The sequence below is a fragment of the Fistularia commersonii genome, chromosome 25 (assembly GCF_037954325.1).
Source record: "Fistularia commersonii isolate RoL2024-O1a breed Wild chromosome 25, RoL_Fcom_v1.0, whole genome shotgun sequence".
NCBI classification, from domain to species: domain Eukaryota; kingdom Metazoa; phylum Chordata; class Actinopteri; order Syngnathiformes; family Fistulariidae; genus Fistularia; species Fistularia commersonii.
The window spans coordinates 10,004,746-10,075,258 of NC_141308.1; the positions used below are offsets into that span (position 1 = coordinate 10,004,746).

General features: G+C 40.0%; 5 protein-coding genes across 9 annotated transcripts; 4 read left to right on the forward strand and 1 right to left on the reverse strand.

Moving 5' to 3' along the window:
* Positions 1-15,161: 15,161 nt before the first annotated feature.
* LOC147219219 (uncharacterized) lies at positions 15,162-18,465 on the forward strand. Its single transcript, XM_086172542.1, has 3 exons — positions 15,162-15,489; positions 16,528-16,712; positions 17,511-18,465. Exons 1-3 carry the CDS (start codon positions 15,256-15,258, stop codon positions 17,983-17,985), a joined length of 894 nt encoding a protein of 297 aa, XP_086028668.1. The 5' UTR covers positions 15,162-15,255; the 3' UTR covers positions 17,986-18,465.
* An 872-nt stretch (positions 18,466-19,337) lies between these two features.
* pgap6 (post-glycosylphosphatidylinositol attachment to proteins 6) lies at positions 19,338-30,279 on the forward strand. Of its 2 annotated transcripts, none has more exons than XM_086172665.1 (13): positions 19,338-19,521; positions 19,739-19,922; positions 20,665-20,866; positions 22,239-22,366; positions 22,828-23,093; positions 23,208-23,548; positions 23,639-23,735; positions 24,202-24,316; positions 24,937-25,082; positions 25,683-25,861; positions 25,947-26,093; positions 26,191-26,307; positions 26,764-30,279. In XM_086172665.1, exons 1-13 carry the CDS (start codon positions 19,458-19,460, stop codon positions 27,091-27,093), a joined length of 2,316 nt encoding a protein of 771 aa, XP_086028791.1. In that variant the 5' UTR covers positions 19,338-19,457; the 3' UTR covers positions 27,094-30,279. The 2 variants fall into 2 exon arrangements, with proteins under 2 accessions (XP_086028791.1, XP_086028792.1); XM_086172666.1 differs by having other exon boundaries at positions 24,940-25,082.
* rgs11 (regulator of G protein signaling 11) lies at positions 29,014-39,807 on the reverse strand. The gene is made up of 17 exons (XM_086172667.1): positions 39,651-39,807; positions 39,347-39,443; positions 39,169-39,219; positions 37,791-37,897; positions 37,586-37,637; positions 37,373-37,431; positions 37,132-37,208; positions 36,972-37,053; positions 35,963-36,031; positions 35,478-35,501; positions 35,332-35,393; positions 34,927-35,040; positions 34,681-34,796; positions 34,454-34,541; positions 34,228-34,366; positions 32,633-32,715; positions 29,014-32,539 (listed from the first exon to the last, which is right to left on the reverse strand). The coding sequence occupies exons 1-17, from the start codon at positions 39,711-39,713 to the stop codon at positions 32,410-32,412; spliced, it is 1,413 nt and encodes a 470-aa protein (XP_086028793.1). The 5' UTR covers positions 39,714-39,807; the 3' UTR covers positions 29,014-32,409.
* A 1,142-nt stretch (positions 39,808-40,949) lies between these two features.
* Positions 40,950-46,231, forward strand: ints15 (integrator complex subunit 15). Its single transcript, XM_086172755.1, has 8 exons — positions 40,950-41,062; positions 42,037-42,237; positions 42,331-42,552; positions 43,245-43,410; positions 43,507-43,784; positions 44,934-45,171; positions 45,572-45,611; positions 45,834-46,231. Exons 2-8 carry the CDS (start codon positions 42,043-42,045, stop codon positions 46,066-46,068), a joined length of 1,374 nt encoding a protein of 457 aa, XP_086028881.1. The 5' UTR covers positions 40,950-41,062; positions 42,037-42,042; the 3' UTR covers positions 46,069-46,231.
* A 6,681-nt stretch (positions 46,232-52,912) lies between these two features.
* On the forward strand, positions 52,913-65,814 carry LOC147219223 (transferrin receptor protein 1-like). Of its 4 annotated transcripts, none has more exons than XM_086173025.1 (18): positions 52,913-53,034; positions 57,486-57,523; positions 57,747-57,984; positions 58,366-58,549; positions 58,692-58,917; positions 59,008-59,130; positions 59,261-59,356; positions 59,638-59,777; positions 59,878-60,029; positions 60,105-60,224; positions 61,435-61,520; positions 61,611-61,674; positions 62,046-62,113; positions 62,186-62,253; positions 62,420-62,513; positions 62,641-62,862; positions 62,973-63,131; positions 63,466-65,814. In XM_086173025.1, the coding sequence occupies exons 2-18, from the start codon at positions 57,491-57,493 to the stop codon at positions 63,706-63,708; spliced, it is 2,316 nt and encodes a 771-aa protein (XP_086029151.1). In that variant the 5' UTR covers positions 52,913-53,034; positions 57,486-57,490; the 3' UTR covers positions 63,709-65,814. The 4 variants fall into 4 exon arrangements, with proteins under 4 accessions (XP_086029151.1, XP_086029152.1, XP_086029154.1 ...); XM_086173026.1 differs by having other exon boundaries at positions 52,940-53,034; positions 57,489-57,523; XM_086173028.1 differs by having other exon boundaries at positions 52,974-52,992.
* Positions 65,815-70,513: the final 4,699 nt, after the last annotated feature.

Consider the following 70,513-nt stretch of genomic DNA (forward strand, 5'->3'; position numbering starts at 1 on the left):
TCTTTTCGTGAACTCGACAACACTGTTGCGGTTCCTCTGAAGCGATGCCCTATCCTTTCTTTTTTTTTTCCCCCCGCCCCCCGATCCCGACCCCCTGGGCTCCGACACAAAGTGAGATTGTTGTCTGCCGCGACTGTTACGCATTAAACAACTGCATTCTCTCCACAGCCAAACGCATTAGGCTGTTTGTTCACTTGAAGAGTTGCCTCCTTACAATCCGTGCAGTTTGTTGTTTTGCAATGGCTAATGGGAAAACAGCGGGATTTTATTTTTTTTTTATAGTTTTTTTTTGGAAAAACTCGCTCCGGCTGCAAAACATTTCGCAGGGAAACTCGATTAAAAAGCGTGACCCGTTTCGATCTTCGAGAAAGTTTGAAAGCCGGACCGTCTGCTCCTTCGGTCCGAGCCACGGCTGTCGTGAGCTCCGACGCCACGTGACATTATTAGCAGACGCCGCTGAGGTCATTTTTTTGCTCCCTGACAGATGAATGGTCGCCTCGAGGAAGCGGGGCACACCCACCGAATGCCCTCACTGATAAGTGACCTCATTACGGCCCCGCCGGGCCTGTTTTTCTTATTCATAGAACGCCGCGATGAAGGCTGCCCGGCTCCCCGAGGGACCTGGGCTTTTGAACCGCGCCAAATTCTTGGACTTTCCAAAAGCTTTTCTTGACTTGGCTCGTGGCGGCGCATGACGGCCGCTATCAGACCGAACCGCTTGCAAATGCACGGGAAAAGCGCCGCATCTTTAATCTCTCAACATTAGCCTTATTTTAGAGCATTTAACCCCTTTAACGATTCATTTAAGAGGATTAAAACAAAAGGGAGGTGAAGACGGGAGACCTTCAGCGACTCTTATCTCGCCCTCGCTCTTGCACTCGCAACAATACATGAAAACCGGGGCCCCTCGTGACAATCCCCCCCCCAAAAATAGCCACAAGTGCTGTGTTTGTGCCCAGAAGCCTTCGGTCACGGAGGGCTTTGAGTTGCAACGCTGCAGCTGTAAGTAATTCTCTCCCTCTTTGTCTCCATTTCCCTCCTTCTCCATCCATCCTCCCTTGTGTCAGGGGAATGTAAACATCAAGTAGGAGGCCAAACTTCTGCCATCGTGACCTCCTTTACAGCTGATATGGATTGGGGGCTGCGGTGACTCGCGCTCGGAGGGGTTCCGCCGGAGAGGGAAGGCTGCAGCCTCGTTGTCTGGCAGCCCATATAAACAGGTGCCTCAAGGCAACGCGTTTAAGCGAGGCCGATGCTGGTTTCGTAAAAATCTGTGGAGGAGAAGCAGTAATGAGTAACACCGCCACACTTGGCAAATGTCAGCTTGTCGGTCGACATTAGGTGCTCGCCGAAATTGAGGTCACATGCATTCGCAGTTTTGTAATAATTTTATATGTTGACGATAAAAAAGGGAAAAAGGCCCGAGGCTTACGTTCGGGAAATGAACGTCTCCCCCGAATTTCGAGACACCGTCTATATTTGGCGGCGGTTGAGAGCGTATATCGACGGAGGCGACCGCGACCGAGCCGATCTCGATCAGGCTCGAACGGCCGAGGCGTCTTTTCCATGTCAACTCTCCCACCGGACAACGTTTTACCCTTTTCAAACATCTACTCCACCTCAACCGGCCAAATGTACACAAAGCGTAAAGCGTGATTAGCGTTCGAGCGGTAAAGGCGGAACAATTTGTTGACAATTTGACCTCTTTCTGGAGAATTTCCAACCCTAAAATCAACATCCAAGAGCTAATTCTCTGGAATTTGACATGTTTGGACGTGGAGGTCAGGTTTTTTTTGTACTCAACGATAACCATCCCCTTCTCCCGGACGGACTTTCAATGCTTGTAAAAATCCTAAACAATGAAGACGTCACCCGGTGGCAAATGACCACCTGTGATTTTTCTTTCTGGGCGTCTTATTTGTCTCCTTTGTCCACTGTAGACTTTCCTAAATCTATTACGTAAACTTAAATATGTAAACAATATCAGTCATTTCTGTTGTCCAAGTCCAAGGGTTTTTTGCCTGTTGATCTTTGGTACCATCTCTTCTGTGCGACACACATTGTTTTTTAAGAATCAGAAGGCAAAAGTAATTGGTGAGGTTAAGGAAAACTTTATGTTTTGCCATAAAGTGTGGGATTGATACTCCAGTCCCTGTGAGTCACCTTGTCCGCACCTTCTTGCTACTCAATATAAATTATCTCTCGATTTCATATCGCTTCCTCATGGTTCCCCCTCGAAGGTTAAACCCTTGGACTTTGCTGAGCCTCCATTCAGCTTAACTTTAAACTTGAAAATATTTCATCACATGCATTTAAGCTATGCTATTTGCAGAGCGCAGTCATGTTCTTAGAGGAAAATCCTTCCTAAAATTTGAAAGCTTTCCCTGCTCTCCTGTTTGCGGTGACTTCCTTGCAGCTTCCTTATCCTTACCTAATAAACTCAAAGCTTTTGTCCGGAGAGCATCTCGGGTCAACATTTTTTCCTTTAAGCTCAGGGATTGCTCTTTTGTATTGAAAACCCTATGGCTGAAATCATTGAGAGCGACAGAGACGCTCCCACGTTGTGCTTCCATCCACTTTCAGTGTTTGGAGCCTCCGGGCATTTTGGCATTTCGACTCATTTTCGGTTTGATGCTCCGATCACATGGCAACATCCGTAAAATCCCTAGTTATAGTTCACTTAAAGCTCTTCCAAAGCAAAATCTCACATAACCCCCCCCCCTTATTCTGGTACCCCTAAACATCGACAGCCCCGCCCTATTAAAATGATTTCCAACTCCAAAATCCCAAGGCCATTTTCCTCCTCTTATTTCTTTCTCTGCCGAAGAATTTTGAACAAATTACCTCCATATGTGCCTGAAGGAGCCCCATGGGAAAGGGGCCAAGAGGAATATACCGCTGTCAGAACACAAACATTGACTTCATCAAACATCGCAAGCAGCACGCTCTGATGCTCTCCATATGCTCACCTGGATCGCCGATTCGTCCGCTGACAATAAGGCAACATGTCACCGCCGTTATCATCCAACCCTACATTTTTAACCCCCTATCTTAGACGAGGGGGCGGATGCCGAAGCTATCGTGTCGGCATCTAAATACAGAGTTCGTTTCCTCCCGACCTTGAAATGATAAGATTCGACGCGTGAGTCAAATGTTTGGGAAATCGGGCGATGTGTTGAGTAAAACCATAAAAAGCCCCCTCCGCGGGGGCCTCGCATGTTTTCTGCCAGCGACTGGAGAAACAGCAGAGACGGAAACATGAGACATTTCAGAAAAATGGAGTAAAAGAATGGCGAGGAGGACCGGGTATAACTTCCCCCTTGTGATTTACTTTCAATCTCAGGTGCCGCACTCGGTCAAACCGAGACCTATTTCCTTTGGATCCCGGCCAGATGCTTTTGATTGTTGTTCGCTTTTTCTGTCCGACGTCACTCGACAGGCGTTCGCCCGTGACCTTTCGGGCAGCGACTGCACGTCTCTCCGGGAAGCTCGCTTACACAAAAAAACAAAAAAAAAACACCATCAAAAATCCCGAAGAGAAAAATCACCCAATCAAGCGTAGCTGTATTTCACGTAATCATGAACGTGTCTTGAGCTACGGTGCTCCCTCATCTCTGACCTCTCACATTAGGCATGTGTGATTCATTGGGGCTCGGCTCCCATTTCGTAAGCTCCGAGCTGCACTTTATCAGACCTTTGGGCTAATCCAGAAGAATCTCCCAGTGCCTCCATCCCAAGCTTTTTTTTTTTTTTTAAGGCCACAGCATGCACGGAGAAATTGAGGGGGAGAGAAGCCTGAGGATTTGGCAATAACTGCCTCTCAGAGTTGTGGCGCAGCTATTAAATTGCAGATGGGGAGAAAGGGGGGGGGGGGTTGCTATGAAGCATTCCAACTGGATCCACTAGTTAGCCGGTGGAGAGACCGGTTAATGATAATTATAGAGAAAAATTAGAAATTTAATAACTGCCCGGCACGAGCAAATATGGGTTTGTAAAAAACATGTGTATTATTAAATCAAGAGAATCATTGTAATTAATAAAGCGGTGTTGATAGCTTACATAATTTGGAGGGAGACGTATCCGTTTGAGATGTTGAGGGTTCAAAATGAGCTGCGAAAAACGAATGATGTGCAAGAAAATGTAATTCCAACTGAATGAATAGACACAGTAAACATGGGATTCGTTCCCATTTTATCAGAGAAGTATTGCTATCCTTTAGTGGTTAGTGGGATTTCAAAGGTCAAATGGAAAGCGAGAGAATAATTGGCTTTGAGTTTTATTTGACTTGAATAAATGAATGTATAAATGCCCATTGTCACAGTTTTAACTCTCATTAGTGGTAAGTTGTATGGGTTTTTTGTTTGAAATTGTCTTAATGCTGTAAAGAGTACATGCAGGTGCATAGCCTAGCAGCTAATCAGTGCAAAACAAAACAAAACAAAACAAAACAAAACAAAACAAAACAAAACAAAACAAAACAAAACAAAACAAAACAAAACAAAACAAAAGTCAACAGGTATAGCATGGCTTGTCCCCCCACGCCTTCCAGGAGTCAAAAAACATATTTTTGCCTGAAAATATTTCTGAGAAGAATGTATTTAGAACGATATATTATAATCAGGAGGTGCTTTTATCCAAGCAGGAGTGAAGCGTTCGCAAACCGAATGTGGAGGAGCCGACGCTCCCTGATACGCCTTGAGTATAGCTAGCTAAGCTAACCGGTCTATTTATTCATTATTTAAATGTATTCATTATTTATATGTATTATTTATTGCCAATTCAAACAATGAAATATGAGACAAGTAATTTTTTAAAGGAAAATTGAAAAGTGGTGACAGATGAACTTGTCTACGAATGGTAGCTGATATATTAATAATATATTAACGTAGCTAAAAATATGGAGGCTCAAATTCCCTCCATTCCCTCCTGAATTTTGTGCTTCTCAGTTTTTTTTACATGTTTTTCCAATTTTTTTTTACATTTTTTTCCAAGTTTTTTTTCATTTTTTTACAAGTTTTTTTAACAATTTTTACACGTTTTTTTTTACAATTTTTACAAGTTTTTTTTACAATCGAGGATATCTTCTAGTATATCTGATGTATTTTGAGATAAATAATGCCCTATAAATTGCAAATTTAAAGGGCAAAAAAAATGTATTTACAAAAATAAATTTGTTTGGATAATCTTCTTCTGGTTTAGCTACACTTGCCGGCTATTTAATCTGTTGAGGGTTACTTTGAGGAAGCCCTAAAAATTTAAGCTATTTTTTTAATGGAAGAAAAGCTTTCCAGCAAGTCAGTGCTGTGAAAGGCCCACAAGGACCGACAGGAACACGCCGGCATCGCCAACATTTCACAACACAGTGTAAACATAGTGAAGAAACACATCTGACCTATTTGACATTTACATTTTTTTTTTTTTTTTATACCCAATCTGGCAAAATATGACCTTTGTTATGACTGAGAATTGCAGCTAAGGAAACTGTTGTCAGGTGCTTTCTGGCCATTTCTTCACTGTACTTAACCTGACCCTCTCTCCCCTGCAGACTCTCCTGAGAGTCCACTATTGCAAACACATGTGAGGCAAACACTGTGAATCCCATCATGCAGCTTCGGTTGCGCTATTAAGGAAAGTACCAAAATGACATGCCTATAACTTTTCCAGTAACTTCACAATTTGATGTCATTAATTGCTTAAGAGTTTGTTAATTTATTACCTACTGTTTTTCATATAATTTGGAGCACAAATGTAACGCAGATTGCGGTAAATCCTGATAAGCGGGAACATTTGTGTCATAAATGACTTAAAATCTCATCAGTGGTGGGAAAGAAGTTGAGCTCGCAAATAAGCTGGAAATGGACTACAGGAGGCAGCGTTGCTCATAGGAAATGTAATGTATGACTCTTCTCCTCAGGGGCTGCTGAAATTACTGTGTAATGAAAGTTCTTTATGGCTTCTTTCACCAGGCAGGAGTTATTGCATGTGGGGCTATATTTTCCCTTTTTATTCCAAAGAAGTTATTGATTTCTCTTCAGATATGCGTTTAAATCGGGCTTTCTTTACTGCCAAATCAGGTGTGTTTGAAGACAAGCATCTGAGCAGCATTATACGTGTAAATGCATTGATATGTGTACAAATGATCAAATAAGTATTTGCATCAGCCTTTACTTATGTTTTTATTAATTTTCCACTCTCCATCAATGTCCTATTTCTTTTATTTGCAGATACCACAGTTCCTCTTAACCCTGTGTTATCCATCATGGAGTATAAAGCACATCAAGTATGTATGTATACCTATATATATATATTTATAAAGAGAGATATATAGATATATATATAGAGATGCAGGATATGGAACATAGTACATTTAAGTTCTCTCGCTGTTGCTCCAGGGTTTTCCTGCTCCTCCAAAATGGTGGAAATGCCAAAGTGACGCCTGTCCGCTCGGCACTGGCAGGAAACCCCTGTTAAATGTCTCCGCAATAACATTACCTGGAGTTATTTATTCAGGAATGTTAATGTGCTTAACATCTACCAGCCCCTGCAGCCTCTGGCACCGGCTCCTCCGGGTTTTCCTATCAAGCATTCGATCAAGCATCGCACAAGCTCTTTGGTGCCTCTGTCATCTGTTTTAACAACAAAGATTGATGTGCCAGGAATGTATTGATGACCCCCGGTTGCAGAGTGGACTCATTTCAGGTGACTCTCGGAAAAAGAGCTTGACTTTGAGCGTGCAGAGCTTTCAATCTGAAATTGCAGCGGGCGCTTTAGGAGTCGATCTTTGCTTTTGCAAGCATCTGAGGATGATTCATGAAACATCATTGTATGCTTCTCACAAACACTAAAGAATGTGTTTATTTTTATCCTCTCGGCTCTATGATCTTTTCTTTATATCATGGTTTGAGTAAACACAAAACAATTACGGGGATATAAAATGGGCCGTGCCATACATATGAGATCCATTATTTTTCACTCTCATTTAATCTCTCTGTAGGTTCCTAAACGGAAACAGATCCGCAGAACAGCCTGATCTCTTTAGTAAGTATTCATGTGCAAGTCAAGCTATTAAATAACAGTTTCTCTCCTTGCTCGAACCTTTTACATCATTCTTAAATATGTCAGTTATAGATTTAAAAGTCATCTGGTAGCATGTGTAGTCAGTTCTGCGCTGTGCTTTTGCCAGGGTTCCAAGCTGGTCATGAGATTTGTTGCACTCTGCACATTTGACAGGTGACGATTCGCACACTTGAGAGCTTATTTTCCTTGGGAACTTGCGCAAAACGTTTTTTTGGCCAGATTGCACATTAAAACCAGGGGTCACCGGCCTCCCCGATAGGCTCAGTTTCCACTCAATGCCCCTCCACAGACCATGTGAACCTCCAGGATTTCCTGTTCCAGTGGCCTCATTTACAATGCAGTTTTTCCACCGAAAAGATCAGTGGATGTAAACACTGCAACATGTACTTCTGGCTTATTCACCGGGGAATTGGGCAGCAGCATGTTCAAATACCTCGTTTTCACCGTGCGTTAAAAATGCAAAAAAAAAAAAAAAAATCACTGATATGGTTTAGAGCTTGTTCCTCTTCCCACAAATCAGGTGGAAAATATTCAGAACTGCCCTAATTGCCCACACCTCCCCTTTATGATTCACGGTAAATCACACGTAATTGCACTGACAGATGCAGTAAAATCTTATCTGCTCATAATGACAGCTTTCAATGACAGACACATATGTTACTGTTTCGTTGACTGTTTGTTCAAGTTTATGATTTCCCTAAAAAATGGAAGTCACAGGCCTTGACTTGTAAAAAAAACATAATTCTTTCTGTGTTTAGAAATTTTATGATTACCCTCTACCTCATGTAATGCTGACCTCTGGGTCATCCCCACACACACACACACACACACACACACACACACACACAAACTCCCCACCCACGCCGCCACCACCAGGTTGCAGCAATTTAGAAATTTTTTTATGCGCTCCTCAACCGACTTCCCGATTGCTTTTTCATTCAGGAAATTACAACAACGTTCTGTCAGCCTTGACAAATTTGCTGCCACTATTTTGCCTCTCTCCGATTAAGTCACGAAACCTGTTTGTAGCGGTTGAAGTAAATTTGTCAAAAATACCGAGATTTAATGGTCGAGAGCCCCAAGTTGTCCGCAACATATCGATTCCTGGCTTGGGCGACTGTTGACTTAGGCTCAGTTTGCGCTGGTGTTCGGAGGTTGACATCCCCGGTGGAGAAACTTGAACTCTGCTCGTAGAAAAACAGAACAAACGAATGTAAATCCCAAAGGTAAAAAAAAAGTCAAGCTTGGCGGTTGAACCAAGAAAGCGTCATCTACCGCCTGAGTGACATGCCGCGCCACCTAGCGGTCATTTTTGAAGCACATACATTTATTTTTATTCTGGACAGACGTGCATCTACTCAGATGGGAATCACGTCACAGCTGTAAATTAATTCCAAAAGTCAGAGTTGCAGGCCAAGCAGATGTCCCCTCTCCCACAGAGACACACGAGGTCCTGCAACTGAGACCCGGTCAGATGATGTGATGGGAATATTCATTCCTCAGGTTATTTTACCGGAATGGATGATACATTAAAAATCCTTAGCATCTCAAAGCAAAGTTTCCCCAAAATGATATTCAAGACTGCCCAAAGGATCACAAGCCTGAGTTAAGAGGCTTGATGATATTTTTCCCTCCACAAAAGCTTTTTTTTTTCATCATAAATGACACATAAGATTTCATTGAAGTGGAGGTAAATTCAAGATTACATGTTTTTTCCACAGGCCTGCCCGTTACAATGAAATACAAGAGCATTAAGACACTTATTTTAACCCTTTTTGAGATAAAAATGAATTTTGTGACAATTCTACTTGGTAAGTGTTGTGGTTGTATGTTGATCCACTTATTACATTACATTACATGACATCACATTACACTTGGCAGACGCTTTTATCCAAAGCGACTTACAATAGAGGACATAAGGACTGCAAATAACACTTGCAAATACAAGATGCACAGGAAATATACAGAGCAGTAAGCTTAGTGAGTTTTTTTTGTTGTTTTTTTTGACAAAGACGTACACAAACGCACACACACACACACACACACACTGTACAACCTAACTTGGTGCCTAACCTGATCTGGGGCAGCTCAAGCATCAGCGCAGTAAATAGTCCTGAAAGAGAAAAGTTTTTACCTGTTTCTTGAAGGTTGAGAGAGATGATGCTAGTCTTGTTGCTTCCGGAAGTTTCTTCCACCACTGAGGTAGTAGAACTGAGAGCAGTTTTGCCTGAGATCACTTAGAGCGAGCAAAAGGTACTGCCAGTAGGTTTGTATTAGAGGAACGCAGCTCTCTGCCGGGAACATAAGGTCTTATCACTTATAAATGTTGATTACGTATAAATCATCTCCAAGTTCAGTGGGATTGAAGCCTTTATTTTGAGATTCGGGGCCCACAGGTCTGAAAGATCGAACGACACCTAGCAATGAATTTCCAAACCGCATTCATCCTCATCCGAGACAATTCATTTTTACACGAGGGGATATTATAAGATTGAACGGTGTTGGAGGGTCCCATCACCAAGAACAAAAAAGCAACACGCTTGTATAACGTGAACAGAATAAATGTTATTTTCATTCATATTCTGATTGACCTCATGCCCTCGGGCCGAGAAACGTCCAGGTCTGCCCTGAGAGAAATTAATTACCACCAGACAATACCTGGTTAGATTTGCAAAAAGATTTATTGGAAATTTTGGAAAACCAAAACATTATATAAATGTGACTACATTTCAATCCATTTTTAACAGATTTTTTTTTATTTACATTTTCTCTGTCTATGAATTTAACAATGACATTAATGTGGTTTAACTTAAAAAAAAGGGAAATAATTATCCGGCCTCAAATGATTAAATCCGCATAAAGAAAAACAAAAAAAAGCTGGGAAAGATGTCTCATATGGTGACAGATTTAGCAGAAGGGAGACACAAATGACTCCGTTGTGGTCTGTGTCATGTTAGCCCCACAGCTAACAGTTCAATAACCGGGCTGAAGTCTCATTATTGTCCTTCAACGCGACCGGATCTTCCAAAAGAATCGATTTTCACGCTCATTCATCCCACCTAAATCAATCTGCCCGAGACCCCGGAGTATCTTTCCGTGTCTCGGTGAAACAGATTCCTCACTCGCTGGCCCGTCGTCATGATGTCATTTTGCCCAGATGAACCAAGGGGAGGAAATGCTCTAAATTTCCTCTCCATCAGTGGTTCTCTGTATTTTTGTGCGTCTTAATTTCTGCGGGGAGGTCTGTTGTGGACGGCCGGTCCCTGGTGTGCACAGCGCACGTGTAGCATAATAATACCACAGTGGAAAATCCACACTAGGACACTCTTGGCTGGAAGGTTCAGAGAGGGAACAGCTTAAATGACTTCTGTCTATTTGGATAAGTATAACAAAAGAAAAAAAGTACCGCTTTATTTGTTCAGGCTGCTGCAGATTACTGGGCTGAAGCAGAACCCCCAATTTTACTGTGCGAAAAGGAAAATATTTTTTAAATTTGCGTTCATATGTTACTGGAAAAAATTTATAAAGAAGTAAAGGGGGATTGGAGATGGCTGTGCCATTTGGTATTCATTGAGAGGAGACCGGATAGGGTTAAATTTTTGAAATGCAAATAATGCAATACCTATAGTGAGAGATGTTTTTAATCTTTCCTTTAATGCATGCCCTTTTTTTTAATTTAGAAAAAGCATATAAATGATTCAAAACACACACATACACAACAGCTGTCAAGAAAAAAATGCTTTACTTTTCAACTGTTGACTTCTCGGCATCGTCCAGAATATAATCCCATAAATAGTCCGAGTTGGGAGCTCTCACTGCAAAATTTCATTGTGCCTGCATGATGACAATTAAAAATTCAATGACAATTAAAAATCCAGAAGGCTAGCAATGAAATGCTAACATTAGCCCAATTCCTTGGGCTAATATTCTCTGCTGAGTCAGTCAAAAAGGCTTCACTTCTCCCATGGCTAGCCAAAATTATAAAAATAATAAACAGGATTAATAGCTTACTCCTAAAAAAACAGGTTCATAAAATTAAAAGAAAAATAAGACCAGTCACTTTAAAATTGTAGTGAAGCAATGCAGTCATTTAAACTTTGCCAAGTCATGTCTGTAATTATTTTGAAAGATTGTCTGCATTTTCTCCCCCTCACCATGGGTTTATTAAAAAACAAACATGTCTCTGTGAGTATGTCTCACAACTCTCTTAAATGACCACGTATTTATTAAAATTTTAATAGTTTGGTCTCGTAACATTTCAAAAATTCTTATTCCGAAAAGTGTAAAAAAAGCAACATCACAAGATCGGGGCAATGTTGCGAGCACAATGTTTGAAACATAGCTGGACTCGAGAGATGTGAGGGTTTTTTCTTTCCCCCCCAAAAAAGATTATTTTAGGAACATAATTTGCATCAGCAGAATAACAATAGGATTTCTAATTGATATATGCAAAGAAAAAAAGCAGCCGCGGTTTTGTAATGTAGCCCGAGCCTGCTTTATATGAACATGCTCTTCCCCTGGGAGCCTCATGTTCTGGAGCAGCTTCAACATTTAATGACCCTCTAAACTGGATAAGCCTTGCAGCGGAGGTAAGGCAGTGGGCTCATAAAGGCCTCACGTGTGAAGTCATGAGTCCCACTAAACCCTTTTTTTTTTTTTGGGTCACTTTTATTACAAACAGAAGCCTTGAGCTTTTCAGAAAAGCTATCCTTTCTGAAGCCCCGGGAAAAAAAAAAAATCAAACAGAAATTAAGCAGTGTTCTTTTTTTTAATGGTATTTTGGTAGTCATCCGATCTATATTCAAATGCGGATGTCCTTGTGAAATAGTTGTGACTTTGTGTTGTACTTACTCTAGTTGCTTTTAAAAAATCATGGGGAAAATCCTGTGAGTAAACTTTTAATTACCTGTAAAACAGCCGGAAACTCAACAAAAATGGCTTGAAAATCTGAAATAACAAATCCCCAAATTAGTGAGATATTATTCAAAAATCTTCAAGTTACTAGCAAAGCAACAAAATAATAAAAAAATCAAGATAATGACCCCCTTGAGACATCACCAATAAATTGTCGATATGATATAATAATAGGATATCTAACATGAAAGCATCACTGAAATTATTATGATTATGAACTGGAGTGCTTAAAGTATTTGGGAAAAAAAAGCGATGGAAAGTGGAATTAAGGAATCTGTATCAAAAAAGATACTCTTAAATGTCATTATCAGTATTTCTGTCATGTTGTATGTAGTTGTCTACCTGGATTTCCTGCTTTTTGCTGCACATTTGTGGCATTGCTGCACATGTTATTCTGCTCAAGCTTTGTTGATATATCTGGTACTTACAGTCCCTCTCCCCAATCACATCTTGACTGGGAAACCAGTTACCTCCCTCATCTGTGAGTGTTTGTCTCCCTCAACAGTGACCAGATGGAACTTCCACTCTTTCTTCAAACTGGTGAGGCATTTTTGCAAAACAGCTCTTACAAGGCTGTTGCTTCATGAGTGCGTGCTGTCACACTTCCTTAACAACGCAACACCTGTTGTCACACAGGAAAGTAGGACAGTAATCACATTACATTTGTGTGCCACACAGGAATATAACACATTTCCAAGATAAGATAAGATAAGATAAGATAAGATAAGATAAGATAAGATAAGATAAGATAAGATAAGATAACATAACATAACATAACATAACATAACATAACATAACATAACATAACATAACATAACATAACATAACATAAGCTTTATTGATCCCCATAGGAGGAAATTCCTTTGTCACAGCAGCGTAACAGTTATAATTTTAGAGAAAAAAAAAATGAAATAAATATGAATGTAAATACGAGTATAAATAGAAATAGAAAGGCAGAACACAAGATATAGCAAGACAAAACAAGAAAAATCCCCACGAATAAATAGACAACAGACAATAACGACAAACAACAACAACAACAACAACAGTGATGACAATGGGCAACATCGAGGAACAGTGAGGTTGAAATATACACCACTAGAAATATAGTGACAACTTAATAACAATATAAATAGAATTACAAAAATAAATGTGAGTGATCACGTTGCGGTTCCAAATCAAACTATCATGTCATCACTTGATTGTACAATGTGCCAACCAAAAATCATCAGACCCTGCCTTTTTTATCATGTGTTATATTATTCTACAAATTGATATCTTATTTTTCTGCTATTCCTTTTTACTCAAACAGTGTTAGGAATTGCAAAATGTTTCTTCTGCCAAAGGAATTCCATTATATATCATACATTCGGTTTTTTTTGGAGTAATAAGTCCAACACTCCTTTGCCCTGGTTGTAAAAAAGCATCTATGTAGGGCAAGATGACATACTAACCAAAATAAATGGTCTATTTGCATGTGTCGCAGATGCCGGCTTACTCAGTTTATCGTTTAATCTGACAGAAAGCTGCAAGAGACCTACTTCCCCCCCAATTCTTATTTTCTGCAAAGTTTAAAATCAATACTTTAAACACTGACATGTAGTAATAGTTTACTACACCATGCATGTGGTTGGCATCAGTAGCTACTGTTTATATAAAGAACTTGTGAACTTGTATTTGTAAATATATGTATTACATATTTGTGTTGAGCTGCTTTGACCTCGGCTGTCCTCGTGCGCTCCCGGCTCGTTCCCGAGCTGCAGGAATTCCTTCTCCACCTGTTCAATCTCAACAACGCACCTGTCAGCTCTTATCAATCTCGGACGCCGGAACGGCATGTGAAGCGTCTGATGCGCTCCTGTTTTTTGTTTTTTTTTTCACAGATTTTACAAAAAGTTGATCGGGATGAATATCCACACTTATTTTGGCTCCTATGCTGAGATATTACGGCAGAGAAATCTCTCGAAGACTCCTTTTGTCGCTCTTGAGCTCTTTATTCTGAAATCACCATCAAAGCTGGAATCCACTTAAAGATTCTTTTGTCTAACACCTACATCACAGATTTACCGCCGCCTCTTGTGACAAAGACAAGCCCCCTGATCGGGGCCTGAACGGACTTTGAAGACGTGACCCCTGAACCCCGGAGCGGAGCGAGGCGGCACCAGCGAAAATTAATTCCCCCTGCTTGGTTTTATTCTTTTATTTTAGCCTAATTATTACTTCACTGCACGAGCGTGTGACTCTCTTTGTGCGTTGCTGTGAAGCAGGTTGTGGAACACGAATTTAAACTATGAGGAAAAAGCTGCCTTTTGTGGCCTGGATTTCGCCGAGAGGCACTTTTCGATCACACGGTCCGAGAATAGTGTAGCGAGTCGCGAATGTCGGGGTTTACGTCGATTCCTTGTTTTCCGTGTGATTTTGGGGTTGCTGGGAATTTTCTGGGTTTGGTTCGGGGTGCATTTGTTTTTTTTTTTTAACCTGGAATTGAGCAGGAACAGTAAGTTGTATTGAGTCTTGTGTGGCGTGGCTGAAGCCGACATCAGCTATTGCTTACTAAACGGACGTTTTCGTGCAACCAGGTGTTTTCCCTGACTAAAACGCTACAATACGTGCATGAAACCGGAACATCTGCTCAACCAAAACGGTCCTCAAGCATAAATGCGGCAAATTCCAAAACTGGAAACACAACAACAACAACGACGGCACTCTCGTTGTTTATGATGTATCAACAGGAGATATGATGACATTACTTTTCATGCAATACGTTCATAAAACCGTAACATCTGCTCAACCAAAACGGTCCTCAAGCATAAATGCGGCAAATTCCAAAAATGGAAACTCAACAACAACAACCTCGTTCTTTGTGATGTATCAACAGGAGATATGATACTTTGTATAATGACGTTACTTTTCATTTTTACACTTGTGATGATCAAGATGTGATGGTTGTTGTGGGTGGGGGTGGAGGGGGGTCAAAGGTTACCCATGTGACTTCCCACATTGTTTGACAGCTCATTGAAACGGGACGTTTCCCCCCTTTCCAGCATCACGATCCGGGCTGCGTACCAGCAACGCCTGCGTCTGAATAGAGATCCGCTTGTTTTCCACTTCCAGCGTTTTCACGGCGCGCCACGGCGGCTCACCGTGGACTGTTCGTGAATGTAACCCTCGGGTGGGGCGGGGAGCGGAGGGTGGAGTGGGGGGGGGGGGGGTGCGATGCGCAAGAGGCTGACCTGAAGCTCCGGAGCTCCTCTCCGCTTGAGGATGGCAGAGGAGGTGCTTTTCGATTCGTTCCCAGATCTGAGGGAGCTGGAAAACAAAGTGGGCAGGAAAATTCCGGAGAGCCTCCTGGTGTGGATGAGGGATGATGCTGCGGACAAGCAGGACGGATGGAGCGCGGATGTGGGCGTGAAGCGACGGGGAGATGGAGGAGGAGAACGCAGTTCCGTCTGCGGCGACAGCTTCTCTGAAAAACTGAGCAACTTGAAACAAGAAATGGTAAAACGTCTGTCTTCTCTGCACAGAAGTGCTGCTATATTTGACTGCAAGAGAGAAGGAGTGGGGAGGTTGCAACATGAGTGTCTTTCCAAAACAACCTATGTGATTTTGTCTCCAGAAACTTATGTTTTTATTCAGGTTTTACTTTAATTGTTGACACTTGGAAAGGCGTCAAGACAAGAAATCACCATGTCATCTGTATTCATTCATTAGTCCTCAAATTGTTCACCTGAGCTTCTCATCCACCCCCTACAACTCGATTCTTTTTACCGATTCGAGTTTATATGAGTCACTCAGCAAAGAAAAAAAATGTTTTGGATTCACAAAGTCAGAAGTCTGAATAACGCGGCGACTCTGACCTATGACAGATTTGTTCACTGAGTTACTTAGTGAGTTGTTTGTTTTGTGAGTGGGGAGGGCTACCATGAGTTATGTGGTGATTCGTTCACTGAGTCATCTAGTGAGTCGTTCGTTTTGAGAGTGGTGATGGTGACTTTGGGTTACAAAGTGATTCGTTCATTTTTGGAAGGGCTACTGCAAGCTGTTGCTCTTTCGCAGGGAAAATATGGTGATTAACTCAATACATTAATACCAGCTCAGTCTGAGATGGTTTGCACATGTACAGAGCAGGGATAGTTAATATATTTATATTAGGATGTTGAGGTTGGAAGTGTCGGGCGGGAGGTCTAGAGGAAGATCGAAGAAAAGATTCATGGATGCAGACAACATGAAGTTAGTTGCTGTGACAGAAGAGGATAAAGAGCATATGGTTAGAAGTGAGCAGCCAAAAAAAGGAGAAGATTTATACCAATTCCGTTGGAATAGCAGTTGTCTAACAGCGACATGTTGTCTAGTCTCTTATTTGCAGATAGCTAGCTAGTTAAGACAGACAAGGAATTACGATTCACGAGTCAGTAAAATTATTCTCAAGTTTTGAACGATTTGTTCACAACCGACACATAAGTACTGCATACACACTTGTCGCTTTGTATTCACATACCTCACATGTATATTTGTGTAACCTCTCACCCTCTGCAGAAGTGGCTGCGGTGCGCGGACGTGAGGATCCTCCGTCAGCTTGTAACCGTGCACGAGGGCATCGAGGCCATGCGCTGGCTGCTTGCGGAGAGGAGCGCTTTGACCAGCAGAGGCAGCAGCCTGACCGGAAGCGTGAGCAGCCTGGTGACCGCGGAGGAGGCCGGGCCCTCGGTGTCCCCCTGCAGGTACGGGCCGCGGATTTGTGGCGTTTCCATGACGGAAATATAATGTCCATGGGCACATCCCATAATAAACACAGAGATCCACAAAAAGAGCTAAGAGTGAGCTGACTTTGCACAATGCAACTAAGGTGTTTTTCTTTGTTCGATTGGCCTCATTTGATTTATATGTGATTTAAATGTTTCCCGTGTTTTGTTCTCAGGCCAAGCTTTCAAAACCTGACCGAAAATATATCATCGATTTGATTTTTAAAACATAGAAAATACAGGCTTTGTGAGTCATTTTTTGACCTTGTGTTTTCTTAATCCGGATCTGACTACCAGTCAGCCAGTCAGGCTGCGTCCCACAGTCAGATGTATTTTCCAGATCATTTAAAGGGCCAGTCTTTGTTTTATTTACTTGGCGTCGCTCATTGAACACTGCCACTTGGCACTCACCTGAAGCTATATCTGAATAATCCGGCCCACCCGGTCGGGCTTCATTTTCCTCTCCCACAAACACAGTGAACGATTGCCGTCTTGGCAACTGAAGACAGAAAGCTATTTTCGATTATCCATCTTCTCTTCCAAAAGAAAGCGGGGGATGCTGAGGTGGTTTTGAGCCCGAAATCACAAATGTCACCCAAGCAAGAAAATTCGTATGTCGCATCGGGCAGCAGCTTTGGTAAACAAGACGAGGAATATGTCATGTGTGGGTTTAGTCAACTGCCCGAACTGGCTCTTACCGAACTTGCGCTGTCTGTTTTGCCGTTTGGTCTTTATGCTCCCACATGGCACTGAATCTTCTTGCTGTTGCTCTTGTAGGAAAAGTCCAACGTTCTCTCCGGATGTGACTGACGAAGACTCGGCAGATCACACGCCGCACACTGACGCCGGTCACTCAGTCAACAGAAGCTGCTCAAACACGCTGAGCCCCGAGTCATCCGGCTCCAAATCTGGAGTCAGTTGTTCCGTGCAGGCCTGGTCTGGTTCTGCCAACGGTTTGTTTAGTGCCAACTTTCCCAAGTCACAGCCACCAGATGCGCTTTCATCGGGCGACTTCAAAGCTTCTGACCCCATCAGAAAGGCTCTGCTCAGATCCTGCAAGGCTGCAAGGGGAGATGTCATGGAGGGCGCCGAAAGCGTCGACTTTGCGGTGCAGTCGGCGGAGCCAAAGCAGCAAACTCAGAAAACTATGACGGAGCAAAATGACAGCTCGTGCAACACGGAGAATGTTTTGCTGGGCTATGATGCCCAGTGGTGCTGGGTAGAGTCGCAGGACGACGTAACATTCTTATGATCCGCATCAACCGCAAGTCATCTACGAATAACGCAGCACGTTTTGACATCAACTTTGGCACTAGCTGATTTTGAGACACGACTCTTAAAGCCTGATATGTTTCTGTGTGACTTCTTGGTAAGTTTCAAGATGTACAGTTGGATATGTTCTTTAATTTGGCGCCCATTTCCAAAGACTTAGCAAAAAAGAAGCAACAGCCCCATCTAAATATTGAAACAATCACAGATGTGCAATATCGGTACATGAGGATTTTAACCATCTAATCTTTCCTTTTCTCATTTTATTGAATGAAGAATTTTTAAGGGTTCTTAATTATTGTGCATTCTGCTTGAAAGCATTGCAATCTATAGCTTATATAGATAAAACAACACTAGACCTGTGAGAATTTACAAGATGACGTAGAGCATTTACCTAAAATGTAAACTTTAACATATAGCCGAGTATATTTTTTTGTGAATAAACAAGATAGAAAAACTGAAAGCTTGTTTTATTCCTCTCCGAAGTGTCAAAATAATACAAGATGGATGAGTCATAGGGCAATTCATTTCTTTTATTACTTGCAAAATGTTTATTTATCTGGTTCTTGGTCTCCATTTAGCTCAATTACCACAAATAACATTTCTGTAAAAGTACATATAATTAGGAATCTATATTTTGAAGGGTATTCCACGTGCAATCATCTTAACATCTGAAGAACTGATGAATTCACAACTATTCATAAATTGGTAACCAATGACCTTCAAAATATCAGCTAAAACAAAACATATCTGGGACTAAGTTACATCAAAAAAAATCTGAAAATGTTGTTAAAACATGTTTCAAATCTAGCTGAAAATTAACAAGAAAGCAGTACAGAAGAATTATGAAACTCTGCCGGGAAATTCCGTGAAATATAGCAGGAAATTACTTTAAAAAAATCAAACACACAAAAAAAAAAAAAAAAAAAAAAAAATCGAAAAAAAAAAGAAAAAAAAAAAAAGTGAAAAGCCCTTGAAAAACAGTGGGGTATTTTATAATGTAGTTTCATGGAAATGAGAACACCGTGAATGTCAAAGTTCACTTATTGAGTGAACCAGTCCTGCTATGTTTACTGTTTGTAGTGAATGCCATTTCGCCATTTAAATGAAACTGTAAATAACACACCTGTAGGTAGGAACTTCGATTCTCATTTCTCCAACCTCAGACACTTGCTAAACGACCTTACAATACTCTGACCTCCAACTGATTTGTTACCGGATTAGATAAGTAAAGGCGACACACAATCGCAAAAAGAGACCGCAAGCTAAAGAAAGTAATATTTATATTTCCCACAGCCACAAAGGCATCACCGCCCGCTGTTTGTGACGTCACGTATTTACATGGCAATCAGGAAGCGTTGGGCAGAAAAAATGATTTCCCGTCGGTGATAATTTGTGTGACATTGAAGGCGGATAAAAAAACGATGTAATGATTCAGACCTTCTTAAAAGAAAAATGGAAATACATGTCGTATGTGGTCTCCTTTTCGTCGCCCTGACAACGGCAGCTAGCGGAGACGGTAAGTGTTTCTGGCTAAATGAACGAAGCTGAAAGTGGCGTTAGCCTGTTTGCTAACTAGTATCGCTGGATGTTATAGAACAGCTGAACAGTCTTCCGAGCCTGTTCTTTTTCTATTTACAAGTCGTAATCACGAGGAATTGAATTGCAGTTTTAATTGCCGACGGTTGCACACGTATATACGTACATTTTTACATTCATAAACGTTTGTTTTATAGATGGTAAGCTGACGTTTTTGTCGGAGCTGTCGTCCAAACCAGCTCAGAGGCTGTCAAAGTACAGTTGGTACGGAAATGTGAGGTTACAGAGGTTTCACATACCCGAGGAGACAGCTATAGCCCGCTGGCTGTTTACTGCAACCAGGAGCAACAGTCTCCAGTGTGGACAACACAATGTTACCATGTAAGATGTTTTATTACTCGTTCATCAGGACGGCTTCAAGAGCTGTGAAACACACACAATCCCAATGCTGTCCAGGAAACCACGGTTAAATTTGCATCATTAGGAACATCAAATTATTATTATTTTTTTAAGGGTAATTCTCTGAAAATATTCACATGGTTTGTTTTTTTTGAATCAATTCATTTAATCTTTGCTTGTAATCATTTTATTATTGTTTTCCAATTTATAGGCATGGTTTTAGGAAATAGGAAGATACCTTTATAAGAGAAATAGAAATACTCTAAGATACCCAATGTTGCCCAGAACTTTAAAAAAAAAAGATTAGAAATATAGAGAAGTTTCCTCAAAAATGGCAATTAAAATGTCCAAATAAATTGCAGAAAATTGCTCTAAAAATCTAAAACAAGTTTTAAAAATTAATATTTTGCATTTAAAGCATAATTTTGTGTATACAAGAGAAATTAAACTATTTTTGAACCACTATTTTTTTCTGGGAACCCATTTAAACGTGTGTATGCTGTGTATCACATATCACAGGATTTTTAATTAGTTTGAATCATATTGGTAGTTTAAATTGGGAGTTGATTTCCATATCTCCCGCTGTATTCGCCGATCTATAGAATTCTTAGTAAACAAAGGAAATCGTTTAGTTATTTATGGTTTAATTTACAAGTCTCCCCGCTGACTCTTTTCTTTAACACATCTCTTTCTCTCCATCTGCCCTCCCCCACCTTCATTGTAGTCATATTCGACAGGGTGCCCCTCCAGTGATAAACCCAATAGGCTCAGCATTTCCAAACGAAACACTATGGACCCCCTCTCTGTCTCTGACCCTTCCGGTGACCTCACACAGCACTACCACGTTCAACCTCTCTGACCCTAAACCTGGTGATTGGTTTGTTGCTGCCCACTTGCCTGAAGACGATGGGCGCATACAGCAGAAGGTGTGACACATTCATGTACCATTTTCTTTTTTCTGTTGTAATTGAACTAAATCTGACTCTCCAGAAAATGTTTGGATGTAACGCATATGCATTCTCATGCACGGGCTTCTGGTAGCTACTTTGCTGTTATGTTTACAAGCCTCTTTAAAAGGGAAAAAAGAACTTGTGACATGCCAAGCCACATTACTCCTATTGTTTATCTCTCGCCTCGACCAGTTCTACCTGAACAGGTGGTAAGGTGACCTTAAATTAATCTGCCAGCATTCTTCTTATCATCGCTTTTGATTATTTTATCATTCCAAAACAAAGTTATTGATTGTTAAGTTATTTGATAAGTAACTTGACAAACAGTCCCTAATGGAAAATGAGTATATTAAATCCAAGTAGTCCACTTGAGTACTATTATAAGGCTTTTGTACTCTAAGTAGGTTAATCACATACTTCATTTCACTTTCAGTAGTTTTTCCAAAGAAATATTGTACTTAATACTTCACTTCACTGTTCAGATAAAAATATAGTTTAGCAGTGTGAGATTTTTGATTTTCTTTTGAAATAATGGTAGTTCTGTGTGAAAGACGCTATATGAAGTATGTCAAAAATGATGCACTTGTATTATCTGATGAATCACTGTAAACAATAATCCACACTTATTATTAAAATTACTCAACGTGAAAATACACTCAGATGCAATTATGGATGATATGCAATGTTAATACTGCACAATGGGTACTTTTTATAATATGATTGCCTTTTGCTGTCATACTTCTCCACTTGAACTTGATATGATCAATTCAGGGTGTTTACTTGTGATTAACTGTTTCAATAAAACAGCATGTCCACAAGATCAGGAATGAATCTATCAGAGGGACGGCACATGTTCGATGTTTTGGAGAGAAGGTCAGAGAAGCCAGACTGAGATGGTTCGGTCATGTACAGAGAAGAGATAGTGAATATATTGGTAGACGGATGCTGGAATTGGAGCTGCCAGGCAAGAGGTCTCGAGGAAGACCAAAGAGAAGATTTATGGACGTAGTGAGAGAGGATATGAAAGTAGCTGGTGTGAGAGAGGAGGATACAGAGAATAGGGTTAGATGGAGAAAGTTGACTCGCTGTGGCGACCCCTAACGGGAAAAGCCGAAAGAAGAAGAAGAAGAAGAAGAAGAAGTCCACATTTACTTAAGTAAAGAATCATGAGTACTGGTTAGAAACAGTAATTTTAAGCAGGCATTGTTTGGGATGTATAAAAAGAGTCAATACAGTTAGCTGAGGAAAACACTTTCGCACCTTAGCTTTTTATGCATTGTGATTAATATCAAGAGATGCAATCATGCTTTAACCTTAGTGTGATTAAGTTTTTTCTTTTCTCTGTTAGGGGTTCCCATCCTGCTCCTACTTCTTCCAGCCTCAGCTGTCAATCAGGCGGGCGGTGGACACGCCTATATTACTGCAGGGCACGCCCCTCCAACAGACCACTGCCCTTGGCAGTCCTGCACGCCTTAAGTAAGCTGTGCATGTGTGGGTATTGTGGGGTCTCACATTCCATTACCAAAAACAATATTTTATTTTGAAAATATTTCTACCCACTATGGAGGGTTATGAAAGGCATTGGTGTACAGCACCCAGAAGAAAAGGATGAATTAAACAAAGGAATTTAGGTATTTCAATATTCATTTTAGGCAATTTATGGCTGATTGAAGTGATTCACTGGTGTGTTTTTAAGATGACTATTTACCAGTTTATTCTTTGAAGTTTCTCTTCAACAGTCAAATTGATCAGCATACTATAGCAGTATACTAATTCATTGATTTTATGAAACATATTTATCAGTGTCTGAAAAATTGGTGGTGTTGAATAATGTATTGCATTTTTCAATACACAAAAGTGCATAATTTTGTTCTGTGAGTCTCTTTTGTCCTTCATGTCAATACTCAACGAATGCCTTTGTGTGTGCGTGTGTTCAGGTTGTACGTTCCAGAGTTTGCCTCATCTTTGTCCATCTCTGTGGCCGATTGTTCTTCAGAGGAGGGCGCAGAAAGTGGGAGCTGTTCGCTTGTCCTCAGCCTGGGCTCCAGCTCTCCACTAGAGGGCCCTGTTACAGTGAACTGCTCAGGGATCAGCTGTTCTGCGGTTCTATTGAATCCCCCCTGGCACACCTGGTTAAGAGTTGTTGTGCAAAGCAGCCAGGTCAACCGAACTGCAACCTTCAGTATCTCCTCAAACTACACAGGTGACCAGAAATTACAGACCATATGGACACATGTGAAAAGGTGAAAACTCGGATGTGATATCTCTGTCCTAATTAAGCTTTCTCTTTCTTTCCAAATTTATGTGTCTGCTTCAGTGGGATGTAAGCCACAAAGCCTGGGCCTTGCAGATGATAATGAAAAGCTCCCCGGCAACAGCAGTCTTAGCAACTCCACCTCTTCAGCCAATAGCTCGGTGGTTTCGGAGGCAGCGGCATTCAGCAACAAATCGACCTCCTTGTTAACACCTTTGCCTGCATCCGCCTGTGTTTGGAGCATCCCCGTGCTCTACGAGGAGGCGGATGTTCTGTCTTTCCGGTTCAACCCGGTCAACGGACCCAATGTCAGCGTTGCCAACACACACCCCACACTGCTCACGTACCCGCTGAATACTCAAGCAACCGGAGGCACGCTCAACTTGCAGCTCACGCTCAACACTGTGAGTGACGTCAAATTTAATGTACAGCTTCGTCCGCCCGGAGCCTTGTAAATAAATACTTGAGCGTATGTATGTGTTTCGTTTATGTAGACTAATATAACGCTGGGGAGCAGTAGCAGGGTGGTGGCCTGTCTCTCTCCTGGGACCCCAGTCTTTGAACTCAACAGCTCTCAGCCGTGCCGCACAGGTAGATTTGGACATATAAAATATGGATACATTTTGCTAAAACCACAGTGGGCATCTGCAAATAAGACCAACAGATGGAGGTTTATTTAATAAAATGTTTCTTCCTTTATACTTATCTAAGTGTGAATGAAAGAATGACTGGTTGTATATCTATAATTGGCTCTGTGGTAATCGGGTTACAATTCTTGTTAATGTCAGCCTCTCGCCTGATGTCAGCTAGAATTGCCCCACCACCATCAACCCCCTTTCGACCAAGTGCACAGGACAAGACGTATAGACTGTGAATGAACGATTATAAGAATGACACAAACAAAAGTCAAGGCTTGCAGATAAGATATAACGTATAGATCCACATGTTAGTATTGTCTTGGTGCTACTGACACCTAGTGGTTAAGTTGGAAATTGTATCTCCTACAGTGGGAAACCACCACAGAAGACTCAGTGTGTGTGTGTGTGTGTGTTTTCAGCTTTGTTTGGCGGGTACAGCATTAATGTGACTGCCAGTGCTCCCAAAGCTGTGCTCAGGCTTCCTTTCCCAGTGTCAACAATGTGGTACCTCAGTCTGCAGCTCACATGCAACAGGTAAAATAGATCTATTCACAAACCTTGTCCCTGTGTGTTTGTGAAATGCACTTGCAGCAAAGATTTACGGTGTATTTTATAATCCACGTTCAGATATTTGGCATTTGCATCACGTGCATAAACAACACATTAGGAATTATTCAGAACTAAATCCACAGTTTCCAACTTGTCTTGGTTTCGACTTTCTTTGGCCCTGCTCTTAAGTTGGAATCTTTGTGTTGATACACCTTCATTTTTTGAATGAATGAAATTTCATTTATTAATTTGATGTGTTTAAAAAAAAAAAAGTCCATGTCATTGGCATATAATTTTCTCCTCTGTATATTTAACTGTTCATGTTGAATTCTTGCCATTTCCGCATCACTTAGCTCAAAACATGTAGAGAGAGATGATGCAACGTGGCATCAGGAGCCATCAGCCATATTTTGTATCATCAAGATGACTGCGTCTGTGGGAAGCGCTGAACTCGTTCAGTGACATTCACAGCAGAAGCAACAGCAGCAGCTCAGTGTGAAATAAACAACACCTTTGACATCTATTCAAGCTTTGCAACCCAGTCTTTGATAATGTCATCTACATTTTGACAAATTTCCAATAAGGTTTTCAACTCGTTCTGTCAGCAGCAGTGACTGTAGGAATTTGTCGGTGGTCTCCGTGATCCCAGAGGTTTTCATCAGTGCCTGTGTGGAGGACTGTGGGACGTACGGCGAATGTAGACTGCTGCGATCCTACGGCTACCTATACGCCGCCTGTGTCTGCAAAGCTGGTATGAAACATCATATCTGTAATGTACTTCTTTGTTGTTGTATGATTTTCACTTCTGCTTACCTCAGCTCTGCACCAAAGAATACAACCCATCTTCAGTTAAGACCGCGGGATGTGGGAAAAATGTGAAGGTGACGGTTTTTCTGAAACGGATTATTTGATATCGATGCATGTCAATGTATTTTTACGTGTCACATCCAAACAGATGTTGCACAAATAAACTTGGTCTGTTTCCAGCGAATTGGGGAGTAATTTCATTCTATCTGCATTTAAAATACCTTGAAAAGGTTTGAAAGAAAGTGTGTGTTTTGTAACAGCCTAATCATTTCTGGCTAATTTCACGATGGTTACTAGCCACTTCTTAGATTTCCTTTTTTCCATGATTTTGAAAAACAGTCAAATTAAATTGGAAAAAATTATCAGCATATCAGCTAACACACAAACACAGGATTTTTGCCACACAACGATCATATGTGGGTCAACTGTCAAATGACTGTTTTACGTATATTGATATATTACTCAGACCTTACCATGATTAAAATATAATCTTTATCCACGTGTGTGTGTGTGTGTGTGTGTGTGTGTGTGTGTCTCTGATTAGGCTGGAGTGGTTGGGGCTGCACCGATGATTCAACTGCTCAGTCATTCCGGCGGCAGCTAACAGCAACCCTGCTGCTTACTCTCAGTAACCTTTTCTTCCTGCCTGCGATTGTTGTGGCCGTCAAACGCCACTACATCACCGAAGCCTCCGTCTACCTCTTCACAATGTTCTTCTCAACGGTAACGCAAATATGAAATACATGCGAAATGCAGGCAATAAAAGTCACTTTTTTTTTTTTTAACTCTTTCGTGCTTGTGTTTGCAGTTCTACCATGCCTGTGACCAACCAGGAACAGCTGTTATGTGCATAATGGACTACGATGCCCTCCAGTTCTGTGACTTCCTGGGCTCGAGCTGCTCCATCTGGGTCACCATCCTGTGCATGGCTCGCCTCGCAGACACGTGGAAATATGTAAGACACTGAGCACCTCCTCTTTCGCTAATGGTTCGCTTGGTATTTTTACGGCAAATGTAAGCTTTGTTTCTCTTTGCTGTGTGTTTGTGTGCAGACTCTGTATATGTTCGGCACTCTGCTCATCGCCATGTCAATGAAACTGGACCGCAAAGGTCTGTGGAACCTGCTGGGCCCCATCCTCTGTGCCATTCTGTTAATGGTTGCTGTGTGGGTAAGAAGTAAAGCCATATGTTTTCTGCATCCCACCTAACACACAGCAAAGGAAACTTACGTTTGAGAATCCGGCTGGATGATATGAATTAAAAAATAATAATTTTATTTAGTTCCTGTCACAAACATTGAACACACGAATGCATACCGGCACTTGATTTAATTGTATTCCCTATTACTGAACATTTATTTAAGGCATGTCTTATTTTATGAAAATCTACAGCTCATTTTCCCATGATTTGCCAGTAATTTTTTTTGTAGGAAGCCTTGCAGATTTTTAAATGTAACTGATTAGCTGACTCATGTTAACCTGACAAACAAACCCAATGAATATGCTTGAAAAACAAAAAGGTAATTTAAGCCAATAAAACAAACAAATATTTAATCAGCAAAGAGAAAAACTAAAATTCTGGATTTTGAGAATTAATTTGTGCTGCTTTTTTTTTTTTTCTTTCAGGTTTACCGGGGGGTGCGGCGGAGACACTGTTACCCACCTTCCTGGAAAAGATGGGTCCTGTTCCTGCTCCCGGGGGCCCTCTGCGCTCTCGTCGGCGTATGTTTGTACATTTTCGCCGAGACGGAGGACAACTACTACTACACGCACTCGCTGTGGCACGTCCTGGTGGCTACCTGCGTGGTGTTCCTCCTCCCGCCCAGAGAGAAGGGCAAGGAGGCCCTGGGCTGGAGCAAAGGCTGGCGGATGGCATGGACGTGGAGCTGGACACCTCGGGTTTGTGGGTACACACTCTGCCAGAGCAGCAGCGATGAGCTCTATACTGTCACATAGTGACGCACAAAATGCTGTAAAAGCGGTAAAGCGGCCAAGCCTCACCACCCGTAGTCAAGCGGAGAGGGACTAGTCGACCGTACCGCGCACGAGGCCTGACGCTCTGAATCAAACCCACCGTTCTAATCACTGAAATTCTGATTAGTACTGAAAAGTAAAAAGGAAAATACAACCTTTTTGTTTTGCACAATATTGTTGATCCATTGCTCCCCGGCAGGTTCTTAAAGGATTAAGATCCCAGACAATTTCTAGTTTTGTAATGTGGAGCTTAAATTCCCCAGGCGAAAGAAATAGTGCCTTGCAATCAGGCCTAAAACATCCCAAATCCTCACGTTTCCAGAAGGGGGGTATAATCTCCAGATGAACAACAATGCGCACAACAAAGGTGCTATTTTGCAGCTGAGAGCCTCGAGGGAGCAATGCCTACATTCCCAATGATAACCTGTTACTTTCAATGCAACACAGTCCAACATTCAAAAGATAAATTGCATCAGGTCTATGTGGGTGTGTGTGTGTGTGTGTGTGTGTGTGTGTGTGTTTGTCGGTGTGTGTCTGTGGTTTTATACATACACTGAAAATTGAGAGAATTGAGAGCTTGTGATTTTTTTGGGTCGTTGGATGTAAAAATTTAAGTATCTATACATTAAGAAACCCTTCTTTATATATATATATACATATATATATATATGTATTGCAGCTGTTCGCTGCAATATATAAATTCAGTCAAACATTGTCAACTAGATACAAAATAAAAATAGATTAAATATATACTGAGGACTAATGTGATCTCATATTTAATCTTCCACATCTCATGTTCATAAATATGAAACTAAGATAAAAAAAATAAGACTAATAATAATCTTAATTTTGGTTTTTATTTCCTGGAACTTTTCTCTGCCATGCTTCCTTATTTATTTATCAAGTTCCTTTGGAATTAAGGTTTCATTTCTTGCTGATTTACTCCTAATTTATTGCAAACTTTCAGATAATTTATTCTTGATTTTTAAAAAGGGGGTTTAATTGCCAGTTCACTCGTGGATTTTTTTCAGTTGTTTTGGTGATGTGGAAAATAAGGAAGGAGAAAAACAAATCACGACTTTCAGAGTAACAAAATAAATCCAATTAAATTTGCAATGAATAACAAGAACAAGTAATATTTGGTACAGTCACACATTGATATTTCTCACCCAGTGTGTCTACAAGAGTTCAACCTTTTCCAGAGGTTTGAATAGAAAATTTGACATAAAATCATGAGATACATCAACTTCTGCTTACTGTTTTTATCCCTATAAGGCTTCGGCCATTAAACTATCTGGATTGAGAAAGAAAAGAAACGTATAAAATCGATAGCTGACACAAAAATGACTAAATAAATAAACATCGCAGTCACAACCTAAGCCTGCTGAAAGCTCCAGGGCTGTCCTCTGCAGCAACGAAAACCTTCAGGTAGCAGACCATCTGATCTTTTGATCTCATGGACTAGTTTGTACATATTGTATATGTACACATTTTACTTGCATATTAAAGGAATGTTCCAAATATTTATAAAGAATAGCACTTTGTGGAAAATCTTTACTCTTTCTATTCAGTCCTATATATAAAAAAAACAACATATTTGGTAGACGTAAGCTGCTGCTCATACTTGTAACCTGCAATGAAAGCATCCAGGAACGAAGAGTCAAAACATCTCATGTAAACACTTCAGAAATCATTTCAGATCATCTTTAAACACAACCTTTTGCTCTTCTTGTACTTTTAGTTTTTCAAAAGAAGTTACTCCATGGTATACTTCCATTTGTACTTGGACAATGAACTAAAAGTGTGCCAAAACAATTATCTAAAAGTGTCCTTTTTTTGGCCATGAATTTTGTACTTATTGATGTACCATTTGCTACACTTTCATTTCCTGACACCTTTTATACCGCATTTAATGCATTTGAGATGCACTTTGATTGTGCTTCAGTTATTATCCTGCCAGTGCTGTGCTTTTTAAAATTGTACTTACTTCTTATTTCAATAGTGTTTTACAGTGGTATAGAAATCTTACCAGTTATAAATATTCATAAAATATAACCAGATAAACCAGACACAAAAGGATTTTTAAAACATTTTATCTTGAGTTTTTTTTTTTTCAAGAGTAGATAAAATTAAAATATGTATTAGGACTTGCAGTAGATTTTTTAATAAGTGCTTTTTTAAAAAGTGCAGCATTTGTTACCGCAAGATGTGCTTAACAGTACTGGATAGCTGGAGTTTGTAATCTAAGTTTGTGTTGAGTAGCACTAATGATATATCAGTAGTATATTAAACTCAAAATTATTCCTGGAAACAAGCATGGAATGTAAGGACACTTTTAGTACTTAAATTTAATGTATATCTAATGGATCAACAGAGCATACTTTCAGTACCTGAATCACGTTCACATGGAAAGTATACTAACCGACTTATAATTAATGCATTTTTGTTTTTTATACCCATGATATTTCTGTATGAAATATTCTCAGCTGCAGGTCAACTGTGATTGAGCAGCTTTTTAAAAAGTCCCACGTGCACGTAAACGGGTCTGTAATTTAAAAAGTCTGCAGACTGGAGGGAAAGGGTGTCTTGTATCAAATGCTGTAAATGAGAGAAAGTTGTTTCCGTGTACAGATTTATACACAGCCGATATATTGAATATGACTCATCCCTGTGTTCCGACTGTAAAACATAACCGGGAACTCTCTAGCACTTTTTCCGGCTCCACTTAGTGAAGTTCATCCAGGATGTGACCCAGCCGGCACTCGATGAATGTACTGTACGTCCCTACCGCTGTCTGGTGCCTCCTCCTTTCTTTACCTCTCAGTGTCTTTTTTTTTTTAATATTGTCTTTTTGCCTTTTTCCTTTTAAATCTTGCTGACTCAGAATGATCCGTCTGTCAGTCGTTTCGATTTCTCTTGCACTTTTTTTATTTTTAAGACTTTGCACTTTTTCCTGCAGCCTTCTGTTTGTTGTCCGTTCCACATGGAAGATCCTCTCGTTATTTTGTCAAAATCTATTGCTATGAAAAAGCATTTTACGATAACAACAATACAACGCATTCACTGTTCAACGAGGAAATATATTGTTTGATTGAAAGATGATTCTACTTCTCTGATAAAAGTCTGTGGAAAAAAAAAATCTATCAATAATAAATTTGCTGTATAAAGTGCTGTGCTTTTTCTTTTTTTAACTGCTCTTCGGACAGTTTTTTGCTGAGACACAGTGGATAAGAGAATGTAGCGGGGCGGATTAACGTAATCCTCAGAAATATAGTAAGTGCTTGTACTGAGTGTTGAAATGTGTGTGTGTGTGTGTGTGTGTGAGAGAGAGAGAGAGCTTACCTCCATTAGGAAATTTGATGGGCTCTCAGGTCTTAGAAAGCTGTGTCAGAGGGCTTGTGTTCTGGTGTGACTAACACGACTGACCCTCCCAACGCTCCCGTGCTTAAGAGAATTTGAGCTACATTTCAGTCCCAAGTCATTGAAATATCAAATCTGTTATCTCTTTTACACGGAGGTCTCATCCATTCCAGCGCCAAGAGGTTTAGCTGCAAGACTATTTTTAATTCATCTGTCAAATCCCTTTTCTATGAAATGGCTTTTCCTTATCGCTTCTCATTTATCAGTTCTTTCGATGCATTTTACCTTTTTCAGATTTTTTTTTCTAAACTTTAAAATAAAGCTGCGAAACAAATCAACTGAGTGAGTTGAAAAGTGATGAGCCAGCAACTTTTTCTTGCAATGACAGGGATGCTACAGAAAGCTGGAAATGAACTAACAGCTACCCTTTTAATATTCCTCAGGCTCAAACAATCCACTTTTCAGATGTAAATTTAGTTAAGATGAATTTTGAGGGTAATTTACTTTGTCAAATATTAAGATTTGGTGTTTAGTGTTTAAATGTAACTGCAGAATCTGAGGCCCATCCTTTGATATTTAAGTGTCTTGGTTTGTATTGCATTTCAGGGCTACAATGGAGGCATCAAGATAATTATAAAGACCTTTTAAGGAACAGCTAAAGTCAATGTTTTAATTTTCCTTCTCTGTTTTATATACTTTCCAACTTACCGTTTTGTTAGTAGTGTATAAAAAGTGGGGAACCATTGATTTACAGAGGCCATGACCACTTGCATCCAGTAGAGGAAGCTGTTTCAGCGAAAAAAAAGTTTGCTGCTCCCACAGGGGAGGCCAGCTAAACTTTCCAATAAATGACGAGGAAAGATTTTAAATTATGAGTTTGTTCAACTGAACTAGACTATTTTCAGTTTTCTGTTCTTGATAACTTTTTCTTGCACTGTCCATTTACCGTGGGACGATCAAAGGAATATTCTATGCTACATGAGGTACATGGAGTATTTCTAATATACCAGTAAGTATATGGAGTAATAGCAGGAAATAAAATGGTTTCTGCTTGTAACTTGATTATTTAAAATGCATTGAACTCAAATTAACTCTTCAATATCTGGATGGAACTAGATGGGTATTTTGATTTCCATCAAGTCAATACCAAAATTCTGTTGAAAAAAGCTGTGCTGTGCTTTTTTTTTTTTTTTTTAAAGGAGCCAAAAGTACAAACAGACTTGAAGCAAATTAACGTGTAAACAAAAGATGTGGGAGAAAGCAAGGAAACTAGATAAATCAGATAAAAAGGGGTGCTGAAAGTTTCAAAGAGACAAGCCCGATGACAGATAGAAACCATCGGCATTCGCGGATCACCACAGCATGCACAGCTCCGAGCACCATACAACACCGAATGCTGAACGTCGATCTTTTATTGGGGATGAAAACATGCTCAAGCAAAACGACCGCAGTCACAGGCTCCGGCGTGGAATGAACAAAACAATCGAGCTGTACAACAATCACACACACACACACACACACATGCTGAGGCAGAGTGGCTGCTGAGTACATTCTGTACATCTTTAATGCTCCGCGTTGTCTTAACCCGGTTAATTGTTAACAAAAGAGAAGGGAAGACTTTGTGTCAGGAGTCACTATCCGGGACAAGATGAGCTAAAAGACACAGGGTGATGAGCGGGAGCTGTTACACTTGTACTACGATCCTTTTTTTCTTCCTGTTTTCATGCGTTGGGAATAAGATGCGGTGCTGCCGAGGTGCACGTGAACACCTGGGAGGAAGCTGCAAGTTTAAGTTCTAGTTATGTAGATAATGAAAGGGAAGGTCTGTTTTTTTTTTCTCCAAACGCTGTTTCTAACTTGGGGTAGAACTTCATGGAGGATCACTATGGTGACCAATGGAGACACAGGTGATTGAGCCTGGTATGTTTTGGCCTGGCATCAGGTATGAGAGCCGGCTGCTGAGTTGGTACCTGCTTGCCCAGACCCCTTGGGACGCCCGTCTTCTTGGGTGGTGGCCTGAGCGGGGGAGGGGCTAGAGTGGCGCTGGCGCCTCATGAAGGGGAACACACTTGGAGGAAATGGAGAAAAGGAAGAAAATATTAGAAGTCGGGATATTAGAGGACGCCGAACAAATTATGTCATTATGAAACCCGGTTTTCACCTTTTCTTGGTCTCCTGGGGGACAACAGCTCTGCTCAGCATATTCTTGTATAAATCGGATTTAAGATATCTTGGGTAGGAGTCCTAGACACACAGGAAACACCATGTAAGGTCTTCTCGAATATGAACGTTCAAAGATAACTTGTTTCGTTCAAAGCCTTTTCATCCTGTCTTCACGTCTAAATGTTTGGATATTTTCATGTCATTGTATCTTTTGGAACATGTTCTAGCCGCTGCCACACTCCTCTTTTGCGTCTTCACCGTAATTCTCGAACACGAAATCCTTTTACATGTTTCCAATATGGCCTATCCCTTCTGTCTCCTTCATGTGGTTACCATATTGGATTATCAAAACCTTGACCATCCATTGTTATGTTTTATGGATTTTCACAGTATCCACAAGGGTGCCTCAAGGTTCAGTGCCCATTCCTATTCTATTCCCAGTACACGCCATCTCTCTCGGAGCAATCATCCGCTCTAGTGGCTTTTCATACCGTTGCTATGCTGACAATAACCTGCTCTTCCCATCATTATAACCAGATTACTTCCATTGCGCTGTGTAGCTGATGTGCTGAGTCCAATGTCAGAAAAGACTATAAAGAAAGCGCGGCATGTTGAATAGGCTCTCGTAATTGTCTAGCAGTAGCCATTTTAACAGATTTTCAGTGGGTTCCCTTGCAGCTTGTGCAAATCTTGCACCAGAATATAGCGCTTTCAGCTCCTGTCGTTTCACTGCCGGCATCGAACTCACAACCCTGAAGCTCTGTCGCAAAAGAGCAATGACAGACGCACCAACAAAACCAGGATCTCTGGTCATTGTCTACAGTCCCATGTCGCTCTCTCTCTCTGCCACCTGGCACTTCCAATCAAGGAGAGTCAACAACAATCTGTAACATGGAGCAATATAAGAGAAGCTATTCTGGGATTCACCCTGTTTGCTTGCTTTGGAGAATAACCTCTTTATTTACTGTTTTAAAAGGTATTGTGTTTGGATATTGTCTATGTGTTCATTTGTAGCAAACACAACCTGTCATCTCAAGCAGGTCTAGATAATATCAACTCAGGACAGGAATCCCCGAGGACATGGATTTTGTAAACGTAACATGGATAAAGTTGCAGTCGTGAACTGAAGGAACCGTAGGAAATATTTACTGGTACTGCACAATAGCGATATGTCTGACAGGGTTTTGTGACATCACTGCTGTTGTGACCAAACATGATGTGTTACTCTGATGTGTTGTTCTTTTGTCTTGCATTCTAGATTGTTTGTTACGTTTGGAGTTCTGGTTGAGGTACAAGAAATCAATTTGTAGGTTAGCTGTTTGGTCTGGCAATAAAAAGTTAACCTAATATGACAGAAATGTCATGTTTCATTCCATGTTCCAATATAAAAGCAATCACTTTACATCTAAATTTCAAAATGTTTGGCCCTTTTTACATTTTGGATGGTTAAATGTGGCGACAGCCAATTAGTGGTTCTGCCTTTTCTGGATGATTTTGTGTTTTTTGACTGCTCATTGATTTCTTCATGGCAGTTCCGGTGATTCTTTCAAAATAAATACAAAAAACGGAAGTAAGGAAATTGACAGCCCAGACCTTCTTCATGAGGAAGTAGATGTGCATCTGCGCATCATCCATGACAAAGCGATGCGGGTGTTTGATCCCTTCCAAAGTTTTATCCATGGTTTTACTGTCGATATTCACCCAGCGTGCAGCTCCAGGGGCCAGGAAGTTTCTGAATCGCACACAGAACAGCGGTGTGACCTGAAAGCAAACTGGAGGGTGTGACTCTTTTTGCCTGAGCGCGTGTGGATGCACTCACTTGTACATTTCCTCTACTTTCTCTATGATTCTTGAACTTTCTCCGTGTCTGATGTCCTCACAGGCCTGCCAGAAACACAAGTTCTCAGCTGGTGAGACACAGGGAAGGGTAAAGCGACAAAAAAACATTTTAATGTACAGATGACTCCACCGCCTAAATCAAATGGCATGTAATATTGTAAGGAATATAAACTGCTGAACATATATATCTAGGTTTTTTTTTCTCACCACTAAACTCTTTCTCGAGGTAGGTCATGAACTCCTGCCTTCCCATGGAGTCGTTCAGAAGCTCCATGAAGCTGAAGCTCCAACGCTCCACTCGCAGACGCGTGGGAGTAGGCACCCTAAACACACAGAGAACACAGATTTAATGAAAGATTCGCATCCAAAATGTCCATCGGCATTTCAAGAATTCCGCTTGTTTTGATTGTCCAGATTTCACTATTAGACTTGTGAAAGGGATCTTTCTCTTACATTTCTGCATTCATCGTCCAGTGGGCGGTGTCATCTGAAATCCAGGGGTTACTGGGGAGACAGCCTTGCATAATGGGATCGTGGTTCTGGTACTGCTCGCTGTATTTCACAAAACTGCCCGTCCACACATAAATCAAGAGGCACACAAACAAGCACAGACCCCCAACACACACACACATGCACACACAGTATTATTGTATTAGCGCTGCAGATCATAAGAGTTAATGGCCACTAATTCCAACTTGCCTCAGGAAGCATCCATTAGAGGCTCTTACAGTGAGGACACTAAGCCTTATGTGTATGTGCTAAAGGAGTAGAGTTCACAAGGCATCCCATCCATTAGACCAAGTGTGTATCTGTACAAGTGTGTCTAAGTAACTGTGTATGTCAAAACGACACACACACCCTTCCAGGCAGATTGATGACTTCACACGATTTCTTCCAAGGGCCCGTCTACAGGTATCAATCTAAGAACCAGAGCACACAGGCAAATTATTGTTATACTTAATGTACATAAAATAAAAGACATATAAATAATATATGATGCTTACCTCTCTTTTGTAGTAGTCACTGTTCTAGTTCTGTTACGGGAAACACAATTGCATTTTGTCAGGTCAAGCGTTAGACACATTATAAATTAATAAAGTGACACAGAGTCCAACTATGACTTTTGAATTTTGTAGATGAGATGCATGCTGGCAATTTAACAATAGGCCGGCCATACATAACATAGCAAATAGTCTATATGAGAAATTTTGTCAGGACTGCAGCTACTTTTGCATCGTCCTTCGACAAATATTTATTGAACAAGAAGCAGGCATCCACTCTGATGATGTCAGGCCCTCAAATTTTGGTCTGCCGATGCCATTTTAATGTAATTGCCTGTAACTTAGCGTAGCTGACTTGGACACTTACTTTGAAACAACCCCAGCAGCAAGAGACAAGGAAAGCAAGAATAAAGAGATGGATAGCAGATGCATTACATTTTTTACAGCGACATATCGACGTAAGAGTACGGAAATGTTAGGTCACTTACCAGTGTAACCCGTAAATTGAAGTTATCGGGTCTTTCTAGACCCATGTCCAACACATTGTGCACTCCAGGCTGAGGGAAATAGCAAACATTGTAAGAGTAATAACTTTGTTTGTCATAGAGTTGTCGTGTTTGTTTGTCTCTCATGAAGAGATGCGTGAGAGCAAGCACTTATCCCTCCTTGAGTTTTCCACTTCAATGGCTCCGACTTTTATTCCCAGGTTTCTCTTTCATTTTGCCCATGCCCTCGTTCCTAATTCATAAGGCCAAGACAAGATGGAGTCCCTCCTCCAAACTCGTGTCCCCGGCTTCACCCTCCCATCTCCCCTGACCTCGTACCTTTCCTTATTCCCTTACTCTGCAATGCCTTCCTCTCTTTCAATCCCTAAATCTAAATTAAACTAAACGAAATTTTGAGTAAATAACAGATGAGATGTTTTGGTTATTTATAAATCCTAGATTCCGATGGATCTTATTTCTCTTTTCTCTTTTTCTGTGTTTTTCCAGTTGTCAGCAGAGGCTTTTACCAGACGGGCTGAATATTTCATGCACTAGGCAGTAGGGACTGTGACGGTACATCTGTGGGACCTCTGACTCTTTTATACACTGTAATACTCTTGGTAGTATAGTACAGTAAAGTAAAGTATAATATGCAACCAAAAACATAGCAGGAAAAAGCATATCATAGTGTTGTATAACATAGCGTAATAAGGCAAGGCAAGGCAAAGTATAGTATAGTATAGTATAGTATAGTATAGTATAGTATGCTACACCATAAGGTATCATTATCTAGCATTGCTAAGCATGGGATTATCTAGCTCAACATACTATAGTTGAGAGTGTAGTATCCAATAAATCGAGGTGGCATGGTTGATAGATTATGTTACAGTATAGCATAGCATTGTGGAGCATTACATAGGATAATGTGGCATTGTTAATGTCCTATCTTTAGTATTGTAAATATATGTATAATTTTATTTTATGGGGTAGGGAGGGCTGAGAGTAGACGTACCGGGGGTCTGTTGATGAGCCAGTAAGCCTGTTCCTGACATTCTAGAACAATGCGGTCGGCCTTCCGCCTCTGTTTGGACGCTCTGAACATAAATTACATTGTGAGTTTGTGTTTCTGCGAACATGTGGGTCAGTGTGACTGCATGTGTAGCTCCATGTACCTGAGCTGCTCTCTGGCTTGCATCACCACAAAGTCCCAGGTGTGGTTGATCCTTTTGTGCAGCAGACTGTAACGTTCCTAGGGGAAAAAAAGGAAAGGAAAGAGGAGGAGAAAAACAAAATAACAAAATATATAAAGGACAAAAAAAGATAATGATTTACAGTACATAAGATGGCCTGCTACATCACAGTAAAACAACAATTTAATTCAAGCAGATAAACATGCGCATAGAATTCCTTTACCTTTTCGTATTCCATCAACTCTCCTTGTTTTCTTATGTTCTTTTTGGCCAAAAAGATTGCTGATAGAATAAAACAGACCAAACACAAACATAGAAATTACACATTGCCAAATAAATCTCTGTCTCACTCTGGGTTGTTTTAGTTGAGCCTTTGTCACAATCTGATGAGAGGACATTCTACTTTACCGGGACATTTGATTTAGGTCATCCTTACCATAGTCCAGCTCCGAAGCGGGCCATCGGGTACTGGTCCAGAAGTAAGGAGTCTGAAAAAAGGGTTTTACTTTGTTTAGACTGAACGGTGAAGCAAGCAATGAGATTTAATGAAAAAAATGTAGGATAAAGACATGGGGAAAGTGATTTTTTTTTTTTTTAAGCTGAGCTTCCATCAGCAGATGTGAGAAGGTCAAGGGTAATACCTGGAAGCGGTACGGCGACTCATCGGGCCGTAGCACGAGGGATCTTGGCTCTTTGAGAGGGTAAACATAGCCGTATCTCACCAACATGCCTCCAAGGTGCAGAGCCTCTGTTACACAAGGCCGAGACAGAAAAGCACGACTGGACTGTCACTGGTGCGTGTGATGAAAAAACTTCTAACAAAATAACAGCCTAAATTTAGACTGGCAATGTGGGACAGTAATGTTGCCATATGCAGTAGAGGTTTACTCAGTGATGGTATCCATCCTTATATCTGTTGATGTGTGGGGAAATAAACACTAACAAATTAAGTTGATGCAGGATATGGATAGTCTTTTCTCTATTTCTTTACTGATGTAGCAATTCATTGTATAAAAATGGGGAAATAATTCCCTTCTAATTGTCATATAATCGGTTATTTATGGTCTTTAACTAATTTATTGTTGATTTTTGACGGTGATTTGCTCCATTAGCATTTTTCTTGTGATTTTCAAAAGTAATCCAAAGATGCAAACTGGATTATAACTAATCAATCTTGCATTGGAATTCTTACATTTGGTGCCAAAATAAATTCTAAAAGTTGCAAGATTTTTTTGTGCATGAAGCACTTTTTTCAAAACCATTTCTTGTCTCTTGGGTTTCTAATCAGTTATAAGCTCTTCCACTTAGCAGATTTGATTTCTAGGGAAGGAAATACTCTATGTTTCTAGCTCATTCTTAGATATTAGATATTAGCTTCTGTACCAGATAAAGGATTTTCTCTATTGTCATTTCATTTATCTAAAATGGTTGTTGATAGATAAATAGATATAGAGGTGAGTGTGTATGAGTGAGTAATTGTGAATGGGTGAATGCAATCTAGGCTAAAGAGCTTTAAAACCACAAGGTGATGAAAGTATATTATAAATGGAGACAATTTACCATTCAGACATCTCTCTCAAATTAAATTATATGAAAATGCAAACTAAATTACAATGATTAATCATAAAGATTGAAAGACTTCCTTTAAAGATGGACATCTATCAAAAGTTTAAAAAAAACCCATGCATTTTAATCAGCTATTTTTACTCCTATCCCTTCCTCATTCTATTCTCAGGACAAAAAAGGAGCCATCTGACAGTTTCTTTCCGGCGTCTAATTTAGCATTAATCTCCTGGGGTCCAAAATTTCCATCCCCAGATCAACCCCAGATCCCCAGGTGGGTTAATCTAACTTGGATCCTCTTGGGCTCACCCCATCCCTGTTTACTGGAAACAGCAAGTCCCACAATACACACACACACGGACGAGTTTGCACCTCCTCAACAACTATAGCCTGGCAACACGCACGCAACCACACACAACAAGCCGGAAAGACAGCGGAGCACATTTGTCTGCTTACCTTCCTCACACATGTTGTATTTCTGGATCAGCCATTCAATGATGTCATGACCTGGGAAGAAAAGGCAGAGAAGAAAACAAAAGTTCCTTCCGCCTGTGTCTGCGAATCAAATAGTATTCTCCAAAATTCCCAGCTGCATTATGCATGACCTCCAGGGCACTCTCTCACATGCACGCACCTGTCATAGCGTGAGGGATGACGGTGATGAGGAGCCTCTGGTTTCTCATCTTCACTCCCATGTCAGGGTCCTGCATGGCCACAATCACTTTCTCCATCTGTCAAACACACACACAAGCGTAGAACCCGAAAGTAGGCAGGCGCAGGACAAACAATCAAGCAAACACAAATGGCATCACATTTTAACAACTTGAATTCATCCCTTAAGTCCAAGCCCCCTCCCAACCTCCAACACTATCCAAGCGGTGTTACAACAGTGCCATCCATCTCAATACATGTAAAAAAGAAAAGGAAATAGTACAAACCTTTCGAAAGCATGCCATTTGTTCTCGGTGCCAGCCTCCTTTTGCCAGCGTGTTGATGGTCATCTTGCAGGGCTGCGTGGGTCAGCTCTGCACAGCTCTGCTCTGCTCAGCTCAGCTCGGCTCGGCTCGGCTCGACGGGACGCCGAACGAAGTGCAAAGACCGAAGGGTGGCGCGTCAGAATGCGCGTCACCCCCCCTCATTCTCTCCATCATTCGCTTCTGTGGCAGCCAGGCGCGTCCCCGTGTAGATCAGCACGGATTAGAGTGCGGCCAAGTCGTGTTGTATTATGTTATGAACACAGCAACAACAACAACAACAACAACAACAACAACAACAACACGCCATGTTGTGTCTTTACATGCACATAATAAAAAGGGAAGACAGCAACAAAGAATTTGCAGGAAATGATTGTGTCAAATGATGTCAAATCAGAAGTTAAAAGTTCAACCAATATACCAATATATATGTAAGTGTGTGTGTGCGCATGTATATATGTGTGTGTGTGTGTGTGTGTGTGTGTGTGTGTGTGTGTGTGTGTGTGTGTGTGTGTGTGAGAGAGAGAGAGAGAGAGAGAGAGAGAGAGAGAGAGAGAGAGAGAGAGAGATAACATCAATATATCTTTCTGGACTTGTTCCTTTCTTCCTGTTCATATACTGATAGACATACACATACATATACACATATACTTATATACACACATACACGTGTGTGTGTGTGTGTGTGTGTGTGTGTGCGTGTGTGTGTGCGTGTATACGTATAGATATATGTATATTCAGTGGAAACGTGTAACTAGAGCACGGTACTGTGCTAAATAATTGGAATAAAGAAATTAAGAATATACCATAATACAACTGCATTGTAGCTATCGAGAACGAAAGCACGAAGCATATGATTAAATACGATAGATATGGCTAAGATATGGAGTAATGATAAAGAGTTGATAATGTTTTTTTAAGTAGTTTTATTCCTCTATATATTTTTTGGAAATTGTATTTGTATAGTTTTATACTATTCTTTTTAAGTTACCCTTAATTTTCTACCGCAAGCTGCGCTAACTGTTCACTGATATTATTGTTAGCCTACCACATTTAGTTCATATCTGAATACCATCGACAATCTTTCATGTCTTTTTTATTTCAACAAGCGAATTCTTTATTTAGGAGACATTGAGGGGTAAAGGTGCATTTTTTTCGATTGGTGAAAACTGACAGTGTCAAAAAAACAAATAAAAATATATATCAATCTTTTATTGTCAGTTCACGTATCAACATTTACACAGCAAACGTCCGATGGACGCGTTAAACTTACGGGCTTCCGTAGTCGAAGGAAGGGAACCCATCGACGTTTTGAGGCCATTCGCTATTCTCATCATCGACTTATTTATTGTACATTTGGTGAGAGTACCTCAGAGGTAGGTAATGAATAAAATGCACGCGTCTTTCAGACATTTATGTAGCAATAATAGAGCCCCAGTGTATTTTTGAGGCGTGAAAAATGACATGGTTAGCATGCGTTGCTAACACTAGCTGTAGCAGGATGGAGGAGACCGACTGGGGAGCCGCTGGCTCGGCTTGCAATGTGTTGCCAAACAGCTGTATACATTTACAGTGCAACAATTTCAATTTTGTTATTCATTATCTAAGTTCATGAATCTCGTATTTGTTTACTAGTGCATACACGGCTATTTATTTTCCCTTGCGTTTGGAGCAGCAGACGCAGATAATATATGTGCAGCGTTTTTAACCCTCGGAGGAATAGGTAGGGTTATTTCAGATTTACCTCAACAGCATGTAAGGCCAAATTTGTGTGAATTATTGGAAAATTTTTTGAAAATAACATATCATATTCTCAAGATGGAGAACATGACGTTTCAAACGCAAATGTAGCAAATGTGGCAATTCTCATTTCCCCTTCTAATGAAGTACAATTAAGTTATATTTAGAACTGAAAGGTAAATCCACCTGTATGTTTAGATATCCCACACTTTCTGTGTAGAATCAATATAGTTACAACATTTGAGGTTTTAAAAGGTCACTCACTCCTTTTCCTCACTAAAATGTAAGAATACATTAAAATGAAACCATTTAACTTCACAAACTGATCTATTGGGTACAGGGTCCATCTTATTTAACCACAGCTAAAATTATCAAACAAATATTTGTCATGTCACAAATAATGCTCATGGCCTTGGGCTTGAAATCAGATGTTTCATAGCCTCAGAAAAACATTTAGAATCTAAGCTGAGATGACAAAGTAAACAATATGCCTAAGATATATGCAAATATTTACATGAAGTGTCAAAATTCAGAATTAGGAACAAGAGAATTATTCCTTTGACAAGAGGAAAACATGAAATTTGTAAATTGTGTGGTGTCTTCCTGGCAGGTAGTGATGGGTGACATTCGCCAATCCTTGCTGCCTCGCGATGTTCTGAGTGCAGCAAAAGAGCTGCTGTATCATCTGGACATCTACATTGGTAACCTGGTACAGTCAGCGAGGCAGCCTCCACAGGTTGACTCTAAAACCCTGGAGCTGGTGGAGGAGTTCATCCTGCATGCGCCGAAAGACAGAAACGCCCCAGCCAGGGTAAGGAATTGCAAAGGCATGCGCAAACCGTGATTATGAAGTTCACATATTCAAACATGGCTACCGCCACTGGACATGTGTTTGTCTTTTCAGAGAATGAGCGCTCTCCAAGAGCTCCAGCTTCTGGAGATCATGTGCAGCTGCTTCCAGGAACAGAGTCGAGACAATGTCCGGCAGCTCATGTTCTCCGCCCTCTTCAGCCTACAGTGCAACCAGGCGGATGAGAGTCGCATGGGACTGCTGGGAAAGCTGGTGTCCATGGCAGTTGCCGTGGGGAGAGTTCCTATCTTGGAATGTGCTGCTACCTGGTTACAGGTGAGATGTTAAACACAGGCACTTACTGAGCAGTTAGTGTATGTCTGAATGTCATTCTATATTATGCTCAATCTGAGGATCTTTAGGCCCTTTGTAGTCATTTGTTTTTGGTGTAAGAGTATGTGTAATACAGCCAGGAACAGGCACAAATGTATTTCAAGTATTGGTAAGAATAATTGCCTCTCGCATGATCAAAGCAATACATGAGAGAATGTAAAAAAAATAACATTGTCACTATAAATAATCAAATAAAAAAATGACAGAAGATGTATTCAATGAACTTTTGACTGAAGTCACATGAAATGCCAAAAAAATAGACATGTTAAAGGAGAACATTTTTTTTTTACATAATTTACATTTTAAAGTTCAGAAAAGTAATGCTGTTACTGATTTATTTCAATGTTTTCTAGATATGAAAAAAATAAGCCTGAAATGAAACTCACTTATCAGTCATATTTGTTGTTTATCTGACATACAATTCTCCGCACCACAGTAAATGTCACAACGTATTTGCATATTAAAAAATGAGCTTCTGAATATTGTGACGTTAGTTTTAACCCCGTTTCTTATTAGTATCCTAAACTTTAAAAATTGACTCAAAATACATGATCTTTATTTTCCAACACTTGAATCAAACACGTTCACCTCTAACTTGTTTTGCATTTTCATGTTTTTCTGTGTGTGTCCAACAGAGAACACATCGTGTTTACTGTGTCCGCCTGGCCCAGGTACTAATAGACGACTACTGCAGTATGTTGCCTGGTTCGGTGTCGACATTGCAGAATATCCACAGCACCAGCCCACGCTTCTGCTGCCAGTTCATCACTGCTGTAACCACCTTGTATGACCTCACCTCAGGTAAGTTTGTGAGATGACAGTAGCTGATGCGCAATGTGAAAACAAGTAAAGGTTTAGCTTCATTTACCTGCTCTTTTGTTATTTTTTTTTGTCTAGAAGAGCTAACTCCTCCTCTAGAGCTTCTTCAAATGATCGCGTCGTGGATCCAGGATGACCCTCGTCTCGTCCTCATAACCTTCCTGAACACGCCCCTCTCTGGTAGCCAGCCACTCAGCTGTCTCGATGTCACACCATTGGGTGGGCTGGTGCGATGGTGTGTCAAAGCGCCGCTGGCATACAGAAAAGACAGGAAGCAGACATCGACGAATGGTGGCACTGAGAGTGAACCGGACGTGGGGCCTCTTTTCTCTGCACTCCATCTTAGTGTTTTACAGGTATGTGTGTGTTTGAAAAATGTGGAAAACCAGTTTTCCTGTCACTGCAAACACGTGGGTATGTGAGAGGAAACAGAATGTCCTGTAAAGTCATAAACTACTCTCCTGAACAGAGATCCCAAAGTTGAGGAATGTAACAGGTTGCCAATTCAGCATCTCATTATGCACAAACATGACTAAATCTATTGTGAAGGTGAAAAATACATATAAATGGCAAGTGAAATGAATTTAGTTCATTGCTTTAATTTTACTCAAATCCTTTGAAAGTATGTGACTAATTTCTTTGCCATCATAAACAAGGAGAGCACTAAATACCAGCTTAAGTTGCCTGAACGTTGGAAAAATTATTTGACTTGATAGCTTAATAACACTTAAATATGGGAAAAAATATGTCTGTAAATAGCACAGTCTGATCTTATTGTGGCAATTTGTCTTGCTTAATTTTTTCAATACATTTAAACGGTTGTCCAAGAGGCTACCTATATTGTACTTGTTTGCCCCATCGGGTATTTAGGCCAAGAGCCATGTGACTCCTGAAGCCTCCCAGGCATCACGGTGAAAGACACTTAACACTCTGAGTCACTTGCGGGAGGATTTGAATGGGAAACCGGGGGTCAGCTGTGTGTGACCGATACACTCCATCACCATGAGTCATTATGTCTCATGTCATATGCTGCTGCAAGGTTATTTCAAAAGTGGCCTCCTCCGCTGCTTGATTGTCTTCCAGTTTCGACAAAGGTGGCCTCTGTTCAGCCGTCTCCTGAAACTTCTTCCCTCCATTGAAGCGTCCATTGTCCTTATAATGTAACAGACTTGTTGAGCTCCCACTGCAGGAGTTGGCTGTCCTGTGTTCGGTCATCCTTTTGTTAAGCTATTGTTTGGTCCCCCTTATGAACTGGTCTATATTGGGCAGCATCATGTTCTGTTCTTTTGGGTTGCTTCAAAATTTAACCTAAAAATTTGCTACGGATCCCTAGAAAATTAGATCGATCAAACTTTCATGGCTTTAAAGAGAGAGAAATATTTTTTTGTCTTTCAGAACAGCTGGGATTTTGCTGTATATGACTTGGACATTGTCTCGTAAAGTAGAGCAAGAACTCTGTATTCAAACCAGCATCCATGGTGTTGTCCATCTTCTGTCTCATTTAGGTCTTCATGCTCCTACCCAACATATTAAATGAGAAAGGCCTTTTTGGCCGACTGGCGTTGCTCCAGTTGGATTCGCTGGCTGCGCTGACTTCTGACCTCTCCCGATTGTTAGACCAGGCCGACAAACACACGCACACGTCATCCGCTGACATACATGTGCTGTCGCAGCTGGCGCTCGACCGGCTTGCTCAGGCATTGCAGGTGGCCATGGCCAACAGAGCCCTGCTCTGCTCAAGAGGTGAGTGTGTGAAGGTGGAGATGAGAAATGAAGGCGGAAGGACTCGAGCCAGGTGTAGAGAGAATTATCAACAGGCTTGAAAACATACACTTCAGCCTGAGCTGAGATCACGATCGAGACGGTTAGATACAGCTAAATTACATTAATAAATGAAGAAATGGTAAATGATGACGATTAGGCGGCAAGTTTCGTTGAAGCCGAGAACTAATTTACTGAAAGTTTGTGATGTTAAATTGCGAGTACAAACAGTTGTCAGTTAGAAACACACTACACTAGATGTGTTGTAGACTGCGAGTTAAAGTTAATTTTGACATGTAGCCTAATAGGCTCTAAGCATCTGTCATTTGTGACATTGTGACTTTGTGTAATTTCCTAACCTGTGATGTTTTTGTTTACCCAGATGACCTCCGAGCCATCTGTTCCCGTCTGCCCCACAACAAGTAAGAAACCGGTGACCGTTGCAGTCGTAATTTAAGAACGTACAAATTACACACCTGTCCCGCTTTTCATTTTGCATCTTAAACATAGTCACAATTTCAATCTAAGTGTAATATAGATCGGGCTTCTCGTTGTATGAGTGCCACTAGAAAATGTCTAACATGTGACTTTTTCCTCCCTTCTTTTCCTTCTCTTTTGTTTGCGTGTGTTTTCCGGTCCTTCAGTTTGCTCCAGCTGGTGTTGTCGGGCCCTGTGATGTACTACAACAATATCCACACTCCGCCCCTCGCGTTCAGCCCACACGCATCTCATTCCTCCATTGCATCGCACCCTGCGCACCCAGCACACACACCCCATGCACCACACACTCCTTTGGCTTCCCATCCCGCCTCTCACCCGCAGTACCCCGCTCAGCCTTTCCTGGCGGGAATCCCATTTCCCTTTCGGCCAAGCCACTAAAAAAAAGGAAAATAGTCCAGATTGTAGGTAAAGTGTGTCATTGAATGCATACGTTCATTTGTGGGAATGTTGTATGATGCTTAATGTATTATAATGTTAATAAGCACATTTGCTTCTGATAATATCTGTGAGGCTAACATGTTTGTTCAATAAATATTTTTTTACTTTAAGCTCAGTGTTGCTCCGAATTCAACCACTGGTGGTCACTGTTGCACCGCTTCCATCATAGAAAAGCAACTCGCTTACTTCCAAGGACAGGAAGGCCTATAAAAGGAAAAGGGTAATATTATATAATTATTAATATTCATGTTTAATTCCTAGATCATGTTCTAATATTACTCAGAAAGTAAAATCCTAATTGGCTCAACTCTTCAATCAATCGCAGCATGAACGTTTGAGTGATAATGAGCTATGTTTAATGTAATCGGAAGAAACATTTGACATTGCCATCTCACACTCACACACACAAACACACACACAGTTCAGTTCAATGATCACTGAGAAGAGAACCAGTAACCCAGCCTCTTGCAAGTTAACAAAAAAAGAGAGTCTTGAGCTGAGGCCCATGCCCTGTTTTCACACAGATAGCATATCAGTCCCCTTCAGATTGGGGAGAAAAAAATTGTAAAAAGTTTTCAAGACTCCACCTTGCTCATCCTAGAGAAAAACTGCCCAACGTTTTTTTTTCACTAATAGAAGAAGCAGTAGATTTTACAGTCACCTCTGTTTCTCCTTCCGTGCATTCTACATTTGTTCTTCAACTTCCTTCTCTATTTTTACAGGGTACATGCCAAAGCTTTACCGTCTTGCTTAAAAAAACAACTTCCTTGAAGCACTTAGATGGATTCCATTGTCTACCGTGGTTTTGTTCAACCTGTCACATTATCTTTCACGGCATCAAGATGACTGTATGTAGTTGTGAAAAATGCTCTCATCTCGCCATCCCTTTCCCCGAACCCTAACCTTGATCACCGTTGAGTCCTAACCCTTTGACTCAAGGGTGGGACAATGATAAGGACATCTTTTCTGCCTAATCGGTGTACTGCTGTTTCGCCAGTTGAATGTGAAAAAGACAGATATAACAGGAGTGAGAGAGGGCGGGAATGAAAGTGTTCATTCTCAAATATTTTTTGTCTGTCGATCATTCTAGTGCATCGGCTTGAATTCAGAAACGATCACGCTCCCAGGTCAGGACATTCTCTGTTAGATGCTCTGACGTTGGAACATCAGATGTTCCTCCTTGGAATGGACTTGGTGAGGACACAAAAATAAAACACTATCCAGTGCAATATGTGAACTTGATTAAACGGAATACAAACATACTGAAGAACAAGACCCGAATCCCATAATTATCCACTGAATGCAAATACAACTCTTCCAAAAAAAAATACAAAAACATGCTGTATTCACTAAAATATCACCTAATGAAGCTCGTGTCGGTATTGTCAACTAACAGTTGGATACTCAAAAGTAATTTTTTTCTTTTCTCCATTATCAACAACCCTCCTGCCAGGTTTTTAAACAAATAACATAGTTCAAGCTGATGTGAAAAATTACACATTTGATGGTCAGAAAAGTGCTGCTGAGTCAATTACTTGGGGAAAAATAGAAGAAGACTGACAACGAAAGTTACTAACAGTGTGGAAAACACCTGGACACCAGAATAACTGCAAAGTATCACCAAAGAATTGGTAAGAGAAAAAAACTGAGCAGAAATCCACAGTCAGCTAAAAAGTAAACCATCTCCTGCAAATTTGAAAGGAAACAAAATAGAACAAAACTTGAGTCTCTCAGATTATTAAATGAAGGGTTTTGAGAATGCAAGTGGAAGGATTTTAATTTTCACTGGAACAGGGGTGCCACACTCGTTTCGATCCAGTGCTGTTTCTTCAGGATTCTATCAATTCGCTTCATGATTCCCAAGGGAATACCAATCCTCGCTAGGCACTTCCTTAAAAGTGATCAGTTTTCACATCCTATGTTTTTAGTGCACCTTTCTTTCACAGGGATTACACCTTTTAAGCAGTTACACGCTTGCTGGAAAATAACTTAGATCGGTCGCTTTAACCACGCCGGGCATAACTGCCTCCGCACAGGCAAAGAAATTGTATTTTTCTTGGTTTTGGCTGTTGCAGATCTTCCTCTGCAGGTGCACAGAGGTCTTTTTCCATGTCTTCAGCTGCAGAATCATGGCGAGGTTGGCAGAATCACAGCCAAATGCTACAGCGGATTGGCTAAACCACATGACTCAACCTTAACTTCCAGTCTCTGTGAATTAAACTATGCACTCATCTGGAGCTTTTATCAGATTAATGTCACGCTGGCGTTTTAAGCCTCCAGTTTCCAGCCCGGTAGTGAAGTGGAGCGAAGAGCCACGTTTATCCAAGGAACACAGTGGTTCCTCTATTTCTACTTCCTCAGTCACATGCAATCATTCATTGACTAAATATCTAATGCTTTAAGAGTTATATAGTCAAAGTTAGTCAATCCACCAGTCTGGCTGAAAGAAAGCGCTCTGGTTTTGGAGATGTTACAAGCTTAAAATGAAAGCACAAACAAGGCGTTCTGAGGAAGTCCACTGCGCAGGCTTGTATTGTCTGGTCCTTCATCCATAAACGGTTATAAATCCAGCTGTGAGAATACCTTTGTTTCAGCTACTCCGAGCAAAGGGATCACCGCCTCTGCATTTACATCCTGCCCAGCTTGATCTCATAATTGTATCTTCAGTTGAAACAAACAGGCTTGAGTGTTAATAATATTTGAAGAAAAGACAAAACCCCTCACATGGGATCTGAATACTTTGTGGGAAAGGGGAGACAATATGTTCTCAGAAAATCCTGGCTTCATATTGAAAAAAAAAAAAGTTCTCTGGGACCACACTGGGTTTCACAGGTACCAAAGCTCATCTTTATCCCATATCATAGGAAAGCAAATACAGTTTTTTTCTTCTTTACATGTGTAATGTAATTTTTAGTAATGTATGATACATACAATGAAAGATGTATTTAACTGATATGGCTACAATTACTTCATCTACTAATGCTACTACAAATTATTTATTTAATCACCTATATCAATGAGTCATGCATTTTCTTAGATGAATACTTTTATTTACAATTTTACACCATAGACTACCAAAGCTGCACTGCATGCTGACCAGTTTGAACCCAGAAAAGTAAATCAAACTGATCTACAAAGCCTGTTTGTTTACAAATGGCAGCCTGTGTGCCGGCTATTTTGTACTTGATTTAATTTTAAATTGCAGTCATATTTAATAAATTCATTTGTAAAGCTTATAATTGTAAAATATGAGAAATATAAAAATCTTCGGCCAAACAGTAATGGGGGGCGGGGGGGGGGGGGGGGGGGGGGTCATCAGGATGTTTCTCAATTATTACAACAAAGTGGTCAGGTCTTGCAAGCAAGTTTGAGCAATGTGTGCGTGTCTCAGCTGTTTCTTTGTAGACTTTAGCCAGTGAAGGCCGGCTGTATTCAATGCATATTTTAAGTGAAGTTTGTTAGGATCGTGGTGCACAGAATGATAGCAGTGGATGACACTGAGGACTTGTTGATGAGCTGTGAGATCTTTATCAATTAACGAATCAACCGCCTGGCGCGAATATTTTGATTCGCACTGCGGGACAAGCTGAAACACTTGACAGTTTGAGAAATCATAAAAGAGAGTTAAATCCCAGTTTACAACCACCACTGAAATGACTCTGCATACTTGGCCTGATGTAGCAAGAAACTGCAACAACGACCTGATGTGAAAAATAGTGCTGAACTTTCAAGAGAGTAAATTAGGATGGCTCCTTAACAACAAGACATTCAGATGAGAGCAGAAATAAATTCCTTATTCAGGAAGAAATAGTACACCTCCTTAACAGCATAATCCTTCCTGTCAGCCTTTGTTATCGGATAAGGTTCCCAGCCTTTTTGGAAACACTTTTCAAAGAAATGCCAAGGAAATTTGAAAATATAATACAACTGGAACGATAGACATTAATATGTTCCCCTGCCAGTTTCGAGTTGCATTTTTTTCCTTCAGTATTATATAGTAATTTAACATTTTATATCACTATACCTCATTCTACGGTTAAGCAGAATTTTTTCAATTTTTAGTGATTCAAAACAAATATTTCAACCACTTTTCAAGTGGTTTCTCCATTTTTTTCACAAAATGAGAGATGAGATGAGATGAGATGAGAACAACTTTATTTATCCCGAAGGAAATTGTTGTGCCAGAGTTTCAAGTAAAAACATAACAGTAATAGATAATAGTAGGAAGGAGGAAGAATAAGAAATACAATGAAATATAAATTGCCTTAACTGTTAACTACAAAGATTTGAACATTCCCTGCGGCTGAGGGAAGAGGAATTAAAAATACTGACAAAAGAAAGGGATTTCTTGTTAGTTAGGTAATGAATTTCTGTTTTTTCATCAGTTAAAAATAAAGGGTTAAATGCTTTACCAGCTGGGCACAGGATTTCCGAAGCATTTTGGTTTTCTTTCATTTTCCATCTTTCAAAAAAACAATAACTTTGCTGGAAGTGGAATATAAAATTTGAACTTGTGTGTCTATCTGTCGGAAGATTTTCAAAAGTGGGACGAAGACCACCCAGTGAATGGTTCCCACACAATAGCTGCGAAAACAACTTGGCTCTGAGCACTAGGATGTTATTATTCAGGATCACCAAAATAGCAATTATAGGGAAACAATCATAGCCTGTTTTTCTCAGGTTATTACCAGTGGATGAAGGGGAACAAACATGATTCTAAATCATGCACAAAAAAAAAAAAACAACAATAACAAAAAAAGACTCCCTTGTTTGCAAAGGTTTACTAATAATTTACCCAAACTGGTGACAGTCTGGCTGCTGCCCACCTGAATGCCCAATCACAGCAGCTACTGATTTATCAACCCTGTCTGCATGGACATAACACTAGGTGACATAATAACCAGATCATCAACATTGCACAAATTTCTTGTGTATTTTTATGATCAGAGGGGAGATAAATTAAATTGTCCCTGGCCTCAAACTAAATACTTTACCAGTGCTGGAGCCACCAGTGGCGGGTATTGATTTTGGGAACATCAAAGTACTTTTTTTGATTTCTTCATTCTTAACCATATTTCAATCATATTTCAAGCACAAAATACGGCTCATACATTAAGTGATAGCAAAGGGAGCAGACTGATGCCAATAGCTAAGATTATAAATACAAATGGTTATCTATTTTCATGTACACATATTTGAGGGGAGCTGTATATATAATCAACTAATTTTGTTAGCTTAATATTATTAAAAAATGTATGAGAAGCCCTGCTATTAATGGTTCTCACTTAACATTAAAAAATAAACAAATAAATATAACCACATCCTCTTAATTAATCAGATATTTAAATATAAACTGAGGCTTTTACACTGAACCTTCAAAAGGAATATCTAATGATTTGTTTTCCACATAATATCAAAGATTTTCAATGTGTAGAGCCTTCTGAATAATTGTATACTTTTATAGTAAGGAGCTTAATTGATACTCAATATGCATCTAATTTATAAATATCAAATCAATGAATCGGATGCATGTGTTAGGAGCAGACATGTGCCCAGACAACTTAACTGGAAAGAATTGGTTCCTTTGACTGAGTCAGCGACCTGATGCCCAAACTAAACAGGTCTGCAGACCCTTTCTTTCCTCTCCTGATGCAGGTGTTTTCACAGCTGCAGCTTAAAAAAACTGCAGTCTGTGGATTCTGTGGTCTGAAAAGTTAACATTCAAAGGCGCCACAGTTATATGTTTGTTCTTATTTCAAGGTGAACAGCTGTTGGGCAGTCACTCAGGAAAGCCTCACTGATTTTAACCATGTACTTCATGGTAAAACATGAAGAAGTTTTAACGCTTTGTCTTCACCCCTAACTGAAGGATGGCTGTAACACAGTTTTAGATATGTATATATTTATGTTACCTACTCAGTTGTTAATGTTTCACTTTATTTTGGTTATCCACATTGCTATAAATATCCCCATCATTTCTCATCTGAAGACTTTATTTTATATATTCTGATGAGCATTTTAAAGTGATAATGAAAAAAAAACAACTTTTAGATTCTACATGCAAACCGTTGGAAGTATTAAACTGAGCACCCCATTGGAATTTCTCACTGACTTTATTTGAAATATGTACTTCTGCTGAGTCAGGTCAGGTAATATTTTTCTTTTCTTCAATTTCTGTATTCTATTCATTTGAATCTGGCAGTTGACCTACCCCTGAAGACAGGAATACAGCACTCAAAATGTTCTTTTATTTTCATATTATTCACGAATATTATCTCAGGATTTTTAAAGAACAAAGGGAAGGAAAGACACAAGGAGATAGTTATGAGAAGCTGCACAAGTTTCATTATTGTGGCACAAATTTTGTTTGGAGCTATTTTTTCCCTCTCCAAAACCACTACAAGTACTTCCAATGTCAAAGTCGCACATGAGTTTATATCTGTGGAGCAACCGCTAAAAAGTCTCGCGATAACAACGTTGACGTTGCGCTCTAGATTAGCAGTAGGGTAAATTTGACCCGATTTTTATTTTAACGGATCGTGTTTCCTTGGTAAACGCTTTACCTGTTATCGGCTGTAAGAGTCTATAATACTAGCTGGGCGGAGGGGGGGAATGAATGAACAAGTCATAAAATGATGGTTCAATAATTAAAAATGTAGTGTAGGAAAAAGCCGGTGAATTCAATCCCGGTATCTCTGCCTGTAAGAACTCGATGAGGACAACTTGCCAAAGAGAGCTACGAGGAGGCGTGGTAGCAAGTGACGTAACAATTACGCTAAATGATAGAGGCTCGTGTGAAGGGCAACTGCTGGCCGAGACCGATAAACCTGGGAGGCTGTCCGGCGTGGTAACCTCGACCCAAAAGTAAAAAGATTTTTTATTTTTTATTTTTTATTTTTAAAGAAGGTGAGCTATTTGGTTACACACATTTTACGTTTAAATTAGTTTTTTTTCCAATTCTTAAATGATAGACTTGGTCAATATGAATGAGTTGGGGTACAGTGTAGCTAATTCCGTTAACTTGCTTTCACGCACATGTATGATATATATCCATACCACTCTTTTTTTTCGCTTTCTAAAGCTGTCGTCTTGTTTAACCGAGCTGCGCGGTTTGGTTTTTACTCTAACGGGATTCCGTCGGAAAATCCTCGGGCTTCACGTGTAGAATTATCACGTTGTCAAAGCAACGGCGGCGCCATCAGGCCGAACGCCGGTAGTCACGTTCGTCTTCCTGCGGCCGGTCTCGGATCCAATCGCTTCAACGGCTTGACCTTCCAGTCTGCCCGGTCACCCGAGTCATTGTGTGTAGACGCCGTTTTCCCAGCCCGATAGAAGGCATCGGATAAGGTATCGCTATAAAGAGGCTCTCTTACGCGTTTTCTTCGGTGTAAGTGAAGCTAAACGGCGGTCTTATAATGGAAATGTCCTGTCCTGCCATGCTGCACATGCGTCGTGGCTGCGGGTAATTTTCGTTCTCCACCTTTACTTGCAAAAGAAAGCGCTCAGAGTCGCAGCAGGTGAATTTGACAAGTAACTGTTTGATTTAGCCTTGCCCTTATCTGAAACGAACAAGTCCTTAATAGATCGAAGTAAACCGCTTTATCTCACGCATTGGAATAGCATTTCTGGCCTGTTATCTTTGGTATTTTTTGCAGTATAAATTAGTCATTGCCCAATGCTTTTTAATGCATGATCGATCCGTGGTACTAAGAATTTTATGCACGTTGGGGCCCCTCATTGGTCCTTTTTGCATTTAAACGTGCAAACCACTTAAAAAATGAAACCTTGTTAAGAGCTAATAGTTAAGGGTGGATGCGGTTCTCACAACCACATCTTCATCTATTCAAATTTCGAAGTGTTTCGAAGCATATTTGTAGACTGCATTTGCCTGCCTCGTCATCCTACGTCCGGCTCTTTCCCATGGGCAACTTGCAGCTCTAGCAATGTGATTATCACATGGTCTGCCACAGCACAATGATTGTATGCACCTAACCCCTCTTTTCCCCCCAGTCCTGGTCTCACTTTATAACTGTTCATTTCTTCTCACCATCTCTTTGCGTGCCCCACCTCCCCCCACATGCACACTATCACTTTCTTTTTGACATTTCTCCTGAGCGAAGGAGAAATGAAGTCTTAATATGAAACTAGCCCCCACCCTCTTTTTTTAGTAACAAAATTGACTTGTCATGTAATTCAATCATTGTCAGTAAAAATGCTTTCACTTCCTGTGTCACTGCATCTTTCCTGTTCAGTAACTAGTTGGACAGGATTTTCCTTTAATTATACGGTATGTTAATGTAGGTCCGGGAACTGCTAACAAAGGCAGGGAACCAAATAATTGGCAGTAAAAAGCAATACCTTCCTCCCAAGAAATCTGAATATATATTTTTAAACGGATGTGTTAGATGAAATCATAGTTTTTTTTTGTTTTTTTTTTCTTTACTGACTTATTAACAATGATGCAAAATATATTTTCACCACTAATTCTGTCTATGCTTTCATTGCAGAGCGGGATGTGCTCATGTACAAACTTTGCAAGGAGATGCTAACAATGTATTTTGTCTAAAAGCTGCCTGAATTAGAGAATTTAAATAATAATATACTATCTTGTCTAGCTAACAAATGCCTGTCTGTGTGATATTAGTTTGTTGATGTTGAGTGATACTCACTATAGTTAAGTCTTTCTGATTTATATTAGTGCTTGTGTAATTATTATGAAATACACAGTCATTGTTCTGGCATTGATACAAGTCTATAATTTTTCTTTTTTGGGGGGAGGGGGTTTTGGTTAATTAATTATCAGTCCAATAATCCCTCGGCCAGCTTTATAATAGGGTTGACTGCCAAATGCTCTCACCCATAAAAGCCCAACAGACCTAGACTGTGCGCGGTTGGCTCAATTTGCAAAGGCATTGGTCCCACGTGGGTGTGACTACTTTCTTACTATCGCCTTTAAACATACATCTCAAAAATTCTGGAGTGGAGATAAAGGGGCTGCTCATGGGGTCACTGGTTACCTTGAGCAGAGGGTCTCCTTGTGGACCGTTTCTTCACTGAATTTGGCCTATTACTGCTACATAAATAGTCCTCTCTAAAATGTTGTAAATGTGATGTTAAGTTATGAACATCTACTGGTTACTTAACTGAAAGAGAAACTAATCAGATTAAAGTATTAGATTTGTCAAGGCTTGGTATGTTTGGTATGTAAGATTATAGATGTAATTTTGTCCACTTTGGTGAGCAATTAGCCATATAAAGCAGCGAAGTCATGAAAAAACATGTCAAATGTGTTGTAAAGCATACTGTGAATCAGACAAATACGAGGCCAATCATTCTTACACTGTGACATTAGAATGTGCTTACTAGTGCTTCTAGGCTGATTTGTACCACTACACAAGGTTATGGTCTTACAAATTCTTGGGCTATCTGGGGTTAAGTCAAGTTCTAAAGTTAGCTGCATTTCATGAGGCCTTGCTAAGCCGAAATGATCTTTGAGCTAAGCTATGGTATGTCTATACCCTCAGTTGTTTTATCAAAGTAGTTTGAGTAAAATAATCTGACTTATCTGCGCAACCTTGGAGGTATGTTAGTTGGAGTTTAGCAAGGCTATTCCTTGGCAAAGTAAATAGGGCAGGCCACTCAGCCCCTTCATTTGTGTCCCCTTGGCATTTGCCCACAGAAGCTCTCCTCACACGAAGTCCAGTGGACCTTGTAAATTGACCCTTTGCGGTAATTAAGTTTTCTGTGTACAACAACTCTGGAGGTCACCTCAGTATATTGTTTGTAAGTTGCAGTCCTTGCTTTACTTTTATTTATTTCATTTGCAGGACTGGTTGCCATTGAAATTATAATGATACAAAAATATCATACTTGAAAAAATGGTCTTTGCTTGAGTGTAGTCCCTACATAAAAATGGTTTGTTTTATTTTGTCCAACATTTAAGCAGTGCAGTATAGTTTAACCTCCTGGGGTCGTGTAGTTTCACAAGATGATTGCTGTGACTTGCTGGATTAACCTACATTTACGGTTAAGTGTTGAGGTTTTATTGTCTTTTTCCTGTCCCAAGGTCCAAAGGTCACAGGGATGCAGAACTTTAATCCTACTCAATCTTGGATTAATGTTTTGAGTTTTTTTTTTTTTTTTTTTTGTTTGAGAAGCTAGTTGGTTTTGGGTTGCAAATGTGAAACACTGCCAACTGTTGAAGAAAATTCTTTAATTAGAGGATTTCACAAACTTCTGTGAATATTCTTTGAATAGGCAGGTCTGTTTTGGGTAGATACATTTTCTTGAAAATGGTGTTGTCCAACACTGGTCTCATCTGACTTTTAAGGGGGACAAAATATTAGAAGAGGATAGATTAGAGTGAGCGGTGTCTTTACTCTGTAAATAATTGCCAACTACTAATGGCAACCTGCCTCAGTTCTTTCTACCCTTTTGAATTTCTTCAATATCAATTGACACATTTTTCTGCACACAAATCCAACTGAAATTACTTTGTTCCTTAACGTATCGTTCCAAAAGGAAGTTCATCTTTTCGTGACATTTTTGCAGTCTCATCACTAAACATACACTTTCACTGAAGAGCTGCTCAGCTTGAAGCTATTGTCAAAAGCTAGATGGGCTGAAGTCTGTCCATCCTGTTTACTTTAGTGGTTACAGCTTCATCATTTTAAATGGTACATTGTTACTTATTAATTGCATTCACTTTGATAATTTCTCCTTTTTTGTTATGAGTTGTTATGAGATTAATATACGAGACAAGCATCCGTTCTTCAAGTTATATTCAAAATACATTTGCGCAATGTTATGCTTTGTCTGATAGCCATATAAAATTATGTGAAACCTTTGGAGGAAATTATATCTTGGGAAAGCAGTTCGGATTACTTGAATACACAGGGATGGGAATTTGGGTTCCTTGTACTTTCCATGGGTAAAGCACTCCATACACACTCTCCTGAGGCTAATCACATGCATATCTCTAGTTACAAATCGAAACATTTAAGAAAATATACAAAATACTTATTTCAGCACCTATGCCTTTAGTAAGGTGGGAAGACTGTTTTTTTTGTATTAAGGTTCAAATTCTCTCCAGTTCACAGGGGTGGTTTTTTAGTTGGCAACTCAAAAGGAAACAGCATAGTTGTTTGGACAAGAGGTGGGACCTGTTCTTATGACAAAACTTTATTCCCAGAATTGAAACAGTACTGCTCTGTGCACTTTGAGGGGATTACATCTTTTTAAATTGTGTTTTTTTTTTTATTTTATTTTATTTATTTTTTTGATCCTAAGTATGTAACATTTGTGTTGTCAAAAGTCTCAAAAAGTGACTTGTAAGTCCATTTTCTTGTCTTACTCAGAAGCAATGGACAAGGCAAGGTCAACAATATCCAAAATTGTGAGTATCATTTTTAATATTTGAACTGTTGTATGAAGAAACAAAAGTATTGTTTAGGATACTAAGTGCTGCCAACCTACTGTGTATTAGTCACACATTCGCTTTTATGATTATTGTATTTTTAAATTCAGTGTATATCAAAGAATCATGTATATGATGTGCTTTCTGTGTGTCCCAACAAAACAATGCACCAATTTTCTCATCTTTGAACTTTTCATTATAGTTTAACGGAGAGCCACACTCCTACACGCGTTTCAACTTGACCCAGAACATGGAAAGCGACAACAGCCAGGTGGAAATGAAGCTGTCGGCCGACGTGGAAGAGGAGGCTGGGGGGAATGGCGTGGGGGACCACCTGAATCACAACTCCCGTGGCAAACCCTTCGTTGCTCCCAAACGTGGATGCACACCCAAAAACCTCTGCTTCTTGGCAGCTACCGTCCTCCTCATTTTTATCATTGGTAAGTTGAATTGGTTGAATGGAGCTGAATAAATTTACAACCGCATCATGAAGTTCCTTTGACCATGTCTTCAGGTGAATCCTTTTTTTGTAGGGGGGGGGGTCTCATACTTATTGACAGTTATAACTTCTTATTGTGCAGAAAGTGAACTGGCGAAAAAACCTTATGTTTACTTTTTGTCCAGCAATTGATTCACTATATTAGATTTATATGATTATGGCTCACAATACATAAGGCCTTTTTCCTGTCTCACACAGACAGTCTGAGACACAAGCCTATTACAACTATAAATTGCTCATTTTGCAGTTCAGGTTGTAATCAGTTTTTTCTTTGGTGCTTTCCTGATATTTGTCCTCTTACAAAGCCTTCTACTACTTTCAGGGTACTTGTTAGGATATCTGGTCCATCGGAGAAGACCCATTGCTTCCAACTGTCCCAACTGTGTGCTTACCTTTGAGAGTTCTGTCCCCCATGAGACTGGTGCGGCCCCACTCATGGACTGGGATGATGTCAAAAGCCTCCTTGCTGAAAATCTGGACTTGTCCAACTTTAGAGAGTCTTCCAGGTGAGTGTGAAGCTGACCCAGAACAAGGAACTTTTTTTTTTTTTTTTTATATATCTTTTACATGGGTTCTCAATCCATACGGATTTATTTTGGATTTAAAAATTTTGAACTGCCATTTATTGTTTTGTTTGCCCCATTCTAGGTATTTTTCCAGTGACGGACACCGAGCTGGTTCGTCAGGTGATGAGATTCTAGGGACTAAGGTGATGGGGAGATTCAGCGAGTTTGGCATGAAAACCTGGACTGACGAGCACTACATTAAGGTGCAGGATGCCCCCAAATCTGGGTCCAACAAAATTGTTTTCAAGAATGATCAAGAGGAGCGTCCAGATGGGTTTCTATCCTATAGTGCCAATGGCAAAGTGACGGTACGCTACATGACCAAATAACATGCAATCAGAATTCAATAACACTGTTAAATATCTAAATCTATCTACCATTTTTTTTCATTCAAACAGGGTGCTGTCCTCTATGCATATTATGGAGAGGAAAATGACTTCAAGTTGCTTAGGGACAAGCATATCGACTTGAACAACAGAGTCATGTTGATCAGAGCTGGTAGGATCAGCTTTGCAGCAAAGGTATTTTTAATGTCAAGTGAGGGCTGCACCTCCTCCCATTGCTGTTTTACTGTCACTCCTTTGCAATTAGTAAAACTCAAAAAAATTAATGAAAATTAATGTCTTCCTGTGTGTTTGTGTGTGTGTGCAGGTGGCCAATGCTGCTAAAGTGAATGCCTCTGCAGTGTTGATCTACCCAGACCCAAACGAACCCACTTCTAGGGACAACATTCAACTCTTTGGACATGTGAGTCTTACATTTACAAGCTTAACAATAGGAGATGAAAATGCTCTGGCCTTAATTTCATTGCTAGAATATTTCTATCAAGGATGTGTTTCTTTGCCAAAAAAACACATGCCCTTCTTGCCTGAAACTGTCTCTAAATACTACGTTTGGTTGGTGAGTGAATGAGAATGAAAAGTGCTGTGTGTGTGGAGTTAATTTTTCTTTTTGGTGTGAATATTTTGCCTTTACTGCCATAACAAGTTGCCTGTACTGCTCCTTTAACATTGGTCTCTCTTTCAAAGGTCCATATGGGTTCAGGTGACCCCTATACTCCTGGCTTCCCCTCCTTCAACCACACCCAGTTTCCTCCTATCCAATCTTCAGGCCTTCCGAAAATCATGGCTCAGACAATCACAAAAAGCATGGCTTCCAGGATTCTCTCGTAAATATCACATACTCATCAGAAACAAATCATGATCTCAACTATTCTTCAACTCCTGCATTTGGTGGCGTATCATAATATGAAATTATTTTGTTTATAGCCAGCTGGCTGGTCCAAGTGCACCATTCGAGTGGACAAGCTTCCACAGACTGGGAGACCGGAATGACACCATCACTGTGGAGGTCAACAACGTTCTGACTGAGAAAAAGATTCACAATGTCTTCGGGGTCATCAGAGGATTTGTGGATCCAGGTATCGTGATATTTTCTCAAAAACCCCAGCCATCATGTTAGAATTACATATCTAATGTATGTTTATTTATTTAAGATCGCTATGTGATTCTCGGTGCCAAGAGGGATGCATGGGGACCAGGTTTTGCATCATCAACTGTGGGAACCAGCACTCTGGTTGAACTGGCTCGTGTCATCTCGAACATGGTAGAAAATGGTAAGCGGTAGCCTTTTTTTAAACAAGGCGCTAACCTCCAGTAAAGTAGCTCTCCACAAAGTCTACTTTTCAGGGTATGAAGAAGTAAAGATACTTGCTATGAATAAGGCAAAAGTGAAAATACCGATTGAACAGTTTTAAAGAAAACCGTAAAGGCTTTGAAATATACCTTAATTTCCGAAATACTGAGTACACCTGAATGGAAGCCGCACTGGCTAAAAGTAAATGTGTACACATAAATGCCAACATTTCTCGATAAACTGTAGGTGTCCATGTTGTAACATGAGATAATGTTGTTTTTTAATTTTTTTTTTTTTTTAAACTTCATTAAATGCATACGGTAACATCCACAAACATGTACTGGAAATACTTTTTCCTGAACATTGCCTTTTACACAGCTGATGAAAGAGATCAATGATAAGTAACACAAGGAAAAGGCCGTCCATCCATTTTCTATCCCCACTTTGTCCTACTCCAGCTAATCGCAATCCTTGTCTTCCTCCTGTGCACTAAAACCATTAGTCATTTTCTTCATTGTTGGAAATAAACAGCCTCAGAATTTGGCAGCATGAAGCTTGTCGGCCCAAAAAATACATAAATTAGCCGCATCATTGTTCAAGCCGCAGTGTTCAAAGTGTGTGTGTGTGTGTGTTTGTGGGGGGGGTAGTGGCTTATTGTTTGCAAATTACGTTTTTTAAATGGTAATGCAGTGATTTCTGCTGGCTGGTCCACAAAATTCAGGCATTTTAGCAATTTGAAGACTAATGTACCTTTTTATTCTCCCCCCTCAATGTACGAGGCAATGTTTACTGTCAGCAGAACTAATTGTCGAAGTCGAACATAAGATAATGCAACTTGTGTGCTCCTCCGTGTCCCTCCTTACTAGCTGTGAATTTACCTGTAGAGGCAGATCTGTCCCTCTACGCAGTAGTACTTATTTCATCTTTAAAATCATTCATTATCATATAATCGTACCGAAATTATTTTGTATATAATCATCAATACAAAAATAAACAAAAAGAAAAAAGGAGGATCTTCTAAATTCAATATTGATTGAAAATACTTTATTAAAATATTCAAAGAAAATAGTTTGGCGGGCCGGATAAAAAAGCAAAACGGGCCGGATGTGGCCTGCGGGCCTTAAAATGCCCGTTAGTACAATCGGTTTCCTGCCCACATAGTTAATGTACATTTGTCATTGCCTCTGCAGGTGGATTTAAGCCCAGGAGAAGTATTATTTTCGCCAGCTGGAGTGCAGGAGAATATGGGAGCGTTGGTGCCACCGAATGGCTTGAGGTGTGAATTGCATGTCTTCCATCTTTGTCATGATAAGCAACTTTTGTTAAAAAAAAAATGTTCCCCCTCTATTGTTTATCTTGTATGCAGGGTTACTTCACTTCTCTAAGTATGAAAGCCTACACCTACATCGACCTGGATGGTATTGTAACAGGTATGCACTGGAGTTCAAAGCAATCACATGGTGTCGGAAAAAAAAAAAAATTCTGTTTGTTCTAATGGTGTTTTTTTTTTTTTTTTGCAAGACAATTCTAATACCAACAAATTTCTCAATGCAAATAAAAACAGTTGATGAAACATTAAGTATCTTAAAAGTACTCCTCATGTAAAATTTCCTGATTAGTGGTTGTATCTGAATAGTATCATGTTTAAAACACTCATTCCAAATACTATTTAGTTATTTACTTTTAAGCCTGCAAAATATTGTGAATATGTCAAGTAATTTGTGAATGTTAACCTCTGTCAGCCAAACTGTACCCTACTTGTACCCTTCTCTGTAACCTTGTTATTCTCCCCCCCTTTCAGGTCGCAGAGAATTTAAAGTATCTGCGAGTCCCCTCCTGCACGCCCTGATTGAAAGCACCTTAAAGGAGGTAAATCCAGTCAAATTTAAGTTCAAGATTTGCTAAAGGATTTTAAGATTTTAATCACTGTTTTCTCCCCAGATAAAAATGCCAAGTTCAGACATATCTCTACTCTCCAATTTTGGAAAAAGCAATTGGGAAACAAATATGTAAGTTTGTCTCTACATCTCAATGGCATCCACACTTTTATCAGTCATTTCATTTATAGCTGGAATATGTAGGCTTGCTGTCATTCTCAAGTCCAATGACCAAGCTTCCTTTAGCAAAGTATGTGTGCGCATAGACACATCTGTATTCTTCATGTTTGTGTTCCAGATTGGAGATGATGAGGATTGATAATGCTGCATATCCATTCCTTGCTGCTTCTGGCATCCCGTCCATCTCTTTCAGATTCACCTCTGGTAATTCAGTAAGTCTACCCGCTGTGCTATGAAATCCAAGAACTATGAACTCACAGCAACCTTGTCCAGTTGGTCAAAGCCTTACTAATATTTGGATGGTGTGCCTTATCAACATGTCTTGGTTGTCTTGCTCAGGATTACAAGTACTTTGGCACGATGCAGGACACCGAGGAGGAGCTTATTACAGCCACATCAGGCCAGCACCTGCAGCTGGCTAAAGTGGCAGCCAGGTTTGCAGGTCATATTGTGCTGAGGCTTGTCCATGACCACCTGCTCAATATGGACCTGATGAAATACAACAAAGTCGTTCGTAGCCACGTGGTTAAAATCAACCAGAGAGTCCAAGCTGTTATACGGGTTTGTTCCAAACGGTCATTTTGGCCTTGTCATTGTTGCCTTAATTGAAGATGAACCTCAATTCACTGTTTAAAGAGTGGTACGGTTAAATGGTTTTAAAATGTTCCCAGATGCAGTCCCAGCGGATTCCCAAGAGTCTGACTGTGCAGTGGTTGATCTCGGCCTCTGGTTCCTATAGCCGTGCCGCTAGGAGTCTGATGTCAGACATTGAAAACAGTAATCTGGAGGACATTACGATGTGCCGCATAATCAACGACCGCTTCATGACGGTAAGACTTTCATCTTTGTTATTTTGCACTTTATTTTCAGAGGCATGTCTATGGAGGTTCTCAATCCTCCAGGTCACGGTGAATGCTTGACCAATCTTATCATGGCAACTGGATTTGATCTCTTGGGGGAAAAAAATCAAGTCACGATAATATTTGACAAGGATTCTCTGAGGCATTTTACAGTAATTTTACCACTATGTTGAAAAAAATAATTGAAATCTTGAGCCACATCAGTAATGTATAGCTTTCTTTCCGACGGCTCATAATTTACATATTAGCTACTTGACATAAAAGCAAAAGCATACTTCCCTCACTGCCCTCTGCTTTTCTGCAGGTGGAGAGGAACTTCCTGTCCCCTTATGTGTCCCCCAGAGAGATTCCTTTCCGTCACATTTTGATGGGCTCCGGACCACATACACTCGACGGGCTATCCAAGCACCTGGAAGCCTTCCAGGTTGACCACCCCGAGGCCGACGCTGACAAGTTCCTTAACCAGTTTGCCCTGACAACCTGGACCATTCAAGGCTGCGCCAACTCCCTGGCAGGGGACATCTGGTCTTTGGATAATGAAATCTAAAATATCTTTCTGGCTTCCCTTGTTTAGTGTTCAACCTAGTATTGCAGCATGAAAACCAACAAGCTGATAATAACAAAAAGCACAAAGGCCTCAAGCATTTTTGAATTGGCTTGGGGGGAAAAAAAAACAAAGACAATATGCAGAGATAAAATGGCTTTAATTATAATGCATAATATACATGAGGTAAATGACTCCTGTCTCTAAAAGCCAACCCATAATTAGAAACTTTCTGCTTTTACACTCAAAAAAATCCTGTGAAAAGTCAGTGTATCAAATCTAGCTTTTGAACACTGAATTGTAATGTGGTGCTATAAATGGCCCACAAAGAATATTATTGGTGCTAGTAACAATTATCTTAAATTGTGTTACCCCAATGGTGCATCTTAAATTGTTGTTGAATCAGTGACTGGTGTGAAAGGATTTTTCAGCATTATCAGGTCCAAATTGCAGCTCAGATTGAAAACACAAAAGGGCATTATAATATAAGCTAGTTACTTTGTGTTTCTGTTTACCATAATGTTACAGATTTGAGCAGCTGTAGCCACCTGTATATCTGAGCCTGTCAGTTTTGGAAACTAAGCTGAGCAGAACATGCCTTTTAACTCCTTTCCATAGATCTAGAAATTGTAGAAGCGACTGCAGATACTTAATATAATCACACAGCTAGAGGTAGGTAAGGGACAATCACCAGTTACGATGCACCTTTCATACTCGCGCTTTTTAGTGGTCTAATTTTCATGAAACAATTTATAAAATCGGAGTCTGTCAACTATTTTGTTTTCCTTCTGACACGAATGGATATAAACCGAAGAAGAGAGCCACTAATCACATGGCACTAATACAGAAACATGCATCTATTTATTGTTAATTTATTTATCAGTGGCAGGGTTCACTATAAATAGTGTTTTTTTTTTTTTTTTTAATTGCCTTTTATAATGTATAATTATCGGGAGCAGTGCCTTCCATAATTATGACAGTTATACTGTCGAAATGACAAAAGCAGCATCTGCTAAAAGAAGTGTACATGTCAACAGCCAGCCAATGCTGAGCACCGCCAGAGCTGGGGGCTTCTAAACTGACACCGGATTGGGCTTGTAAAAGTTTACTCTCACATCCAAACGCATGAAATTGAACGGTGCTCAGCACTGGTTTCTTGAGGCATGTACACTCCTCATCCTCGCGACGTTATCGGGAGCAGTGTCTTCCATAATGCGAAGAAGAAGGTAGTTTTTGCCTACCTGTGTGTCCATATCGGAGGCAGTGCCCTCCATATTTCACTGTAGGGGTGGATGTTTTTATTATCGGGGACAGTGTTTCCCATAATGTTTGTATATATATATATATAATATATTGCTGCACAATGCATCATCATCATCTTCTGCATCTTCACATCCTGTCCAAGATATTTCCGATTTCTCCTACTTGATTGCATTAGAATAGGGCTTGCAATTTTGGAAGGGGTTGGAACAGTCTGAACTATTTGCATGCCTTTTTAGTGTTGGTCTGGTACTCTGTCAGGTGTTTTTTTTTTTGTTTTTTTTTTTAAATCAAGCACTAATATTTTGTCTTGTGCAGTAAATGGTCTTTTGCTTTGAGGAAATCATCAAAATCTCTTTTGGCACCACTTTAGCTAGAGTGCGGTGGCCCAGATGAGATGCCCGCTCCTGAAATATAGTATGTTCATTCTATTTTGACATGACTTGTCAATATGTGCCTTTTTATTTTTTTCTGCCTGTGTCTTCAAGCTGAATTTCCTCTTGCAGTACTTTTGGATTTTTCTGATGGTGTCTGTTTAGTCTTTACATTTCTCTGTAGATGTATTTTCCTCTGGTTGCTATGAAGTTACTGATACAAAGACCTGCCATTCCATTATGGCAAAAGTTGGATAAAGAACATTTAAGAGCGACAAGTGAGTGAGATTTGTGCCCGTTAAATGAAATTGGTCAGACTTTTCCCTCTTAACAATTGATCTTTGTTAAAAATGTCAAATTGTTACAGATTGAAAAATAAATATTTGGTCATTCACTTCCTGCTCTTAAACTGTACACTGCAAATGTTTTTTTTTGGGGGGGGGGTTTGCTGCAATAAAAAACTGATTTAAATAAATGTTTTCCTTTTTTTTACTCTACAGATAACACTTGCGATCACGATTCGGGCTATGTTGGAAATGTAGTCGGTGAGTGCATGTACTAGTGCTTCACCATAATATCAATTTTATGCAAATTTGATTTTCTATTCCTTTTTAATTTTACAGAAATTCTTGCGTTCTTCAAAATCCATCTTTAATGTGCTGGAAAATACAAGATTGTCTGGTTCTGCCTGAACAGAATTTGAATTTTTTTCTTTAAATCTTTTATTTGAAGTACTTATTTTTTTCACCTCTGGGGGACCTCCATGGTGCTTTCAGTACATTTCACCAAATCATTTTGATATTTTCAGTGGGGTATTATTTTCTAGGTAAAGAATCCAAAGGTATTCTCCATTACCCCAGTAAGTTAGTTTCCCTGCAGTCCTGAAAACAGAAAATAATGGAATTCTGTTACATCAACATAGCAACAGTATTGCAATTTACTGACACTGGAATTGACTGACAGCACCAGAGCAAGGAGGTTGCCCAAGCCCAAAAGTTATAACATTTGACCAGAAGATGGAGACAAAGTCAAAAATATTGCCGTATAGCTTTAAAGTTAATAGGCAATATTACAATCCTACAGCATCCACTCTTTATAGAACAACCACTTTTATTTCAGGATTCTGCTTTTTTGAGGTGTTCACGGCACAGTAAAACAACCTGATAGTTACATTATTTCCCGTGGATCTAATCCTCCTCATCGTCTGTCATTTAGAAGAGCGTTTTAAAATTGCTGACAGCTAATGTCCATTTTCAACACAGATCATATCTACATTAAGATCAGTTTTATTATTGGGAAAAAACTGCGTCTTGTTCCTTTAAGAGTGGGCAGAGGAACCTATGGGTTGCCATAGATGTAACATCCAGACAGAGCACTCACTTAGTTGACTGTATCCCCTCAACACCCCCCAAAAAGTATTACGCCAGGAGAAAAATGTGTAATCTCTAGACATTAATGAACAGTATATATTTTTTAATTAATAAAAATAAATAAACATCATGTACCTCTTTAATGAGCTTATTGTTTTTCAATTTCTGCCACGTACATATTTCTATTAATTTATTTTCACTGATAAATCTAGGGGAAAGCCATTAGTTTATTTTATTTTTATTTTTTGGGGGGGGGGATTTGCTGACTGCTAAAGCCTTAAAGCATTGGACTTTCATCTGTTTTTCACACCCTTGAAAGTTGTATAAGTTGAAAAGAAGTGTGTCTTTTGAAGTGCTTCATGTCTGACAACTGTCCAGTGTTATGTTTATATTTTGATGGAATCGTTTTTGCTTATGTGAAGCAACAGACCGCCATATACATGTTTCTATTAGTGTATTTTTCACTATTAAATCAGTTGTTCTTTTTTGGGGGGTTGGAGGGGTGAAATGTGCTAACTTTGAAAACTTCTAAAGAGTTAGCAATTCCATAGAATCCATATATGTTGGACTTTCATCTGTTTTTTTACACCCTTGAAAGTTGCACAATTATGCACAACAGAAAAAGATGTATGTTTTTTGAAATGTGTCACATCTGCCAACTGTCCAGTGTCGTGTTTATATTTTGATGAAATGTTTTTTGCTTATGTAAAGCAACACACTGTAGCTATAACGCAGTCTATTTGCAAATTAACACAAACAATCCCGTGAAAGGAATTAAGTTTTACATACATAATACATACATAAATAATAGTTGTCCACTTTTAGTGCGGAGTGATGCATCTTCGCAAATAGAGACGATCTCTGATCCGTACAAAGGCAGCACTGACCTGACACCAGCGGCTTCGGCGCTCAATCGTCGCCTGGATTCTGGGACGCGACTTGCGTGCAAGTGAACCGAAAAGGATCCCGGGCCGTCGGCAGGTGCAGCTTCTTATTCCCGGCTCCACAGAGCTAAAAAGTGTCGGGACAGAGAAACGTGTCGCTAAGCTGTCGGGGTGTCAGACTCGCACCGGAACTGGAGGTGACAACAAGTGACAGCAGCCGAGATTGACAGGTAGGAGCCGAAAAGAGCCGGAAAGAGCCGAATAGAGTCGGAACGGCTGTAATCTGTTTCAAGCAGGAAACTTCACGAATAATTTAGTTGTTTTTTTTTGCGCTAAAGTTTGTGCAAATATCAGAAACAACCGATGTCACTGTGGCTGTGGTTTGAAGCTAGGTGGCGGGAAAGAGTCAACAGGTGAGAGTTGCCTTCACTGGGTGTTATGAAATACTGGGATGTGATGGTGCCACCGTTTTCACACAAATACAAAATAAAGATACACCTTTTTTTTTTTTTTTTTTTTTTAATTTTTTTAATTTCAAATTTAAGTGTAAATAATGAAGCAGCTTTTTTTGTTTGAGCCTGATTGTTTTCAGGACTCACCTGGACACTTGAATGTCACATGACCTCAGCTGACAAAAATAAAAAATACAAATTAAGATAAGTTAAATAAACATCCTTCCTGCCCCGCTGCTGTCAGCGCCTCCAGCCCGAAAGACATCATTGGAGTCAAATGATCCTCGTCACGGGAAATTTTTGAATGCGAAAGTTTCCCCTTTTATTAGATTTATCAAATAAAATCCAACAGACGATCCCTGAGCCCTGCTGAACAAAACTCGTATTTGGCCCTCGATGAGATCATATAAAATTTAATTGATTTTTCACATTCTTATGGATATGTTTACTTCCAGTGATAACGTTTATTTTGCTGTGTTTTTTTCAAGTTAATCATAGAGAAAGTTAGTTATCTTCATAAACCAAACAGGAACAACTTCACCCATTGTGTATTTTTAGTACTTTTTGAGTAAATTGTTAATCAGTTTGTCATTAACAATGCTGGTCTGTTTAGACACCTACGGAAATGTTACACGTGCATACTCACAACTTAAAATATAGTGGACTACCACACTCAGAAATGATAATTGTGTGATTAAAATAAAAAGAAATAAACAAAAAATATATTGACATTTTTATTAATTTAATTTTTTTTTTTTTTTTTTGTCAAGATAATACAACCCTGGGAAGGACTTTGAACATTAAATAATTGTGAATTTAAGGCAAAATAAGCATTCTTTGGAAGGTGGTTTTTGAAGGTGGCGCAGAAGGTCCCTGTTTGGATTCCGGCGAGGCCTTTCTGTGCAGTTAGCATGTTCTCCCCGTGTCTGCGCGGGTTTCCTTCGGTTTCTCCGGTTTCCTCCCACAGTCCGAAAACATGCAATGGGTTCCTTGGAGATCCAAAATTGCCCAGATGTGTGAATGAGAGAGTGAAATGTAATATGTGTGGCACTGCTGGGACACCCCTTGTAACCCCAATTGCAGGATACACTGTATAGAGAATGAATGACTTATATCTGCCAGTATGTAACATTTTTGTATATAGTATTATTATACATAACACAACATGTAAAGTCCCAACTCTTCCTCGCCTGTAAATCAACCTGATATTCGACAACATTGTGTTTAACCGTTGAATCATCCATCCGGTGGTCGAACCGGAACTGTGTTTGGCGGGAACGTTGAATCCTCACAATATTTCTAGGCGACGCTGATGTGACAGTTGTGGGCGAGATTGACGGAAAGCATTTTGAAGACGCAATCCCAGCAGCAGGTTGAGTTAACACACACGCACAGCTGGAAAGAAACAACGCTGCTTCACTGCAAACCTTCCAACAGTCGGTATTTTTAATTTGCCAGAAGATACGAGAATTCCTCTGGAAAAAAGATTCCACTGAATTAAATCCAGGGTTGGGATTTTTTTTTTTTTGGCCCTTTTTTTTTATTCAGCTGGGCGCTTTTAAAACAAAAGAACATCCCATAAACACCATTTTAATGATGAGAAAAACGCTGTAGTATTTTATTGTAAGTTCTGTATGAAATCAGACTCTGACCCAGGGTGAATTCAGGATGACAGAATAACCGGCTGCAATTTATCTGTCCTCAGTTTACACGCTCGCCGCCCCCACACACTCACGTATGTGCACACACACGCACACACACACACACACACACCTGAGTAGCCTGGTGTTAAGCGCGAGGCCAGAAGCCAGAGCAACAAAGCTCCCTGCCTCCTACACAGTGAGTTTCAAACCTTCCTCTCTCTCTCTCTCTCACACACACACATACACACACACACACACACACACACAAAATCACTCCACATATCACCAGTTTACTGGTGTGTGATATGGAGTGAATGAACAGGATTCATTATCTGTACATAATAGAAGTTCTAATCGTCTTCTCTTGTTGTTACTGTTTAGCGTTGTGTAATTTATTTGGACATAACTGATTTTTATTGCCATAATTATCTTCAAAGGTTGCCAAACTTTGGCTATAAAATTAAGTTGACCCTGTTTCCTCCGGCTGGGTAAAGTCCAGGTTCCCCTCATCTGCCTGTTCATAAATCATGTCATCGTTTCCGAACGCCCAACGGGATTTTTTGATCTTTTGGTTTCGACACAAAAGGAAGTAAAAATGCGATCAGGATTCTCAAAAAGCACAAAAGACCATTATCTCATTATGATCGGATTATGTTTGGAGCAGTTTTGGCTTTGAGAACAATGAAGACTCAAAACTCCTTGATATAATTTCAGATTGCTCAAAGATGGAAATCAGAATGAGGAAAAGATTTCGAGGAAATTTGAGGATATTTTTCTTCCTCTCTCAATTAGTAACAGGTGACCAAAGTGTCGTAAATACCCTTG

Coding starts and splice junctions, on each gene's coding strand:
- LOC147219219 (XM_086172542.1), top strand. CDS start 15,256: ATGGCAGAGGAGGTGCTTTTCGATTCGTTCCCAGATCTGAGGGAGCTG. Junction 15,490..16,527: donor GCAACTTGAAACAAGAAATG/GTAAAACGTCTG, acceptor CACCCTCTGCAG/AAGTGGCTGCGGTGCGCGGA. Junction 16,713..17,510: donor CCCTCGGTGTCCCCCTGCAG/GTACGGGCCGCG, acceptor TTGCTCTTGTAG/GAAAAGTCCAACGTTCTCTC.
- pgap6 (XM_086172665.1), top strand. CDS start 19,458: ATGGAAATACATGTCGTATGTGGTCTCCTTTTCGTCGCCCTGACAACG. Junction 23,549..23,638: donor TGCAGCTCACGCTCAACACT/GTGAGTGACGTC, acceptor TCGTTTATGTAG/ACTAATATAACGCTGGGGAG. Junction 25,862..25,946: donor TCACAATGTTCTTCTCAACG/GTAACGCAAATA, acceptor TTGTGTTTGCAG/TTCTACCATGCCTGTGACCA.
- rgs11 (XM_086172667.1), bottom strand. CDS start 39,713: ATGACCATCAACACGCTGGCAAAAGGAGGCTGGCACCGAGAACAAATG. Junction 37,209..37,372: donor AGTTGATGGAATACGAAAAG/GTAAAGGAATTC, acceptor TTTTTCCCCTAG/GAACGTTACAGTCTGCTGCA. Junction 35,502..35,962: donor TCAATTTACGGGTTACACTG/GTAAGTGACCTA, acceptor TAACAGAACTAG/AACAGTGACTACTACAAAAG.
- ints15 (XM_086172755.1), top strand. CDS start 42,043: ATGGGTGACATTCGCCAATCCTTGCTGCCTCGCGATGTTCTGAGTGCA. Junction 42,238..42,330: donor ACAGAAACGCCCCAGCCAGG/GTAAGGAATTGC, acceptor TTGTCTTTTCAG/AGAATGAGCGCTCTCCAAGA. Junction 43,785..44,933: donor TCCATCTTAGTGTTTTACAG/GTATGTGTGTGT, acceptor TGTCTCATTTAG/GTCTTCATGCTCCTACCCAA.
- LOC147219223 (XM_086173025.1), top strand. CDS start 57,491: ATGGACAAGGCAAGGTCAACAATATCCAAAATT. Junction 59,357..59,637: donor ACATTCAACTCTTTGGACAT/GTGAGTCTTACA, acceptor TCTCTTTCAAAG/GTCCATATGGGTTCAGGTGA. Junction 62,114..62,185: donor TTGAAAGCACCTTAAAGGAG/GTAAATCCAGTC, acceptor TTTTCTCCCCAG/ATAAAAATGCCAAGTTCAGA.